The sequence below is a fragment of the Phalacrocorax aristotelis genome, chromosome 2 (assembly GCF_949628215.1).
Source record: "Phalacrocorax aristotelis chromosome 2, bGulAri2.1, whole genome shotgun sequence".
NCBI lineage: Eukaryota > Metazoa > Chordata > Aves > Suliformes > Phalacrocoracidae > Phalacrocorax > Phalacrocorax aristotelis.
Genome location: NC_134277.1, coordinates 135,509,444 through 135,581,532, shown reverse-complemented (window position 1 = coordinate 135,581,532; position 72,089 = coordinate 135,509,444). Strand labels below are relative to the sequence as shown.

The 72,089-nt window shown below is 41.6% G+C and overlaps 2 protein-coding genes across 4 annotated transcripts; one reads left to right on the top strand and one right to left on the bottom strand.

Moving 5' to 3' along the window:
- Positions 1-10,663: 10,663 nt before the first annotated feature.
- On the top strand, positions 10,664-21,440 carry IL7 (interleukin 7). Of its 3 annotated transcripts, XM_075085288.1 has the most exons (6): positions 10,828-10,916; positions 14,075-14,217; positions 17,846-17,932; positions 18,651-18,803; positions 20,288-20,446; positions 20,551-21,439. In XM_075085288.1, the coding sequence occupies exons 1-5, from the start codon at positions 10,907-10,909 to the stop codon at positions 20,438-20,440; spliced, it is 546 nt and encodes a 181-aa protein (XP_074941389.1). In that variant the 5' UTR covers positions 10,828-10,906; the 3' UTR covers positions 20,441-20,446; positions 20,551-21,439. The 3 variants fall into 3 exon arrangements, with proteins under 3 accessions (XP_074941388.1, XP_074941389.1, XP_074941392.1); XM_075085287.1 differs by having other exon boundaries at positions 10,664-10,916; positions 20,288-21,440; XM_075085291.1 differs by lacking the exon at positions 10,828-10,916 and adding an exon at positions 12,973-13,650 and having other exon boundaries at positions 20,288-21,440.
- Positions 21,441-30,488: 9,048 nt separating this feature from the next.
- ZC2HC1A (zinc finger C2HC-type containing 1A) lies at positions 30,489-68,164 on the bottom strand. The gene is made up of 9 exons (XM_075085286.1): positions 67,985-68,164; positions 52,742-52,815; positions 51,905-52,021; positions 51,563-51,698; positions 46,204-46,352; positions 45,151-45,250; positions 44,137-44,245; positions 33,982-34,089; positions 30,489-33,284 (listed from the first exon to the last, which is right to left on the bottom strand). The coding sequence occupies exons 1-9, from the start codon at positions 67,998-68,000 to the stop codon at positions 33,098-33,100; spliced, it is 996 nt and encodes a 331-aa protein (XP_074941387.1). The 5' UTR covers positions 68,001-68,164; the 3' UTR covers positions 30,489-33,097.
- Between the last annotated feature and the right edge of the window lie 3,925 nt (positions 68,165-72,089).

The window sequence follows — 72,089 nt, the reverse complement described above, 5'->3', positions numbered from 1 at the left end:
GGATTTTTGTGACTGAAGTGCAGGACCTGGCACTTGGCCTTGCTAAACCTCATACAATTGGCCTCAGCCCAATGATCCAACCTGTCTGGATCCCTCTGCAGAGCCTTCCTACCCTTGAGCAGATCAACACTCCCGCCCAACTTGGTGTCATCTGCATACTTACTGAGAGGGCACTCGATCCCCTCACCCACGTCATTGGTAAAGATGTTAAACAAGACTGGCCCCAAAACTGAGCCCTGGAGAACACCACTTGTGACCAGCGGCCAACCGGATTTGACTGCGTTCACCACAACATGCAGCATGTGGCAGTCATTTCACATCTGGCACAACCAAAGCCTGCCTCACCTCCAGAGCAGCATGCAGAGAGTTGCCTGGGTGAAAAGTGAGGGTGATTTCCAGCCTACCCACTTTTTCCCCTCCTCCCATTTGTCTGGTGCCTCTGTTCAAATGGGGCCAGTCAACCGTGGCGACGTAATTTAACAAGCACAAACCTACGTGGGAGCTGCCTGTGCCAGCTAGCACATATGTATATGCCTGTGCATATATGCATAGCTTTGTGATTTTACTCTTAAACAATGACTTTCCTTGTTTGCTCTGAGTGCAGTGATGATGACGCATTGTAAGACTTCAAGGTGCTGAGCAGTGGCTCTGTCCCTGACTGACACACACAGCCCAGGACTTGAGCAGAGCTTCATCCCAGCTGTCACCCCTGGGGCTGTCAGCACAAGCAAGTCACAAACCGACCCCACCTCTGTCCCACCCAGCCATCAGCCCATCTTCCGCCATGATAGCCAGGCTCTCACCGATGTCTCAGGCTACCTCTGCAGGAGAAGTTTATCACCAGGCTGATTTTGTTCTGGCAGTCTTCCTAGGGACAGCTAGGAGGGCTGAGAGGGAAAAAAAACAGGCTAGCCCTTGAGTTTATTCAAAGAGGATCTCCAACTCAAAGGACTAAATCCCTGACAGTCCCTGACTCAGACCTAATTGTAAGCATTCTTGTTCTCTTGTGGTTTCCTCCCTTGCAAAGATAGTTTTAGGTATTTGAAGAACGCCACTTGGTGCCTGATAGGATTAAAAAGACCTTGAATAAGCTTGTAAATTCATTGATAACATAGACTCCGGACATCAGTGCCGAGATAAGCACTTGAGGAACTAGTTTAAATCAGCCTTTTGTGATAGTCCAAGGCCAAAGGACTGATGACCTAATTCAATGACTATATATAGACAAAGGAAACCCGAAGTTCAACCATTGGACAGGTGAGGAAGACCATCGAAGACCACTGGAGGACCCCCAAAGACCACTAAAAAGACAACTATGCATGCAGATTGAACTTTTACATATGTTAATGAATCCTCAGGAACCTTATGACTATGTATGACTTCATAGCACATAATCTTTGGAAGTTTACTGAATCACTGGAGCACTCATGGTGGAGCAATCCCCAGTGCTGCCCAGTGCTGTAATAAAGCATGCCTGCTTAATAGTGACTTTGTTGCTATTGAGTTTTATTTCGGGAACTTTCTGGATACTCCGCTTCCTCTTATGGGAAGGTTCAGACTTTGAAGGATAGTATCCATGAATTTTTGTATCACAACATTTTCATAACTAGTGTTGCACAGGGAAAGTCATGCCCACTTCACCTTCTTGCTATTTTTTTTTTAAACACTGTTATAAAAGAAATATCAATCTGCCATATTTATGATCTTCAGTTCCTGTCTGTGGTGGGGCAAGATAACCACAAAGTATTCTCACAAAGTGTCTTTGGAGGGAAAAGCAAAATGCTGTAGCCTTCTACTCCGCTGTGCTCATAGATTGTGCAGACAACCTGAGAAGGGAAGGTTGTCACGCCCCAGCCCCCTGTGAACACCGGCCACGTGATCATCCAAATGGTGGCTGCTTCTTCTCAGCACTCTCAGGCTGGCACAGCAGGGCGTGCATCCCTGGTGTACACCCTGGGTGCAGGTCTGAAAAGGGAGGGAAGGAATCCCTGAGTAATTAATAAGTCCGTTCACCAGCTGGTCTGGCCCTGTCCTGCCATTGCATACTCCCCCTGGTTCTTCCTAAGGCACTCATCCACGCTGTGCTCCAGGGCTTAGTAGTAGTGACTCCAACCTTGACAATCTTGAGCACTTTTTACGTTTCTGGACCTGGAAACCTCTAGGAAAGGGGGGAGAATATATTTAATTGGCACCAGAAGGACCTGGGAGGGAGGTATCCCACTGAATTCAGACAGCCAAGGGATGGAAGCAGGCATCCCATTTGATTCGCTACAGATGTGCCTTGGGGAAAATGCCTTGATCACTTTCTGAAGCTCATGTTGGAAACACCTCCTGGGCAGGGAGCAGAAGTGTGTCCTCCTGTTCCACCTCCCTAATGGAGCTGCCCTTTCTTGTTCTGACCACAGCTATTTCTTGACTGCCTGGGTAGAGCTTCACCTTGGATTCAGACAAGCTTCAAAGGTCACTGTAGGATGTAAGTTTCCTTGGCAGGGTCTCAGGTAATTTGCCTACCAAACATTGCTGACAATGGAGGGCTTCTTTGCAGGGCAATGGTTACAATGGTATGTTTTGACAGAGTCAGAGAGAGTCTAGCAGCTTAAGTCTGATTCCAGCACTTGGTTCAAGGTTATTCCAGAATCCTTCTTCAGGTGGCTTCTAGATGAACAGAGGGTACTTGTTACATGGGGAACACAGCACACGGAGTCCAACCAGTGTGAACAGGAAGGACAGAATAGAAAGATCGTCTTTCAAGGAGCAAAAGTAGAAAAGCTGATAATTGCTAGCACTTCCCATACACTAGACAACTGTTGGTAACCCATATGCAGAGTAATATCCATGTGCTGAAGTGCACTGAGAACCTAGCTCAAGAGAGATCAGTCCTTGGGAAATGGAGTCTAACTGGTGGTGATGACAGTGGTGCCCATGCACAATTACATCTTCATATTGTTCTTCATGTAATCCAGTTTCAAGGGAAAATACTCCTGATGTTTCAGTCCAAACTATTTTTATAATGTTAGCTTTGCAGTCACATACGCACTGCTGTATCAGCTAAAATACTGCTTTTGAGACAGACTTGGCTTTTTAACAGTTTTGCAGCCTGCTCACATAGCACAGGTTTGTTTCTGCTATTTTACTCAGCGATGGTGAGAGGGTGCTGCTGTCAAGGGGTTCGTGGTCACTGGCTGCTGTGATGCCACACTAAGACCTTGGGTCCTACTTTATATTATATTCTCTGTTTACCACCTCCAAGTGCTCAGAGCCAAGGAGTCTTGGTTTATACAACAGTAAAGATTTTTTTTTCTTTTACCAGCATTAGAACATTTGGTACTTTCTTTATTTTGTCTCCTAGAGACTCACTTCTCTAGAACCTCTTTTCCTAAAAACATACAAGCCCAGGAAGTTCCCATGTCTTCTGCTTGTCAAACCAGGAGCAACAGTGAGCTCTGATTATAGCCTAGAGGCTGCTCCCAGTGAGGAGGAGAGACTTATATGCCAGGGAAATGGAGGGGACAGCAGTTTTAGCTTCTGCCCCAGGATCTGAAGCTAGAGAAAGCTGTCTGTACAGCTCCTGAATGCCTCACTCCAAACCCATAGAAGCAATTGCTTGAGATTTTGACCTGATAGTATACGCACCAAAAACCACTGGGGAAGAATTTTTGCCTAGGGTCACAAGCTGTGTTATGAGCATCATGGGGTAAAGTCTGCATTCAAACAAGACCCTTATAAGCAAAGCATGGGACAAGGAATATTGAGTTGGGACAGGATAAGTGCGAGAAGGATGTCACGTGGTTTTGAAAGAGGTATTTTGCCCAGGAGTACCCCAAGTACAGGTGCACCAGCCATGCCAGAAGTGCCTTAAGGGATCACTATGGCACAGGGATCTCTTCCTAGGGTGTTCCTCAGAATCAGCTGAAGACCGTGTATATGATGCCATGATGTCTGCAAGACTCTGCTGTCATGGAAGAAGATGTGGCAGTTCTACCACCTTATAAAACCATTCCTAACTTAGGGGTCCAGGTTGCCAGTAATGGACTAGCTCTCCCAAAGAGGCCCATGTCCCCCTACTGCAACCCCGGTTCATCTCCGTAAATGTCCCAGTCACAAAGTCTTACCTAGACACATCTTTAGCTGCGTTGCTCACAGCCCTGCCCTAATCTTAACCATACACAGAAAAAAGGCACTAAATTGTATCACCTGGGTCAGACAAGATAACAGACAACACTGGGTGTGACACACACTGAAAATGCCACAGCTCCTCAGTACCCGTATAAAAACACATCAAATAAAACAGGTGGCACAATGGAACTGTGCCTGTGAAATGGCCTGTGAATGACTAGCAAGTTATTTTTCCTTCCAAAACTGTAATGGTCCAGAAATCAAACAAATAAGCCACAAATAAGAAATAAGAGATGTACGGTATCTTTCTTCAGTACTTCTAGAGAGGAAGGGGCTAAAAACTGCTGAGTCAGAAAACCTTTACTATTGATTTACTAACCTTCATTAGCTGCATCTGTAATTGCTGTTGTTCCTTCAAAATTAAATGTCTTTTTTACAGGAAGGTACCCTGAAAGAGACTCAAATCTTCAATGCAAAGTGGGGCATTCTAGAATATGTTTCTGAAATCACAATAGCTTATTAAAGACTGATTAATTAGACAGTAGTAATTGTGGGAGGCAAAGAGAGTCTGGACAACCATGTTTAGCTTTGGTCCTTTGCCATCATTTTGAAAAATGCAGCTGTTGAATATTTTGAGAAAAAATTCTGAATGTCATTTAAAGAATAAAAGAGCTACTATTGACCCCTCACTCACTTCTTCCTTTTAGTTTTAGAGTTTACATTATTATTTGATCCATTTTTGGAGGTTAGAACAATTCATAGATCTTTACACATTTTCATTTCGGGTCACTTGCCATCTTTGAGAGCCAGTGTTGTTACTTCTGCTGAAGGAGGGAACATAAATCAAAGGCACTGAAAGGTTCAAACACCACAGAACAAGCACACATGTATCCATTCACTGCTTCAAAGTCAGCTCTTTAAAAAGGTTACGATAAAACAAGAAACACAGTACCTGCACTGTTCTTATGAAATACATTTGCTAGGTCTTCAAGTCATGTGTAAGTGTACTTCCTCTGTAAAAAAAGAAATTCAAGTCTCAGCATGCACCAACTGTTTTAACTTGCTAAGTGGTGTTTATCAGGTAAACCCTTCATCAGAATGGCTGTAATGGGACACATACATTTATTAATCTACATCCAAAGCAAAGAGAAAATAACCATTAGCACCTTGCAATATATTTCCAAGATTTAAGACCTGAAACTTATTCCTTGGGTAGACTTGGATTCTATTAAATTGCAAAGATTTCATTATACTCCATGGCACAGTGGCTCCACTAAAGTTGCTGGATGCTGTCACTTTCCAGGACAACCCGCTGCCTGCTTTTAAAACCAAGAAGACTCCCAGTTCTCAAACAAACAAAAAAAAAAGGAAAATAAAAAACTGGAGTAATATTTCAGGGACAGTGTGCCATGGGTATTACTCACCACCCACATTTTCTCAAGATAAATAATGAGCAATGAGGAAAGGAGAGGAGAGGAGGGGAGAGGACAGTTCAATAAATGCCTTTTTGTACTTGTATATGTAACGTTGTAAAAAAGAGCCACCACTAAGACACATAAGTTCACACAAATCATAAAATATAATTTATTTTAATTTTGGAAAAACAATCTTGAAAGTAAAACACCCAAACCAAATGACTCTCCAAGACCCTGAAATGCAACGAAATATTCATAATTTCAATGTGGGTGAATATCTGCAAAGACCATTGCTGCTATCTGACCTCCCCCCCTCCCTGAAACTGCACTTTTTAAAGTAGGAAAAGCAAGAGAAAATGCATAGACAGGCGCTCCCCAGCTGCCTGCCGAACACCTCGCCCACAGCATCACCGGGAGGAGGAGGGCCGCGTCCTGCGCTCAGTGCCCAGCGATCGCCCTGCTTGCGGACAGCCTGCCGCACCACTGGGTGAGCGGGGACTGGGGCTCTCGGAGAAAGTGTTGAGGCTGCTCCGCTTCATTTAAAAACAGATGTTTGAGAGGGCACTTCTGAAACCGAGCCTTCTCCTCAGTGAACTGAACTAGCACCCCTCTTCCTACCTGCTGTGAAACCTCGATTACAGTAATTCAACAGCAAGTAGGAGAGCTTTAACAGGAGGGTCAGCAAGAGCCCAGAGGTGGTGGCAAGGGGCTGTTTCTTGCCCCTTGGGTTGAGCATGCTGACACGCAGGCTGGAAGCCCAGAGGGGTACAAGCCTCCTCATGCCACCGGACCGGCACAGGCAAAGCCTGGCTTAGGCACCGGGCTCTGCGACGGAGTCACAGCTGGGAATGCGGGTAGTGCCCCTGGCAGCCAGGAGCAAGGAGCCTGATGCCCACTACTAATGCCTTACACCAAACCATCTCCTCAACACTGGTAGGGCTGCTCTTAGGAAATTCCCCCTTCCCAGTGGTGGTTTATCAAAATCCCTTATTTGACACATTGTTCTTGATAAAATCATTGCTGGTATCTTCCCATACTGCAAGACAGGAAGATAAAATAATTACTGCTCTCTACTGAAGGAATAAGCTTCTCCACAGCTTGGTAACAAACATTTCCTGTGAGTTTGCCACGCTTCCACAATTCTTTTCTTAAGATTTTTCTAGAAATACTTTTTTCTTTCCCAGCCTCCATTGGGAAAATTACCTAGAATTCTCACAAAAAAAAAAAAAAAAAAAGAGTCATACATATTACATTCGAGTGAATGTAAGATTAATTCTGCATTAAAAACCAGTGTATCAGTCAGCTCATGTTTTTTTCCAGCACACACCCCAAGGGCAGGACAAATGATGTGTGCAGAAAAAGTAGCAAGGGTAATTCAACAAAATGGGTGTTCTAGTGCAATGACAAAATTAGGTCCCGTGGTCTTGCTTAAATACAACAGATCAGAACTTCCCAGACCCGAGTATCAGTGGGAGTTTTGGGTGCACAATAAACTTAGTTCTGAATCCCAGTTAAGCAGGGATTCTTTTGGGGTTTGGGGTTTTTTTGGAGGGTGGGGTAGGAGGGAATATGTCTTTTCTTCTCCCCATCCCCCATAGTTAGATGAGAATAATTTAAGTACCTGACACATTTATTCTTCAAAATAAAAACATCGGTAACAGTGGCCACACTTCCCTGAGTTCCACCAGTTTGTGACGACTGCAGCACGTATGTTTTATTCCAAAATAAAATAAAATATTTGTAACTTTTCAATTAATTTTTCTCCAATAATACAATCATTCACTAATGCTGCTGTAAGTCTGTGGGCAGCCTAAAGTCAAATCTAAAGTTATGAGCAAAAGATCTTTTCAAGCTGACAAGCAACAGCTGCAGAAAGACAGCAACATTCCCAGAAGTACTTAGTCTTTCGAGAACTGAATCTTAACAAGAAATCATGTGCTTTGCAATCCTGTAGCTACCCAGGAATAGTGGTATTCTGGTAGAGGTTAATATCTAATGCCCAAATAGCTGCTTTTCTAAGAACAAATTTGACCAGGTCAGGAGACAATTGGATCTTTAAATTTAAACTCATTTACAGAAATTATCCTTGGAAAATGTGCTGAACAGAATCACGGAATATGTTCATCCATGAACAGCTAAAATTACTGGTGCCTTTCAGTTGTTAGCTATACAATTTGCCGCACCTTCTTTTACAGTTTCAAAAGTTATTTTTGAAAGCAATGTGAAAGAGAAAACTGCACACATTTGCACTAATGCCCTGCATTAGACTACATCTTTCCAGCAGTCGCTTATTTGTAATTTTACTTCATCAAATTATTTACATAGTAAAGCTAATATATCTCGAGTCCATATGCTCTCTATTTACAGCTCGGCACCAACGGCATTTTGCAAAACGGGCAAATCGATATCAGTCGTTTAGACTAAGCAAATCTCAGACGGGATAAACTGTTACACCTTCAAGACTCCTTCCATGAGTTCTTGATTAAAACAGGCTGCTAAGATGATATTCATATAATCAGTATTAAATCCTTTCTTTAAATATTTCAACTGGTTGGTTGAAACAGGCACCAGCCTGTTCTTTCTTTAAAAAAATAGGAAATTATGTCTGCTGAACATAGTCTTCTGAAGACATGCATTTGATCTTTCTGCAGGTAATCTTTTCAGAAAAAGTCATTGCTAAATCACTAAAAGAAGCACTTTGAAAACAAAGTGCTTCTAATGATTCAAAAGATATTTTAAAAAGCACATAGAAGTTACAGTCAAACTTGAGTATTAAAGCACCCTCCACACACGGATACATCGAATAAGATCTGTATCGTAAGCATATGTTGCGGTCCAGGGTTAGGTCACGTAACAGGAATTGGCTGGGATCTAAATACGTGATTAGGGCCCAAGTACAGATCACACCATCTCTCTGTCCCTTTGACTAAAGAAAAATTCCTCATACGTTCAATGGACAGACTCTTCGTCTTCTTAAAAAACAACAGACAAGACCCTGCCACTACCGAAGAAAAGAACAAAACTCCTATTAACACTCCAGCACCACCTTTCAGAGTCATGTTCCCATTAACCTGTAAAGCTACTATGCTGACTTCTTCCATCAATCACACTATTTTTTTTAGATTTAAATTGAAGCAATTATCAGTCTTCCTGATGTTTCATCCATAAAACTAGCACAACCAAAGCAGCTAAAGTTTTCCTTTATATTTTACACTCTGACAATTTACTAACATCTGCATAAAACACTTCATTTTGTGAGCACACATGTACTAGTATAAGAAATTGCAGCAACTACTTGCGTAAAAGGGAAGTTGATCTTGTGGATACGGTTTTGCAGGACTGGTGCTTTACAGTGCAGCTTTTTCAAAGCCTTTGAGTTTCGAAAGTGCCAGACCCTAGAAACAGCTAGTCATAAATTTGCTTGCATTACAGCAGGTACTATTCCCCAAAAAAAGAAGAGTTCCGCAGCATTCTCTGACCTGCATACATAGGCAAATCCAAATGCTTACAGAAGGATGTTTTCCACAATATTTAGGAGAGAAAAGAGGACAAGAAATGAAAAATAGAGTGACAACTTAAGACACATCGAAGAACCAGATCATGTAGCTTTTAGTGAGGCAAAATCCTTGCCCAAATTCAAGGTCGGAGCCACCTGTCACACCCAGCCCGGCTCACATTAAGGGAACAAGCAAGGACGGGTGCTTGCTCTTTGTATGGAGCTGTGTTGATACTGATCACTGTCCCTTGCCCAAACAGTACGGCAGTGATGTGAAATTGTTACTAGAGTCAACCTGCTCAAAGCTGAAGGGGTGGAAAACACTCTCACTCTTGAATCTTGTCAGAATACTTCTGAAGAAGGACTGACTAAATTTTTTCCAAAGAAAAACTCCTGAGGAATATATAGTCAATCCAAAGCAGAGTGTAGTCCAGAGGCAAGTAAAGAAGGCTAAGTACGTCCTTTTACGTGAATGAAATGGCACAATTCCAGGAAGAGATAACGGGAAGGAACCATCTTAGGCAGTGTACACCTTAGCCAGCTCCATATATTTGCTTCTTGATATTCACACCCCCTATCTATCTCCCCCTTGGATAAGGACCCTTATGAGAAAGGGAGAGGGGTTATGGAATCAGCTCTCTGTGCTCATGTGGAGCAGGATGTAGAACTCAAAGAGTCTGTTGGGCGGGGGATGTGAAGGGGATGCTACAAAGACATTTCACGCCCAGTTTTATTCCAAGCCTTTTCACCTGCTCCAAAGCATCAATTTTTGCGTTCTGAATTTACCTAGAAAAACACATCTGGCTACAGCTGTCTTTTAGAACTTGGGCTGCTTCTACGCTAAAACAGCTTCCTGAGCCATTCACTGTCTCTTCTTAACTCTCCCGGATTTCTCAAGGTGAGCTACTGGGGAGGAGGTGGGGTGGCGAAACCTGCAGAAAATCATCCACCTTGCGCTTTTCACCCGCTGCCAGCAGCCTGGGGTAACCCTCGCTCTGAGGGGAGCCCTCTCGACAGTCCCGCCTCCCACGACCCAGCCGGGGACAGCTGAGCGAGCGGTAGGGAGCAGCTCAGAAACCAAGTCTCCCTCCTCCAAAAGACCGACGGTTGGGTTGGTTAGGGTTTGGTTTTTTTTTTTTTTCCAAGTTTTTTTTTTCCCCAAGTTTTTGTTTGGTTTTTTTTTTTTTAAAGATTTCCTCCCCGCGAATGAGCGGCTCTTTCCACGCGTACTGCCAAGGTCCATCCTTCCCGCCCTGGCCGCGCACACGGCACTGGGCGTGTAGCCGGCGCTCTATGTAACCCCCGCCGCCACAGCCGCGGCCCCGCCACAGGCGCTCCGGGACGCGCGCCGGGATCCCGCCGCCGCCGCCGCTGTCGCCCTCCCCCGGGCGCGTCCCGGCCCCGGCCCCGGCCCCGGCCCCGGCCCCGGCCCCGGTCCCGGCCCTTGCCCGTCGCCGGCCCCTCCCGCCCGGCCCGGGGCGCTTGCCGGCCTCGCCGGTGGCGGAGCGGGGATGCCTACCCCCGCGGCGTGCGGCCAGCCGCCCACGCCCGCCTCGCCGCGCTGAGGCCGCGGAGCCCGCGGCGGGGAGCACCGCGGCTGCCGGCGGAGCAGAAAGTGAAAGTACCTGTCGCCGGCGGAAGCCCCATGGGAAAAGCAAAGCCCGGCCGTCCCGCAGCCGCCTGTGACAGCGCCGCGCCCCCCCCCCTGCAGGCGGGCGGCGGGGGGCTGCTGAGCCCCGCCCGGCCGCCGCCGCTCCGCTCGCCCCCCCGCGCCTCCCTGCGCGGCGCTCCGCGGCCCGCGGGCACCATGGGCGGGACGGCGCCGCCACCATGACCGCGGAGCCGCCGGCGCAGCTCCCTGCCACCTCCCCCGCGGACCATGTTCCATGGTAAGGAGCGCGCCCCGCACCGCCCGGCAGAGCCTCCACCTACGCCCGGGCTGGGCTGGGCTGGGCTGGGCTCCGCCGCACCGCGCCGCACCGCACCGCTCCGCACCGCTCCGCGCCCCCGGCCGCGCGGGCTCCTCACCGGCTCCGCTGTCTCCGCACTCCCGGCCCCGCCGCCTCGCCTGCTGTGGCGGCGCGGTGCCGCCCGGTGCCCTTTTAAACCGGCGGTGACGGCGCGGGGAAATTCCCAGTTTTGCTTTTTTTTTTTCTCTCTCTCTCTCTCTTTTTCCCCTTAGAATGAAAGTAAAACCGCCCGGTTCCCATCCCGCCCGCTGCCGGGAAGCGGGGCCCGGGGGCGGCGGGACGGTGCGGGGAGCGGGGGGGGGGGAAGCAGCGCCGCTCCGCGCCGCTCCGCGGGCACCTGCCGCTCCGCGGGGCGCGCCGGCAGCAGGTGCCGCGCAGCGCCGGGACGCCGGGCCCGTGGGCCGGCAGAGCCCCGTCCCCTCGGCCCGGCGGGCGGCGGGAGCGACCCGCGGAGCCGCGGCGCGCACCCCCGCACCTTCGCAGGGCTCCGGCGGGGCTGAGGGAGAGACTCGCTGTTAAGGGCTCCCCTCGGGGAGCGCGGGCTGCGGAGCGGGGCCGGGCGGCCGGAGCGGAGGGTGCCGCCCGCGGAGGTGCGGGGGTTGCATGGGGTGCGTGGAGGCTGCTGCTGCGGGGAGCCCGCGGGGTCCGGCCGGGGACGCGTCTCGGGCGTGGCCGTGTCCAGAGTGCCACTTCCAGGCCGCAAGCACAAGAGGGTTTTTTTAATTAAAAAAAAAACCAACCAACAACCAAGAGGGGCTTTTTAATATTTGGAAATGCTGGAATGCGAATTCCTTCAGGGAGAATTTTTTGGGGCTTTCCAGATAGGATTTACGGATTTTTGGGAGTTCACTGAACGGATGGGGTATTACCAGTAATACACACTCCCTTTCTTTTCAACGTGCTCGTTGTGTTGAGCACGATCAATTCTGCTTCTTTTGAAGTTACCTAACTTTAAGAAAAATCCTTCCAATTCTCAGTCCAAAGCTCTCGAAACTTCTTATGACATTCACCTAATGGGTTGCGGACAAACTCATTTAGGGATGACTGAAAGGTGTCATCGTGATCTGGCGATGGGTCAAGGGACTTCATGAGTGTGCAACATCTCTTTCAGAATTATCTGCTTTGATTCCATAATTTCCTCATTTAAAACAAGGCTCGCAATCTGTACAATACAGAGAAAGTACAAATAAAAGAAGTGGCTTTGCACTTTTCACCTTTCATCTCTGCTTGTTGCTGGGCAAGCCAAATATTAAGTGACAGAATCTGTTAGATTGGTTTTAATTTAGGAGGCTGTTATTTGTGTCTTCTGAAGCAGCATATCCAAGTTGCTTGTATCGCTGTTATTTGGAGACAAGCTTTGCGGCTCTTTTTTTGCACTGGAATCAAGAGGTGCAAGGGTATATTGGAAAAACGTTGTCCTGTAGTTGATTTCTTGCATTTTTTTTATAATCTTCTTTTAAAATATTAAATCTCAGTCCAGCAAGTTGATAATTCACTTGGCATAGATATAGTTAGCACAGAGATTCACAAAGGTAAAGCCCTGTGGAATTCAGGTGTCCGCTTGGAGCTTGAAGAGCATCATAGATTTGCCTTACCTAGTTTTTACATTTACTGCATGTAGGATCCATTTACAATCCATTTAGCTCTTCAGGCTAGATTTTTTGAGGTATTACTAGACCTCTGTTGGTCAGTATATGAAAAGGTTAGAAAATCTGGTTTTCAGGCCATCAAATTTCCCATTAAAATTTGGCAGGCAGCTTGCCACAAGGAGAATTTTGGAATTTGGCTTGTACAAGGAAAAATTTCCCAGTGTTATTTCTAGGACAGAGGTGTTCATCACAGTGTGTTCACAAGTATTCTATCAGCAGAAGAGGCTTTGGTAGCCAGGAACAGTGGTATGCATTCTGGTTGGAAGCAGCAGTGAGTGGTGGGAATCAGCTGGGATGGGCTTGAGTGACTGTGTTTCTCTGTATGGAGATGAGCGCGTGGTGTGACTGGGGTTCTTGCATCACGGCAGTCAGGTGGCTCAAAGATTGTGGTCAAGTGTCATAGCTTTCTTCTTAGTTATTCAAGGTTTTTCTCTGAGGCTGGGATTTGCTAGTGATGCCCAAGTCCAGAGACGCCCATCTCTGAGTGCTGGACTGGCTGCACCCACACGCTCCCATCCTTGCCAGAGAGGAACAAAAGTAGCAGCTAGGGTCAGGGCATCCCTTCTGCCTTTCCTGGCTGCAACCCCACAGTAACTACGTATGAGGTGGTTGTTCTTACTGAGTAGCAGAGCTGGGTAGAAACAGCTCATGCTAGACCATGAACCTGCTGTGGTCTTTGCTAATCCTCCAGCCTAAATTTCTAGCTCTGATTTTTTCCAAAACCTTCCATTTACGCAACATCCTTGCCAGTCTAGCTGTGGGCCAGAGTCCAATTATGAGCTTTCTAGTACCAATATTGTCCTCTACCCAGTCTCCCTCATTCCCAGCATCCGGCCAGTCACCTACAGCCTCCAGTTATGCTGCCAATTCCCTTCAGGCTCTTCTGATATTTTGGTCTTTTCTCTCTGCCCATCCTCGCAGAACTCATATTTTCCTGGATATCATGCAAGGACAGAAGACAAGGGTCTGAGCAGAGCAAGACGGTCCACTGAAGGGAGGAAAAAGTGAGGGGCCATGAGATTTGCTCAAAAGATTGCAAATAGTCTTGCAGAGAAGGGTGTGTTGCCACCTCATCTCATGTTATGGCCACTAGTATGGATTTGTACATTTGGTCAGCCTGAAAATACGTTGAAACACACTTCTGATGTGAATGAGACTTCTGAGATTAATTCAGCCCAAGCAGACACCTGGCAGGTCAGGTCAATAGCTGTAGGCTCTTGACCATGCTGGCTAAATCATCCTTGAGTAGGAGGGAGTTTAGACACCCAAAAAGTATCTTATTCTGGAGCTGAATCCTCCCCTCAAGCTACATTTGGTTGTACAAAGGTCTCGTTTAAACTATTCAAACAGATTACAGAATGTATTTGTTAATACAGCAGGTACTCTATGGCATTTAACATGTACTTAACTGCTCTTGTTGTAATCCAGCCTTTTTTAGATCTATCTTTCGGGTTCTGCCACTGCTCCTTGTTCTGTCTCCAGTGAATTCATCTAGTTGTGCAATGGGAAATAAAACAACTGAAATCCGTGTGAAGTATGAGAATATACTAAGCCACGACATCAATGAGCTGGTAGGTAATAGCTCTTGGGCTTGCAAAAAATGCTGATTCTTTTTAGATGATAGCAAATAATAATAATAAAAAAAAGCTCTAATGTTAACATATGATGAAAGACCAATTTAAAATCACACGTTGTCCTGGAACGGTGGCTTTATTTGAGGGGGTGCAACAGTTCAGTCTCTTTAACATCTCTGAAATCTGTGGATCTGCCTACGTGCATGTACAAGTACTGTGATACAGGTATTTGTGCCGGTGCACCGTGTAGTTAGGCACATGTACCATTTGGCCCTAAATAGTGTAATATATTACATTAAAAAATACTCCTTTCTGAAGTGATATCATGAGTACTTCTGTTTATATCTTCTAATCAAGAGAAGAAAGCATTACACAACCTGCAATTTGTTCTACTAATTGTAGACTTCTTGATGAAGTTTTGTATTTTCCATTGAATACAAATGCACAGAGGCATAAAATTCATACAACAATAAAAGTTTCTTTGTATTTTACCTATTAATATATCTTGTTTAGCCAACAAAGAATCGACTATTCTAGATGGCAGCGGAGAAAAACTTAACTTACTCATTTGTAAACCTCCTCCATCATGGCTTTATCAGCCAGATTTATTATAGCTTTGCAAAACAGTATTATAACAGTTTACCAACCCATGCCCCAAACCTACCTTCCAACTCTTCATCATGAATTATTAACAACTAAATTCATCTCTCAAGAACACTTTCATAGGAGAAAGCACTTTCCATAGTTGGATTAGCAGAGGCATTTGTATGAAAATGGGGGGTTTGTGGCAATTTGTCACCAAACGAGAACTCACCATGCTGTTGCAATCTTAAACCAAGATCTGTTTGTATGAAATACAAGTGATATACAGTGCTTTTCCAAAGGTGAAATCAGGAGCCATTGTATTTCTTCACACTTACGATCTACCACCATCCTTCAGAGCATTATGCCAGCGATTTCCAACCTTTCTCGACAAAGACACATCAGCCCTCAGCTGGAAACAAAATACCTTTAGGTCAGGAAACGACTGTTTAATCTTCAAAAACATTCTGAACATTTTGTGTTTGTTGAGATTATGAAGGGAGAAAGGTACTTCTCCATAGATAAATGACCTTAGCCTGAACAAGGCACCAAAGAAGGGGAAAATATTCACGGCCATATTGGAACAGATAAGTAGCCTCTTTAGTTTGCCATCATATTTCTGACAAAGACAAGTGTTTCCTAGATAACAAAAATAAACCCTCTTCCTCTTGGTGAGAGTTTTAAGACAGCTGACCTATAAGAGAAAACAATACAACAGGAATAACAGCCTCTGGGAGGCAGATCCCACTGTATTCCTGTGGTGGAGAGCCATAAGGTGCATCCCAGCCCTGCTGGAGCTGCAGGGTCAGGGAAGCTGGTGGGGTGTCCTGGGCTGGAGGTGACAATGCCTTGCCACTGCCCAACTGCAGGATGAAGCTTGATGCCCCAGGGTGCTATCAAGGATTTGAATGGAGCAATGCCATTCTTCTAGGTATATTTTGAAAGTCTTTCTCTTTGTAATTGTGATATGTATTATAGAGTTTTTTAGGAGGTAGACAGAGGTTTTTGAGGAGGCTGCATGAGAATGAAAACTGCTATCCAAATAAATAAATAAATGAAATCTTAATATATTAATGTTTGTGAAAGGTAATGGGAATGTACCGAGCTCTGAAGCTTTTACTTCCTAGAATAGCCATGCACAAGCAACTACTGTGCAAGTTTCTTTATTTTCCTGTCTTTGTTTTCCCAGTTAAGAAGAGATTCATTTGTCCTCTGTGTAAAATCAGCGTATAGTCTTGGCAGTATAACTTAACAGGAAATATTATGACAGTGCTGTTTGGGTGATAGCCACTGCCCATTAGGCACTTTCCTGCAGTTGCAGAGCCAAAGTCAATAATTTTTAGTCCCTCAGCCTGATGTTTGGAGGCAGTTATGGAAATGACTAGTGGGTTATATACTAGACATCCATAAGCTATTTTGATTTTCACTAATGCCTTTTCTGAGGCAAGGGTTTCCCTTTAGTTGCTTCAGTCACAGCCAATAAACTGCCTTCCGAAATGGTTACTGTATGTCATACTAAAGATGATCTGAGGAGGTCAGTGAGAATGGGTAAATCCCTTAGCAGTTAGTAAATGAAGCCACAGATGTATGGGGTTTAGGGTCGCAATTTCTTTATTTTTATGTCTTGGTGCTGTGTGACTGCAGCAAAGCTTGATTCTGTTGTGGTACAAGTAGAGGTGTGCATTATCTTCCAAATCTTCCAAATGGTTTTGTTGGGTTTTGGGTTTGGATTATTTTTTTTTTGTCAGTGACTATCTGGCTCCCTAAACTCTTGGTTTTTAAAATCTTCCTGGATTAAGTTCTATTCATCTGGGGTGAGCTTTTGAAATCCAGGCAATGTTACACAAAAGTCTGCAGAAGAATTTTAAGAATTAAGTTGTCTAATGTGTTCATATGTGGGCCTAAGTGAGAAGATCTAATACAGTATTGTCATGAGCTGCCTTTTTTAAAGCCCTTCAGGCTGTATTAGGTCATCTGGATACAGGCTGAAGAAGAAAGCAACGGACTTCTGATGATTTGGGTTCAGTTGCCATCTCAATGACAAGCGTAAAAGCAGAAGGAAAAAAAAAAGCCAGAGAATAAACCATTGATAAAAGATAATGGTCACGCAAAGGGAGCAAATGATATTGCTTAGTTAGGTCCTGTTACGACCTAACTTCTGTTAGGTCTTCTGTTAGGTCCTATGCAAAGTGAGGGATATGATCTGTTTAGAAGCCCAGGGCATGTATTTATTGAGACAAACATTGTATTTGATGTCTGTGCAAGATATTTCTGTATGTTTTAAAATGCCAAAGAACCAAGTAATTTGATAGAATATAAAGGTTTAAAATGAGTAGATTTGTGTTCAGTTCTGGGCTCCCCAGTATGAGAGAAATAGAGAGCTTCTGGAGAGAGTCCAGCAAAGGGCCACAAAGATGATTAGGAGCATCTGTCCAATAAAGAAAGGCTGAGAGAGCTGGGACTGTTTATCCTGGAGAGGAGAAGGCTCAGGGGGATCTTATCAATGTCTATAAATACCTGAAGGGAGGGGGCAAAGAGGACAGAGCCAGGCTCTTTCCAGTGGTGCCTGGTGACAGGACCGGAGCCAATGGGCACACGCTGGAACACAGGAGGTTCCCTCTCAACATCAGGAAACCCTTTTTCACTGTGAGGGTGACGGAGCACTGGCACAGGCTGCCCAGGGAGGTTGTGGAGTCTCATCCTTGGAGATATTCAAAAGCTGTCTGGACACCGTCCTGGGCAACCAGCTGTAGGTGACCCTGTTTGAGCAGGGGGGTTGGACCAGATGACCTCCAGACATCCCATCCAACCTCAACCACTCTGTGATTCTATATGATTCTGTGAATACCTTCAGAAATTCCAGCTGGATTGGGGTTTTCTTTGCCCGCACGCCGATGAGAAGCTCAGAATTGTACACTGACCCTGCTGCACGTGAGGAGATGCTACAGAACAATTTAGTGTTGACATTGCCAGCTGTTAGTGAGAAACTTGTCTCACTTGAATAAAAGTACTTCCATGTTTAAACATATATGATATTTTACAGGTAAATATGTCTGCAGAGTATCGTGACAGGTGCTGCAAGAATAAAAAACATGAAAATAGCAAACTGTTTTTCTGCAATGATACTCAGGTAAAATTTAACTTCTCAGAATTTATTTTAGAGAATACAAACTCAAATGGGTTCTTTGTACAGTCTGGTCCCTGAATAACATATTGTGATAGAGAGTAATATTACCTTTTAATAGTCAAATCATGATATTCAGGGTTGTTCTTTTTTTGAATTTGGAAGCACACAAGTTGTCAAGTAGATTGATATTTTTAAAAATTAAAATATTAAGCAATTCCATATCCAATAAATGCTTTTTTTTCCTACTGTAAAGATTATTTTATATTTTTAATCCAAAATAGTACAGGAAACTTATTTTATTTTGCCATTGGTAGCAAACATAAGAATTTCCCAACATATGTTTTCATTTTTCTACAGAAAATCATATCAGCTAAATTTTTCATCTCAGATCTGAAAGCTTTCATAGTAATAGTTTGGACAAATCTCAAAAGACAGAAGGAACAGCTGTCAGCTGTTGCTGTAAATTTTATCGTGACTTCATAAAAGGACTGACTCCAAAAATCATTCACTGTTTTCCTAACTGCAGCAGCTGATTTCATTATGGCTATGATTTCTCCCTAACATCCTTACGCTATCATTACTACTACTACAAAATGATACTTTAAATATTTTGAAGAGGTGGCAGGTAGGTCAGATTAGTCATGTGTTTTACAGACCAACATTATAAAGAATTAATGGTGCAGAGACTTTTCAGGACATACTTTTCTTGCTGTCTTTACAGGAAATAGAATCACTACAGAGTATGGCATGCAACATGCTGAGATTCTTTCATAAGCAAAAAATCAGTGAAGACTTTAGATGGAAAGCAGCATTAGTCTCGTGTGGGACATTACAGGTTCTACAGTGCAAATGTGAAAGACATAAAAAAGAAAAGGTGAGTGGTAGTGATGGTCTACAGTTTATTGGAAGTACATGACTTATTCCTCAGAGCTCTTCAACACAGACTGTCATATCTACCTCTCAAAGGTACAACTATCATGCACATGTTATACGCATGATAAATTTCGCCCTCTGCAACATATGTCTTGTAACAGACATTAAGCCCAGCACAAAGGCTAAGTAAGACAATGATCTGGAAGTCTATAGTGAAGATACATACTCTGGTTCAGTACTGAAATACCTGAGTTAATTCTCCCGTAACAGACAAAGACCACACTTATGCAAATGCAGCCTGTAACTTCTCTAGCATTTAAAATCACAGTTGTTACTCCTCATTGGGGTTCTACCCTAAGAATAATGTTTAATTTGTTTTGTTTCAACAATTAGTGGGAGCTTCTCTCCTTTCCATAATCCCTTTGATCTTTATTTTAACTGCAATATCTCAAAATCAACAAGAACAGTCAGATATGAAAACACTTGGATTTTCAGTCATTGGCAGAATCTGCTCTTTGATGTGTCACACAAATCTAGCATAATGATCTACAGACTACTGTAACAAAAGAGTGTTTTTTTAAGCATGGCTCACAGTTACCTGTTGAACACGAAAAGATTGACCAACATCAAAAAAGCCTCCCCATAGACACCAAAGGATATAATTCTTTTGATTGGCTTAAATAGTTGGATTGAAGGCTGCATTTAACTCGTTCTTTTTCTCCTTGAAATGGAGAAACTCATAACCTAGGACCAGATATTCTAAGTAACGGTGTACATATTTTGCTTAGCCACATGTGGTGAATCCAATAGTTGCCTTACCATAAAAGGTATCACAGGTAAGTCATAGGAGTCAGAGAGTGTCATCCTTGAAACTCCTGCCTAACCTTGCGGATACCTGGTTTTACTTAAAGACCAATTAAAGTAATTTGGTAAAAATCATGAACAGTCATTGAATATGGACAAGAACATTGGTCTTGTTGCCTCTGGGTGAGATCCTGAGCACTAGGCCACAGCACCAACCCCAACAGGTCTGCCTTGTTCCACCAGACTCAAGGTACCACACACGTAGTCATACCTTCTGAAGTTTGGCTCACAATTTAAATGGCTTTATTTTTCCAGTCCTTCAAATAATAGAAGATAAATCTTAAACCACTGACAGAGGGCGTACCTGTTCTCAGTTGCGCACATTGGTTTCAGCTGTCCATATTTTCTGTGTGTTAAAGCTGCATTCTCCCTGTCCAGTGGGCAAGGGCAGCAGCAGGGTTGTGCTCAGAGTGAGAACATCAGAGTGATGCAGGCTGTGTGCTGCCGCGGCACGTTCTGTGAGTAGCCCAGCTTTCTGGGTTTGCTCTCTTCTCTCTCATTTTTCCTTGCAAGGTACCTCCTTTATTTATTGAGATGTAATGGAGTCGGTTTGTTTTAAAAGATGGCTATATGAAAAGAATAAGCACTTCTCAATTAACAACACAGACTATTCTTTTTCAGGTTTGCACACACATAAATACAAATAATAAAGAAGGTACAGAAACAGGTGAACAGTCCAGAAAGAAGTGTAACCATGAATTTTGTGAACTGAAAGAAAATGTATCTAGCCTTCGATCCTGCTGGAATAAATTTGAAAAAATAATTTCCAGGTGATTCCAGGTGAATCCTGCTCTTTTCTTTCAAAGTGGCATTACTTGGTATCTTTGCATTTTGTATGCATTCTTCGAGTAACTGTGCTCGTTTGTATGAACACTTTATGCCAGAATTCTGATGGAAAGCTACTGTACCTTGTTCCTGGAGACGGAATAAAAAGAAACGGCTAAACCAAGCTGCTGAAGTCCAAGAAGTGGAAGTAAAAGACCAGCATTTGAAACAAAGAACTTTGCAGAAGGCTATGTCCCAGCTGTGTGCTCTGGAAACTATTTTGAATTTCCTGATCTTTTGAGTAACTTTATAATACTGTCATATGAAAGCAATCTACTTACATGTCTACTGCGATTTATAAAAACATCTTACAAGCTGCAGGAGAAGAAAACAGTATGGCAAAGTAGCTGGTTCCTTTGTATCTATATAAAATGCATCAAAGACCAAAAGGAATAATTTAGCAAACAAGCACCTGATCTTGGGTCTGTCCTGTTGATGCAATGGTGTGTTCAGTGTGGGTATGTAATGGGTCTGCAAACTGATTTAGGCTTGGGAGAATGGGGAAAAGGTTGACTTATTGAAAAACTTCGGAAGGATACTGATTTTTGAGAGATGTAGCACAATTCTACTGGCTCAAGTAGAGGCAAGACAGCAAGACCTACGGCAGGCGAAAAGGAGATGCCTGAATGTAAGTTGGTTCAGCTGACTGGAAACAGCACTAGCCGTATGTGTTTGGTTATCTTAAGAGTTAGCTGCAGGAGGAGCTAGAATTTCTTACCTTCAGATTGTGATTTCTTATATGCAACTATTTTATATAACGTGTTTAACATGTTAGACTTAAAATGTGTGAATATTTTCAGAGAATAATATATTGGCATTTAACTAATAAAAGTGTTCATATTTAATTTTGGATAAATAGAAGTATTTTTATAGTTGTTTATAACTCTTTTGCAGTTTCTTACTTTGATATTATAACTCCTTTGGTAATAAAATATTTGTCTTCTATGGAATTGGGCTGTTGACTTTTTTTGGCACCATTAATCCTTTTTTAGCTTTTTTCACAGCTAGTCATTAAAGGCACAGCTGGTACCATAACCACCAGCTGCTTGGGACTTTCCAGAACAAAATACCTATTTCTTAGTTGCTTGTAACCTGGCCAGTTTAGGTAAATACTCCATACCAGGTACCTGCCTTGGACTAAATACTTTGGGAAATCTTTAGTTAAGTCAGTCTGTTATTTCCCGGTTCAGACTAAGGTAACATAGATTGTTTTATCTGTGTTAAAAGAAGTTTTCCGTGGAACTACTCTGAAATATTTTTGGTATTCAGAACAAAGACCTGAAATAAATGGTGGGTTGTGCTGCAAAGGACTGTATAGATCTTCTTTGACTGGAATAAGATCTGCTGTAGTGAATCCATGAAACTCAGTGTGCCCTACTGCTAATGGTGAGTGAAGAGGTTAAGAGTAAAGCAAACATACTCTTACGCTTTCCTGGAATACAATCTCTCCAACTCCCCCACCTATTTGTGGTGAAGAGACTTTGTGAAGTAGAAGTAGTATCTTTGTAGAACTGTCATTGAGGCTGCTGCATATTCTTTTTAGTTCTTGATGTAAGAGATTGCAGTTTTAACTCCAAACACTGAAGAAATAAAGAAACCCAAACCCTATCTGTAACTCTTTTATGTAATACTACAGGGAAACAGATTTCCCAGAATCATAGAATCATTAAGGTTGGAAAAGACCTCTAGGATCATGAGGTCCCACCATCAACCCAACACCACCATGCCTCCTAAACCATGCCCTAAAGTGCCACATCGACACGGTTTTTGAACACCTCCAGGGATGGTGACTCCACCACCTCTCTGGGCAAGTTACTAGAGATAGGACGAGAGGAAATGGCCTCAAGCTGCATCAGATGAGGTTTAGATTGGATATTTGGAAAAATGTCTTTACTGAAAGAGTGGTCAGGTATTGGAACAGGCTGGCCAGAGATCAAGTTAGTCAGTCAGGACCTGCCTTTCATGAAGCCATGCTGGCTGGGCCTGATCCCCTGGTTGTCCTGCACTTGCCTGGTGAGCTCACTCAAGATGTATCGCTCCATAATCTTCCCTTGTACCAAGGTCAGGCTGACAGGCCTGTAATTCCCTGGATCGTCCTTCTGGCCCTTCTTGTAGATGGGCATCACATCAGCAAGACTCCAGTCATCTGGGACCTCCCCTGTTAACCAGGACTGCTGATAAATGATGGAAAGTGGCTTGGCGAGCTCTTCTGACAGCTCCCTGAGTAGTCTTGGGTGGATCTGATCTGGCCCCATAGACTTGTGAGTGTCCAGGTGGTTCAGCAGGTCGTAAACTGCTTCCTCTTGCATTATGGGGAGTTTATTCTGCTCCCTGTCCCTGCCCTCTAGCTCAGGGGGCTGAATACCCTGGGGATATCCGGTCTGACTGTTAAAGACTAAGGCAAAGAAGGCATTTAGTACCTCAGCCTTTTCCTCATCTTTGGCAGCGATGTTCCCTGCAGCATCAATAAAGGATGGAGATTCTCCTTAGCCTTCCTTTTGTTATTTTTTATTTACCCTTACAACGGTGGCCAGACTGAGTTCTAATTGGGTTTTGCCTTTCTAATTTTCTCTCTGGATGACCCTGTACTCTTCTTGAGTTGCCTGCCCCTTCTTCCAAAAGTGGTAAACTCTCCTTCTTCTCCTGAGTGCCAGTAAAAGCTCCCTGTTCAGCCAGGCCAGTCACCTTCCCTGCCAGTTTGTCTTACGGCAGGCACATGGGGACAGCCTCCTCCTGCAACTTTAAGACTTCCTTCCTGCAGAAAGCCCAGCCTTCCTGGACCCCTTTGCCCTTCAGGACTGCCTCCCAAGGGACTCTTCCAACCAGTGCCCTGAACAGGCCAAAGTCTCCCCTCCGGAAGTCCGTGGTAGTGGTTCTACTGACCCCTCTTCTTGCTTCGCCAAGAATCGAGAACTCTATCATATTGTGGTCACTAAGCCCAAGACAGCCTCCGACCACCACATCTCCCACCAGTCCTTCTCTCTTTGTGAACAGGATGTCAAGCAAGGCACCTCCCCAGGTAGGCTCGCTTACCAGCTGCATCAGGAAGTTATCTCTCACACACTCCAGGAACTTCCTAGACTGTTTCTTCTCTGCTGTTGTTGTATTTCCAGCAGATGCCCAGAAGTTGAAGTCCCCCATGAGAACAAGGGCTAAGGATTGTGAGACTTCTGCCAGGCACTTGTAGAACACTTCGTCTACCTCTTCTTTCCTGGCTGGGTGGTCTATAACAGACCCCCAGCAGGATTACTGCCTTATTGGCCTTCCTCCTTGTCCTTACCCATAAGCACTCGGCCTTATCATCACAATCATTAAGCTCTATACAAGCAAAACACTCCCTAACATACAGAGCCAGCCCACTGCCTCTCCTTCCTTGCCTATCTCTCTGAAGAGCTTATAGCCATCCGTTGCAGCACTCCAGTCATAAGAGTCATCCCACCATGTCTCTGTGACGGTGACTAAGTCATAGCTATCCCTCTGCACAAGGGCTTCCAGCTCCTGTTTGTTGCCCATGCTGCGTGCATTGGTGTAGATGCACTTGAGCTGGGCTATCGATTTCACCCCCAACCTTGGCATGCCACCCCTAGGCTCCTCTCTAGTGAGCCTGGTTACATCCCCTTTCCCCTTTGAACCTAGTTTAAAGCCCTCTCCATGAGCCCCACCAACTCATGAGGGAGAATCCCTTTACCCCTTTGAGACAGCTGAACTCCATCTGCCTCCAGCAGGCCCGGTGTTGTGTAAACTTCCCCATGATCAAAAAAAACCAAAATTCCACCGATGGCACCAGCCTCTGAGCCACATGTTCATCAAGTTTTCCTGTTCCTTTCGGTATTCTTCAGTATTCCCACTGGTGGGATTGAGAAAAATGCTACCAGCCGCCCCAGTGCCCTGAAGTCCCTTTTGATCACACTTGGACTTCTCTCTGCAACCTCATCACTGCCAACTTGCATAACCAATAGCAGATAACCGGAGGCCTGTAGCAGACCAGGGAGTTTCGTAGTGATGTCTTTAACCTGGGCCCCAGGGAGGCACCAGATTTTCCTGTGGGATGGGTCTGGTCGGCTTATTGGGCCATCTGTCCTCCTCAGAAGGGAATTGCCTACAACAGTTACTTTTCTTATTAAGAGGTAGCCATAATGCATGGGGCTGACTGACTCCCTGGGCAACTCCCTGGATGGACCTTCACCTATTTCATTTGCCTGGCCCTCAAGTTCCAGAGTCCTGTATCTGTTGTGCAAGTGCAGCTGGGAAGGTGAGGGAGGCCAGGAGGGAATGTGCCTGCTGCCCTGAGCAGGGACCCGTTTCCATCCCCACCCTGTCTCTTAGGTCCCCTCCTTCTGCTTGGTGGCAAAGGGTAGGGGACCCTCTGCTTCTTGTGGAGCCTCCAGCTGCTGCCTTGGCCTCAGGGATGGTAGGGTGCAGCTCTCCAATCTATCTCCCTCTCACGTTCCCTGGTACTCCCTAACCTTTCCACTCCCTCCTTCAGCTCTGCCACCCGGTCACACCGCAAGCAGCTGTTGACTCTGCTGCCCTGCAGTACGAGTGCCAGGCTCAGGCACTCCCTGCAGCCAGAGACCTGGACAGCTGTGTGTTTGCATGGGAGCTCCATCTGGGTCACCACATTCCTGCTCGCAACGGCTTTCAGGCAAGTGGAAATTATAGGTAGGGCCTCTCCTGGCAGGGGGATGACCACTAGTGGAGTTACCCTTCAGAGCCAGGAGGGTGACTGCGCCTGCACCCACACCCTGCCTCCACAAACTGCCACGCAAACTGCTGCACCACACCCAATATTTTCATACTGCAGGAAGATAATGTAGCCACTGTTGTAAGGACTTCTCTGGAAATCCCTTCTACTGAAACAAGTCCCAGGAGACTGAGGATTAAATTTGTCTCAGACAAAAACAGTTGCTTTTTTTTAAAATAAAATTCAGGAACAGTTGAAAGCCAAGATCTATTTCCTAATAACCACTTGGCAAGGAAAGGTCAGTGAGACTTACAAGAAAAAAAACAACACACAGATGCAATATTAGCTACTACAAAACTGGAAGTTCAGTCAGCTTAAAATGGCTTAAGCAGCAGCCCATAACTTGTATCTTGCAGCAAATCAAGCAGTTTCAGGTCTATACTGAGGAAAAGACCAAGGTTAGATTCAGAGCAAAGATTTAAAATATTATTATGAAATTGTAGGGTTTTTTTCTGATTGGTTCTCCTAATAAATATCCTGCCTGTCTGATTCTTGTTGCCAAATTTCCTGAGTCACTGCTTACATGCAAAGACTAACTGCTAAACCCAGTGACTTGTGCTCTTTGTTTCTTCCATTTAAGAACCTTCTCTGGTATCTCCTGAAATTACAAATGTGACAACAGTAAACTGCTCTGCAGGAACAGGCGAAGGGATGAAAACCTTGCAGGGTATCACCACCACCCCTACCTCCCTGCCACTTTCATTTATATATTTATTTATTTGGCCACAGTGAAGGAGGAATATGAGTAGGTCAAACCCATGATTTAGAAATACATGGAATTTATGGGAAGGTGTCAAGGGAAAACAACTCTGGTATTTAAATTAGTAAAAAGAACTTTAGGACACTTGTTGCAAGGGATTATGGGAGGGCAGAAAGGGGTGGCTAACCCCTGTGTTGCACATTTCTAACAGCAAGAATGAATTAGGTGCTCTGTGGTTTATAATGAGAAGAATTTCTAGTGTTTAGGAAGCCTGATCAAGGAAGGCCACTGGAAAAGAACATTCAAATCTCATTTTACACTGTCAAACAGGCATTTACAGCTGTAGTTCTTTAGCTAAAGATGCAGGAGTAAACCTCTCCTGGCTGGTTATACATTTCCTTCCAGTCCCATCTCTGCAGCTTTGTAATGAGCAAGAGATGTTGGCTTTATGATAGATTTCATTCAGCAACTACTTAGTTTTTGTTGGGGGAAGGAGGGTGTATTATACCTTACAGCCTTATAAAAAAAAAAAGAAAATAATTATTTACTGAAGGTATCACAGTGATAGGCTTTATATAAACTAAACTCCCAATTACTTGTGTTTTGTGGGGTTTTTTTTGTTTTTTTTTTCTCCTTTCTCCTGCTGTCTGAAATGGTTCATGGTGAACTAGAATAAAGACGAAGCCAATATGAGTAATGTCATGGAATCTCAGCAGTGACAAGAGATTTCACAGACTCTTAGCACATAAATGAATTTCATCCAGAATGAAGGGAAAAAAGTGTTTCTGCCTTCCTCTGAAGAGGGTGTGGTGAAGTAAATAAAAGAGCCCAATAGGAGGAACTTTCCCCGAAAAAGAGGAAAGAAAAGAGGAACTAGTCTCTACTCATCCATATTTAGCCAAAAAAATAAGGAACCCAAACCCTTGTTACAATCTCTGCTCACATAAAAGTGAGCTTTACAGGAAAAATATAACTTCTGCTTTTCTTCCTGCTTAATTATTTCATCAACAAAACAGTGCTCTAACCTCATGAAGGACAAACCCAGATGAAGCTTAGGTCTTGTTATACCTTACAACCTTATTAAGAAAATAATTATTTACTACACATATCACGGTGATAGGCTTAATATAAACTAAACTCACCATTAGTTGGAAAAAAGAAGAGATACAGAGTTCATATAAGCAGATCACACATTTAAATAGCTGGTATAGAGTATTTTTCAAGGAATGAGAGGAATCCAAATCTCCTCCCACAAGTCAATAAAAAACCCCCCCTATCCTTTGAAAACAATAACTAAGTGGCCCTCTCCCAGCCACTAGAAGACAGTGGATGGTCCTCCCATGAGGTCTGGTGTACTTGAGACCAAAGACATCACAATATTCATAAGGTTGAAATGATGTTACCTATTCCTACACTATTTTATTTAAAACAATTTCACATTTAGCTACAGAGATGTGTGCATCAAAGTTTTATTGGCATAACTGCTTTATTGTTAACAAGTGGCAAATTAGTATTAGAAGTTGATTTACATTTATTAATTAAATCAGAACTGACACTAAAATAAACAGAATATACCAAATAAGATACAAACAAACCCAGGAATTCTGGGAAAAAAAAACCAAACCAAAACCAAACCACCACTAGATGGTCACAAACACAAATATTCATTGTACTCGGGGCAAGGCAAACATAATAAATGCAAGGCTGACAAAATTAATCACCTCAAACACATGAATGAACACTTAATTAAAAAACATGGAACATCAATAAACTTATGAAGATATATTCTGAGTATCATATGAAGGATGAACACCAAGAGTTAGAGCAATCATATAAAACAAGTATTGTAACAGTCATAGAATATTCAGCACTTTACGGATCAGACCCAAATCCATTCACGCTTCTGCCAGAAATCCAAATATAAATATAAAACTATGGTAAGTTCTAGACAGTAGGGCATGGTTTAAGTTCAATATTCAGCTACATTTAAACTGAATATTTGATTTGCTGACTCAAAAGCTAATGTTCCCATTGGAGAAATGTAATTTCCCTACTGATTATTTTTGTAAAGAGGAAACGCTAATTGGTTAGATTAGAACTCTTAATTAATTTGTATAGGCTGTTTTCTGGCAACATGAAATGGAATGGAGCTAAGAAGGATCCTCCAGAAATGTGTATTCTGGAACGACATAACAACAAAAAACCCCCACTGAACTAGTATGCAAGAGTAATGTCTTATATTGCGAATATTGGAAAAATATCAACCAAGTAACTGCTGAATACAGAGGATCTTTCAGCTAACATTTCTTCCAACACCACAATTAAGTAACAAACCTTATGCAGGAAGCTGGATGAAAGAAAGAAAAAAAAAACAAACCAGCAACAGAACCATCACAAGTTGGAATGAGCTGTACTTGAAAGGCAATAAAACTATTTTCACCAGAGTCACCAAAACCAATTTCACCAACGATGAAAATTCTACCCTGTCATACAACCCATACAGTTATCCATAGCTTAGTCAAACTGAAAAGAATTAAAATAGCAAAAAGTGCTCTTACAAAACACAAATTTGTCAGCCAAGATTAAAAAAACACCTTGTAACACATTTGATATTTGCACACATATTAAGTCTTTGTGATGGAAACTAGCAATTCTTGAGAACTTTGCAATACATAGACAATACCATTTCATTTTATACTCAGGCTAATTACATCGCCTACACCAATGGGCACTGCTACATGCCTTGTTTATTAGCGTTTAAACTACTGCAGTCATACCTCCTTCCGCTGACTTGACAAGCGTGCATTGTGAAACCGTTCTCTTTGCACACGGCATTTCAGGCACTAACTCTCAGTTGCAATGGTGAATCACGAGCTAGTATCTCTCAGATGACAGAGAACTTCCATGACACTTGAAGACTGGGTCAGATCTTAACATATATTTTGGAGTTACTAGCCTGTGAACCTCACTACTTGCCGCCTGTGTGGAAGAGCCCGAGCAGGCGCTGCCTGCAGCACTGTAAGACCCGGTTCAGTGTCCGGAGCACCATGGAGAGCTCCCCACATGCCACCGGCTCCTTCCCGGCCACCGAACCCTTCGGGCTGAGCTTTTCAAATCCACTCGAGGGAGTTTGATGGCTCTTCGAGTCTCTTTGGCAAATTTGAAAAATTCTGCCTAAATGTTCACATGAAAGGTAGAAGCTGAAATGGTGGTAAAGCACTTCTCCACGCCCACTTCCCTGGCGTGGTGTGCAAGACTGAGTGTATGATTACCTATATAACCATATACTTCAGTTGCTGTGTATGTAGAGATTCCAGTTCTGAAACTACCTAGTGTGTGAGTACCACGCATAAATATAAACCTGTGTAAGATATACCATATAAAGATAAAGCTTTAAGCTATGCTGTTTTTAATACCGAAGCTGGTATTTTCTATAACTCCACTGTACTTATATCAGTATAGTTCCAATGATCCTGAGCTCCTTTCTGGCAGAGATGTCCCCTGTATAACAGATATTCACAAAAGCAGAATGGGAATGCAAACAGCCTTGGGCTAGACTTCAAAACCCACCTTCTCCTTTTTTCTTTATATGGAATTTTACCTTTGACTTTTGTGCATTAGGAAGATATACTGGCAGAGAGGAAAGGTAAGTGTCATAGGGTCAGACATTGCTATAGAAATCATTAGAACAATCACATCAATAAACTTCACTTTAAGTGGACAGTAATAACATTAGTCTACTGTCTGAGGCATCACAATCCTCTGATAGCATTCACTCCTGTTTTGTATCAGCTCTGCTTGAGCCAAACAACTTTTTACATTTGTACAACTTCTGAGTTCTCACAAAACACATGTGCTCACATGCATACCCTATATATATGCACACATGCGCACACACACACATCCGTAAGGACAGACGCTAAATGGAGTAATTATATAATCCTTATTTTATACTTGAACTCTAAGGAATTTAGGCTTTTAAGTTAAATATCTGTCAACGAGACATCCCTAAGATGACACTAGCTAAGTTTAGACTCATCAGCGAAGTGCATCAGTGGTGCACAGTTCATCTAGGGGTTTTATCTTTGCAGTTACCAATATTTTGATTCTTGAGAAAATTTGGAATACTCCCCTTTCAGTGTATGTATCCATGTTTTTCCTCCCATGAAAATCAAGGCATAGAGGCGGGGGGGGGAGGCTAGGGCAAGACAGTTTGGACCTAGGCTTTTAACAAATTAAATTAAAGAACTTCCTGACACGTGTGATTAACCTAAAGATTCAAAATTCAGAGTCCATCTCCCTTAACAGTTTTTCTTTAAAAATAATAAATATGTTTCCCATATGCAGTTTTGCAGGTGCATTATGAAAACAAATCTACTATTTCCTAGCAAACATTCCATTGAGATGGAATTACAGCGATCTGCGCTGATAACTTGTATAATACAGTCTACGGTCTGTAACATCAGAGACTTTGGGAACCTGTGTCATTCAGTTACAAAACCAGTTGATGAAGGAAACATACTAGGCCTCTGATAGTCTCACTACACAGTACTAAACTGCATAGTCATTTTATTTTCATTGTCTGCTTATATTTATTGTAGATTCAAATGCATACACATTATCCAATGTTACCACCAACAATCATTTATGTTTCACTAGACTACCTTGTAAGGCTGAATTAAAAGTTCAGGAAATCTGTTAAAAATTCTTCTTTTGGTTCAGGTTAATCCCCTGTCTAGTTCTTGCTATAAATCATAGATGAACAAATCAAATGACGTGTCACTCGAGAAATATACTAAATGCTGCATTGGAAGCAAAGAATTACACAAACAGCTCAACAAGCAGAAATTGCGGTAACTGTATGCAGATTGCTTTGAAACTAGGAAACCTGCCATCTACAATTCAAAGGAGAAACAGTCAATATGTTTTTTTCTGCAGTTAACAGCAATCCTGAAAAACCGGGAAGGTATTTATTTCCTTATTAAACTATCCCTTTGTAAAAAGCATTTTCAATAAATGGTAAAATGCATTTTTCCAGCAAAAAAAAAACCACCCTCGAAATTCATCAAGTCAAAGGAATTGATTCCTCAGTAGATTCACTAACTGATCAAACCTATTCCAGACTTGTATGTTTGCTGATGGACTCTCAACTTGCAGTAATTCAGTCTGCAGACCTCCATGGCCCAAGTCCAGGACAAATTTTCTAAAGTAGGTTTATCTACGCAAAGAATGCAGGATTCCCATTTTTCCAGGTACACATATGAATGTTCAAAATACGGACCCTAGAACCTAAACCACCTAGAACATAATTTGGCTAAGATTTGTCAGTTCTAACTATCATTACTAGCCATCCATCTCACCATGCACAGCAGCCAGCTTACGCAAATTATAATAAAACAAGACTACACTGAATGAAGGATAATTTCTAAAAATAATTTTGTATAAAAAGTGTAAGACAATTCCACACCATTGAACTAATTCTAAAACATCAATAGTTTGTGGTCTGCAACGTGACTACATCAAGTCTCTCAAATCTCTCACCCTCCAAGACTGGTACCTGCTTTGCAGATGCTTTTCTTCAATCATGCTTTCTTCAAAATTGGCCCCCACTGATAGTAATCACAAGTTTTGGGAATGCAAACAATGATTATAATACTATCATGAAACAGTACATTATATTTTGCATACCCTACAAAGAAATTATGTGAATGGATACTAATGGTGTTTGTGAGCTGAAAGTAACCATTTCTGACAAAAAGACTGTATTTATTGTGGGAAAGGCACAATTAAGTTCTTTTGGATTGTTCTTTCACGCATAACTAAGACGGTGCCAGTACTTCAAAGCAAAACTTCACAAAACAAATTACTACATTCAGATACAAGTTAAGTGATTCAGCTTGTGATTTTTTTTTTTTAAATTACACAGGATATTAAAATAACAGCAGCTTCCAGGATCTGACCCTTCTTCCAAACGAATTAATGTGAAGCCTGTTCCAACTACAAGAGGCTGCTGTTTAGAGCCCAAGAATATACAAAATTAAAAAAAAACATGTAAGGTATTAATACATAAACACATGGAGCACAGTTACTCCGTTATGCACTTGTATCTAAGCTGTGCTATTTGCACAGGAGTAAGAATAAAAAACAGTCACTATTTACATCAACTTCTACTGCTCTAACAACATACATTTTTCTGGAACTCTTTTTGTATTGGATATATCAAGAAGGCTGTTTTCAAACTAAGAGTTCAGCATTTAGGTAGGATAAGCATAGACTTTTGTCCCTCCTTCAGGAAATGAGGGAAGAGGGAAAAAAAGGAGTGGCACCTTTGGAAACCTTTAAAGACAAAAAGCACAACACTTTTAGATAAGCTAGTCATGGTGGAACACAGGAGGAGGAAGACAGGTATTTCTGAACAACAGGAACCTAATAAAATGATGATACCGTATTTGTCCTTATACATAAAAATATGAGCATGTTCTTATCGGAAACAGAACACGGAAAGACAAAAAAGGATCTCGCTTTTCTTCTTAAATGTGAACAGAATTGTCAGGTAGTTTTTCCACTTTGATTCTTTAAAAATCCTAGGAAGTAACTGGAAAGCCCAATCAGGATATTACTATTCAAGAGTTTAAAGGGATTCAGACTGTTTGCACTTTTAACTAGAAATTTATAAGGAGTTGCTCATTTTGTTTTCACTTAGAACAAAGTATCTACGTTACTGTCACATACAAAGGAAATGCCTCCACAGAGAAAATTTTGAAGCTCAAGTTCTTTATGGCTAGTTCCCTGTGGGTAAATATTATCCTAAATAAGTCATTTAAATAATGGTTTATCTAGTAGGATTTACAAGAAAAATAACATTGAACCACTTCTGCTACCTAAGTTACTTAGCACACTTTTACCTTAAGTATTTCCAACAGAGATTAAAGAGTATTTCCTTGAATGGCACAGTTTTAGGTACCTGCTATTTTTATATACAGTATATATATTTGTTTATAAATAAGTGTGTAACCAGAAGATTGCACTCAAAATTACAATATGATGTTTCAACAAGTTTGCAGCATGAAGTCTAACTGGAAGGAGTGCTCTAGTTTTCCATGCAGCAGTACATAGCAGACGCTTCCAATTTCTCATTTTCTTTTTGCTTTTAAGGATGTGTTCACACTACCATTCTTCGAATTCCACACTCACAGCAAAACTTTGCCCATTCCACTGGATACCTCGTTCCACATTCATGGCAGAACTTTGACAGTTGTACAGGTGAATTTCCTTCGCTGCTTTTTGAACTTCCTCCATTGACTGAGGATGGGTAGTCTCCACCGTCATAGCCAATTTTACTGTCAGACCTGAAAATCCCCAGATAAAGAACATTCTCTGTAACTCAGTTCAGTATAACTTCATGCACAATTCTAATCCTTGCAGTGAATTACAGCTACCGTTACTAGCTTTTTCATGCTTCCACTTCCTATTTATTTTCAGCGGTATACCTTATAACTCTACCCAGACTCCCCTATTTATCTCCAGATACCTACCTTCCCTGCAAGAAAACAAAAAATAGCAAAATTTTAGGATAGCAGGATCAAATATTTGATTCACTGGTTAGATAAACTGGAGTGTTTGAAAACTGGAAACGTAGCTTGTCAAAACAAGAAAGGCAAAGATAGCAATAAAATTTTTACCCTACCCTTTCAAAGTTGTCTAACAGACGACTGGTGTGCTTAGCACACAAATGAATGAAATATCAACTGAACCACTCACTTCCCATTTGAAAGACCCATTCACTTATTTTTTCAACAGCTCCTAAGAGATTTTTGACATTTCTAACACTGTCTTCCGTATACATCTGAGACAGCTGATGACAAAGGTGTTCTGTTAGATGATAAATACGCAAAATACATTGAGTATCTTAAACATGCCAAATAATATTTATCATGAGTTACCTATTAACTGCAGAAAACAATATTTTCCCCAACTTCTTTTGTAATAATTACTCCCATTTAATGAAGGTTCTATTGCTGACAAAATTCACAAAGTTAAAGCTACCTTGAGTAACTGTCTGAATTGCTAGTTTTTCTTTTGCTGGTTAGAGCACCCGTGCTCATGGTTCTTGCCACACTAGGAGGGGTTGATGTCCGTGTTTTTGTTGCACCTCTAAAACAGAATAAATATCTGATTATTTATATATACACATAAATACACAAGAATATGCATTTACAAGTTATATTAAAAAATTAGTTCAACAATCCCCACATCAATTATTTGTGTGAAAAATATAACTTATTTCCTACAGACAGAAGAGCTTCAGCATGAACGTGCATGGTTCAGACTGAATATGACTTGAATCTTACAATATAAACAGAACAGCAAGTCCCTTCAGTTCATGTGTTTCACTTGCTATCACACCAAAATACAGGTAGATCCTGCACTACTGGTTGTTTAGTATGTTATAATATCTACTTGACAGACTTACAAGTCACTTGTAAGGTCTAGCAGAGCTTTCAGAGAAATAGAGAGCAACTGACTGCATGTCTTAACAGTTTGAAAAAAATGTAGAAAGGATTCCATATTCTCAATAATTTATGACCAATATAGAAGTGAGTCACAAGACTTTTCTCTTCATAGCCACAGACTTTAGGATGCGTACTTCTCAGATAATGCTGTAGATCCTTCTTCTTCAAAGCATAAATATTATATTTATAAATATAAATAAAAGAAGGGAAGGAAAGGAAAGAAAGTCTATTCAACTGGGCATTAGGGTCTGATTTTTCTATAGCTGTCACAATGTTCTAGAAGTTGGCTTCAATACTATGGTCACATAGCTGTGAAAGCTGCTTTCCTCAAGACTCATGGGTTTTACGAGAAGCCAGTATGCAATGAATAGCACATCCTAAACATACAGGACATCTCACTGTTTGCTTTGATGAGTAGAGAAACATCAGAATCCCCTGAAAAATCTGAGTATCACTAAGAAAAAGAGATAGGAAGGGCATCCTTTTATCATCAGTGACCAAAGACAGAATTTTTTGTCATTGCTCAAAAGAATTACCATTCACTGGGATTTCTTCTTCTTTGGCAACTTCAGTGACTATGACATCATGTGCATGACCCACCAAGTTTCTCTGTTCTCATTCTTGAGCACCGATGCAGAAATGAAAATTAAGTTGGGACTGACTCATGGACATCAAAAAAAAAAAAATTAAAACAAGACTCCATTTAAAAAATTAGTCACCACAAGCCCAATCAGTAACAAAAACCCAAAAGTGATTTTTTTTTTTTATCTTCCCTTCAGATGAACCTAACTACTCCCTTCAGAATTATGAACAATTTCGTCTTGGTTTGGTTTTCAAAGTATCTTCAAAGGAAATGCATTCAACTCCAGTAATTTCAAACGATGCTGACACAACTGAGCAACAATGTAACAACTCCTGAATTTTAGACATGTTGCATAAAACATTTCTTCCTTCACGTTACAAGTGAAGGCTGAAGATGGCTTTTCAGCTCCTTCCATAACTTAAACACTTCAGTGGAAAAGTGATCAAATGATTAAGCACAGAAGTGGAAATCAGGAACTAAATTTAAGATTAAATCAAGTGAAACTGTATCTATCCAAAAGTATCCAGGTAACAAGAATAGCTTCTGTGTGCAACAGGTAGAATGGAACCATGAGAGATTCTGGCTCGCTGGGGGGGGGAACACCAACCATCTCTGTTTTCCTATCAGTTTTCCTGTCTGCCCTCTTATTCAGCAAGGAGATTCTAAAGATGGTTTTATTTTAAGAAAAATACTGTGCAGACTGAAAAGCAATACAGAAGTTATATAAGAATTAAAACGTATTAGAAGTTTGTGTCAGTCTTTCAGAAGTTACAGAATTCAGGATAGAAGTTCTAAATGTAACCTAAATTACGCTGTTACAAGTACGTGCAACAGCACAGATGTGAAATACTTAATCGTGTAATTTTCCCCAACTCATTTTACACTGAAGACAGACCTTTGCTTATAATTGAGCAAAATTCATTAGAGCTCAATAGTGCATAGAGCATACTGGGGCGTTACTTTTCTTGTTATCAAGGCAAGAAAAGCATATCAAGCAAAATTCAGCTGTAGATGCAGAAACGTTACAGGTCACCATGGACCAGGGATGATCAGACTGGAACTGTGTCTCAATTCCTGTTTAGACAACTTGAAGTAATTTAAAACAAATTTTTCAGAAGTATTACTGACCCACTTTTCTCTGGATTTTCAACTTAGGAACAGCATACTACTTTTTCAAAACTAACAGCATTAATTTCTTAAACTGAAGTCTCTTCAGGGTGTAATTTGAATCAATAATTTTTGAACATAATGCTAGGAGTCCTAGATATTTGAAAGAAATTAGCTGGAAAAGAATTGTTCACCATTCTCTCCTGTATTCCAACTGTTCAATTCTCTAAAATATGTATAATATACTCTCATCCCACCAGGTACTCTGCAAAATTCACCTGATCTTTAATACTAGGTGTACACCAGAGAAACTTCCCAGAAATCAGTGTCTTAAGAACATGATTTGTATGGTGTCCAGTACAGTTTGCAAAACGAAAAACCAAAAGACATTTGTAGAAACAGCTTGTCTTTTTCTATTTGTGCATTCACAATTTGGCTGGATTTTGCCATAAAATACTGAAATATCAAGCTCGCTTCCTACACAGGGCGTTTTCAGATATTCTTGACTGCTATCACTGTCACCCACAACAGCTCATAGTTCTCTGCAAAATCATCAGTAAGTTCCTTATGACTAATGGCAAGCATGCCAAAGTCCAGAAACCTTTGCCATAAACTGTAACCATCCACACTGCTAGGCTGGATTTAACAATGTCTAGCAGCTATTCTCATTGTCTAGTGCTATTGGCACATAACATTTTGAATAACCTCCTGCAAGGAAGGCAGATTTAATTCATTAACAAGAACAACCTTATTCAGCAACATGCCTATACTCTGAATTCAAGAGGTTTTCTCAAGAAGAAAAATCAAATCATTGCTCTATGGATAGTGGCTATTGTAAGCACGTTTAGTAACTCACTACGCCAAATTTTCAAAATCTCAGTAATATATTACAAAATGAAAAACTGACCTAATTTTTGATGGTTCACAGGATCTATAGCTCTAAACAAACATGCAAAGGAACAAAAAAAAAAAACCCAAACAAACCCAAAACAACAAATTCTGTCTGTCTAAAAATAGCTCCCCCCCCCCCATTTTGTTCCTCTTGCTTCTTCAGAAACCCAAGTTCAAATGTTCTGGCCCTGTCTCAAAGATACTTCAGCTTTGGTTACAGCACTAAAACAGCATTAAGAGACTTAGACACATTTCTACCATTTAAAGCATTATATTCCATGTATGTGGAATTCATTACTAATTTATCTTCTAATTTACTAATTTATCTAATTTATTACTAAATACTACTAGATAAATTACTAATTTATCTAATTTATTACTAATTCATTACTAATTTATCTTCTGCAATATGCTTTAAGGTATTGTTTATTAAGAATCAGCTCATCTGAATTTGGCATCTTCCAAATTATATCAAAGGGTTAACTACAACATAGTACCTATTTCCTTTTTAAAAGACTGGAATACCCTTTCTTCCAAATGTAGATCTTAAACTTGCTGAATATTCAGAAGTCTTTATATGAGATAAGCTGGACTTAATAGAAGACCTCTCATTACAAAGTCTGCCTTGCTTACATTCTTGGAGCACTACAGCTATGTTGCAGAAGTAGGAGATAGATAAATATTTGACTTTAAGAGAATAAAACTACTTTGTCATTAAACATTTGCCTATAAGGCAGATATTTGTATAGTTATCAGGCTTAAATGGTTACTTCAGCTTTACATCATGCAAATGCAGTTTTATCTCAAGTTTACAAAGATTTAAGTTCATTACTCTTAGTCCATAATCAATCAGTGGCAGAAGAAATTAAATTTGAAAAACGCCTTCATCTTTCCTGTCCTACTATGAAGCTGTTTACCTAGCATGACACAGATACTTATACTAATTATATTATATAGTCTTTTCCCACAGCCTTTATATTGAAGACATACTGGGCAGCAGATGTCTGTCAAGGTCACACTTTTACTATTCCAATGCTTTGGAGGAACATTTCTGCAAAACAGATAACCACACTGATTTATAATACTTACTTCTTTATAGGCAACAACTCATTTTGTCTTTTGATGGTACTGTCTGTTTCTGTATCAGTGTCATAAAACTTTTGTACCTCTCTTTCAGTTCACAATGGTGGGCCTAACTTGTCCATCTTACTACTAAAATATATAAAGGGGTACTCATAAGGGGCTATTCAAGTTATTGCAAAAAAGAAAATTAAAGTACTCACAGCTAAATACGTATATTCCCAAAGAATTTCCATTGACTAAAAAAATTACAAATCTGAATATAATAATCCAGCAAACAAAAGGGTTCTTCTTCCTTTAAAGAGAGTATTTTGTACACTTATATTTGGATTAAGTTTCCAGTGCATTTTTTTAAAAATTCTGTTTTCAGCAAAACAGAAAACTAATGCCAGCTATCCTCACAATCTGCATACTCACATTTGGCCTTTTTTCTTTTAAGAATAGCCTTCAAAATGTCAAACTTATCACATCTAGAAAAGGGGGCTCATAATTACAAGTCATAGTAACTTTATTAAGATGTTAGAAAATACTAGAGATGTAAGTACAAGCCTCCTTAACTTTAGAATTAGCAAGAAGGAAAATTTTTCCTTTTTTACTTTTTTTTTTTTTTTTGTAAAGGCTGAACATTATGCCCATAGAGAATAAAATGCCTTCCATTCTCTTTTCTTTTATGGAGATGAGAAAAGAACAGAGGGAAGCCGGGAAGAAAAACAACTTTGTTTTAATAGCAAAAACCCCACTCACAATAGACCGCACTATACACAGGCAATGCTTTAATACCAAAAGAATAAACCAAAAATGAAATTTTAAAGACACTAATTAAAAAAACCCCAAAGAACACCCAACTAAAACCCACAAAATAAAACACACCACCATCCCTCCCACAGATCATCATAAGGAGAATTGTTGCTTTTGAGAAATCATAACTTATATTAGAAAAATCAGGTCTTCAAATAAAGTTCTGCATTTTTATCATCCTAAATTATACAGTAAAACCTGCAAAAGCCCATTATATCTCCAACCCTACCTCAATAATGGAAGGGGTGGAGACACTGAAACACCAAAAAAAAACCCAACCAAAGAAACCAACAAAACACACACACAGAGAAATAATTTCTTAAAATTACTGTGTATTACAACCTTAATAAACTCAAACTAAAGAAATCCCAGGAAAATTACTAAATAGCTAATTGCTGTCAAGGAATATTATGTCATATTATTTTCAGTAGAGCTTTTAATATATCTTAAAAAAAGGTTAGTGTATCTCCAACACCATATTATACTACTTTTCATATTCCTACAATAACATCATATTAAAGCCCACAGAACCTCTAAAGTGTGCAACATAATTTGTTTTCTCAGAAGCTTCTGGTGTGAACCTTGCAATCCACATTACAACTTTGAATCAAAGGAAATCTCCCCATAGGGAACAAAAATTCAGCAATGGTAAATGATGTTCATTCATTATGAAGGCAGGCAACACCGAGATTCTAGTCTTAACAATTTAGCCCCAAATACTGCAGGCTGTAAGATAAGTTCCCCCAGAGTTCCTCTTCCAATTCCTCCTCCCAAACAGATGTTCTAGTTCAAACTAATTAACTCAGGAAATGCTTAATCAATTCCTGTTTGACCAAATACACACTCTTTACATATTTCCCAAGGACTGAGAAGCAAGACTGAGGTCTTTGACACCACAAGACACATACTCCAACCCATTGTGACTTTATCTCTTTTCTGAGCTTTTAACAATTTATTGACATAATCTGTGAACTCCAGGCACATACAGTGAACAATACCAAAGACAATAACCTAGAAGCAGACATGATACTGCCAAAACAAAGAACTACAGTATTCTTCCGCACTTAAAACACAGAACCAAAAAACCCTGAGCTGACAGCCCTTTCATGTACTAATTAAAAAAAGCACAATCATAAGAATCTTCTGAAATATAAAGATCAAGATAACTTCTTATTTACCTGCATTTCTCTGAACAAAGCTGTGTAACTTATAGCCTTAATGAAAGGAACAAGCTATTTTTAAAATATAATGTTTTTAAAGGCAAATATATAAGTAGAATTTAAAAATTACTGACACTGGTTAGGTGTGCCATTCATATTGCATTTCAGCTGTAAGACAGTATTGGATGTGTCACTAGCAGATGATTCCCACGAGATATAACTTTGGTCAGCTTAACATTAAAGAGTATGTTTTATCCCCAAAACAAAACCAAAAAGACAATGTAATTTCTAAGCGTTCATTTGCCTTATTGAAAAACATAACATAATTTTCCAAGTCCCAGTAAAAACAACTGTTCATAACTGAAACAATCTGTACATTCAAAAGATTTGCTGGCCTCAAACAGTGGTGTCAAGTTCTGTGAGGAGAACAGTTTGCATGTGGGGGTGGAGTTTGCCTGTTTGCTTAGCCTTAGGACAGGAAGAACCACCTACCCAGTTTTTTCTGAAGATCTGATTATTTCTGACAGCTTACTAGCACTGTCCTACCCCTCAAGAAATGTGAGAGTGTTAAACTTAGGATCTTAACATAATTCGCTATCAAAATATAAGCCTAACTACAATTTACATAGAATTAATTTCCCTTTTCCCAGTTCAACATCAAAAGGATGAAATCCCATTTTCAAGGAAGTGAATGAAGGTTTTCCTACAGACTACTATACAGAGTCACATGCTACTCTTGCACTCTCACTTGCTCTAGGTCTCAGAAATGACTCCCTTACACTAGACTTCCATTAATACTTATAACTGGCTGTGCTCTGCTTTTCTGACCAGGCAGAAAAAGAAAACTCTCACAGCAGAGCTCAGCTAACATCCTGATCTACGTGTACAAAGCAAGCCTCACTAGTACTAATCTAGCTTTTTGTTGATGATGCTGTGGTGTGCCCTCTCAGTAGTCCTTTACTTGGGGAGCAGAAGAGGAGAACTGAAATAAAAAAAGAAATAATATACCAAAAATTACTTAAAATAAGGGACTTAATAAAATCTGGTTACATTTCTGCTTATACTGCAATACTGAGGTTGAACTTTAAATGAAGTTAAGTTCAAGAATGCTTCCTTTACAGAATAAAACACTTCGAGACTCAGTTCGTTTTAGCCCTCACTATTAACACAAATGCACGGACTGCTTCATACGCCTTTCACAAGTTTCAGGCAGCAGTTCAAGAGTGCCACCTACAGAGCAAGAGGGAAACTGCACGCCTGTATATTTTAATCACTTTAGCTGTGATAGTGGATAGTGATAGCTGGATCAGTGATAGCTGGATAGTCAGTTCTTGCCCCTGAACATATCCATTACAGAGAACAGGTACCATGATTCTACAAAAAGCAGCGTCCAATTACATTCCGCGTCCCCACCAAACATTAATTCATCCTTGATATAGAACAATATAATTGTAATTCTACTATTAAGCCTCCCTACCTCTCTGCCAAATCTAGAGTTAAAACAATTTAGGCAAAAATGGAAGGTTTCACGTAATATGTAAAAACCCCTAAAAAACATAAAAAACCCAAACCCTAACACTAAAAAAACCACACACAAAAACAAACAAAAAAATGAAAAAAAAAATCACAGTTTGCCTTAGGGCGAACTGCAGGAGCTTACTTCTTATAGCAAAAACTGGAATTTAACCTGGTCAAAATAAAAAAAAAAAATAAATCACATGATCGCTTAGTATTCCATTTGAAAGACTGCCCTTAAAACAATACATGTGCAACGCTGTGCTTGGTAAATCAGTTCACTAACAAGTCAGAAGGAAGACCGTGACATCTTATAGCACGAGATCTGCCTGACAGGTGCATTAGTCCCAGGTCTCATGCTATGGCTTGTCATTTTACTGGTTAAATCATAAACATAAAAGAAATACATCTTATGTCATCCTAATGAAGACTATTTTTATAAATTTTTAAAAGCAATTTTATAAAATAGTTCTCACTGCAATTAGCCTAAATTATAAGATGTTTTAATTTTTAATATCTGTGTCACTACAGTATTAATAATTCTCACTCTCTGACTTAGGATGTTGACTGTGTGTCCGTCCCTGCTCTGATACAATTTTGTAGGTATTTCAGCAGAACCCTACATATTTCCCCCTCACACCCCAATACCAAGGCTGAGATGATTAAGGCCAAAATTGTAACTAGTGACCAATTCCAGCAACCTAACTCTTCCATGTTGTAACTGCTCTTACACCTCTTTGCGTCAACATAACTGCTGACAAACTTGTTCTCAGAAGTAAATGCCAAGTAGCTAAAAGAAAAAGAAAGAATTGCTAGGTCTCATGTATAACACTTAGGAAAGAGACATATTTAACAGCCATCTGTGAGAAAACTGGTTAATATGACCAGCAAGAAATCATAAGGACTGGTTGGCAAAGACAAGAAGAGAACACAAGTTTTTTAAAACAGAGAAGTGAGAAGGACTGCAGGCAGAAACACACCTATTGCACCCATACTCTTAAAAACTGGAAACTGTGCAGGCAATTAAGTGACACTATAAGCCAGGCTAACATTCACTGCCTCTCAGCAGAGATCATTACCTGAGAGCTGTGCCAACCAGAAGTCACTTATTTGTGGTTAACAGCATGTGTGAACAGAGAGAACCTGTGCAAGTATCATTCCATACATTAACTGCTATTGGGCATGTCGCAAGCCTCCCTCGAAGCTTCAGAAGAGAAAATGGAAGACTACAGAATACAAAGTAGTAAGTCCAGCGAGCAACTGACTGGTAAAATTAAATAGAACTTCCTTGTTAAGAAGTGAAGACCAAAACCTGTGCTCCTTCACAAAGCAATACGGGCTGCAGTTAGAAACTCTATCAACAGGAAAAAGCCTTTCTCAGACATCTGGGATTCACCCCTGGGGTCAGAAACGTGCCTTCAAATTATCTCAGCTGACTTTTTTACTGTGGTTTACAGAACCACTTGTTTGCCACTCATCAGTACATGTTAATTCAACTTGTGAAAATGGAGAAACGTGACATAAAAATCAGCCAGCGAATAACAGAGGGTGGGATTTGTTGTCAATCGAAGCACAGATGCTTACAAACAGTAGTGAACCTGACCTGTAGACCAAAGACTACTAGGACATTGGCAGCTGGGGCGGGGCGGGGGGGGCAGGAATAATAATAATAATAAAGTTCTGACAACCTCAGATTCTGCCTCCAGTATGTGTCTGAAAGACTTAGTATTGGGTAGAGCAAGGAGGGACAGAACTGCATCCTCATGCTACATGGTGTTAGGAGGGAGGTATGACAGAATTCATACTTGTGTATAACTTGTAAGACTTCTATGTTTTCTCAGTGCTCCTTGGTGCTGCTTAAGCTTCTGTAAAATTCCACTACTTTTCTTCAATCCCTTCCATACATTTCTTCTTTGAGATAGTGTGCACTGACTACCTCCCCCAGCAAAATTACCAGTAACAGCCCTGATCACACCAGCATGTTCGCTGAACTCTAGTAATCTGTATCTACCATTTCTTGTGCTGTTGCAGAGCACTCGTTTCCATTGCCTTATTTGTGTTCAGTCATTTGTTATGCCTTGAGTATTTTAAGACAGGAAAGGGAAGAGTTAAAGTATCCATCCTTTTGTGCTAAGAGGGAAGATTCTGTCACAACTGGCTGATGGTCTGTGGCAGAGGCCTCTTATTTCCCAGAATTGCAAGAAATTAGGCCTAACGTTTTGGGTTTTTTTTTAAGTCTCTTCACTTTTACAAAGGAAAAAATTTTAGCTCCAGCCACTTCTGCATATTCTATAACATTTTAATCTATTTTATATCTGTTTTTTTCACTTCACCTTCTTTGCTGCCATTTTAACATTGGAAAACGCATCTTTGCCTACTCCAATGTTCCTTAAATATTAATTGTGTTTAGACATAAAGGACAAATTCAAAACACTGCACTTCTGAAGCTCACAGGAAAAATAATGCAAGTGAAGCAGACCACAGAGACTTCTAGAACTAGCACAACATAAAATATGAAATAAAGCATAAATGACAACATTAAATGGAAACTTACCCTGCTTGTGGGTTCACCATTCCCAATGAGTTTTTATGAGCTGGTGATAATGTCTGAATTTTGCTCCCACTGGATCCAGATGAAGATAGTGCTTTACTTGAAGAGGCACCTTGCAGTTGAAAGCAAGCATGGAAATACCAGAAAACGTTAAGATTTTGCTGTTTGAATGATATAATTCATTATATATTTTTAATTGTAAAATTCAAAACAAGAATTTTAGAAATATCAAGATATGAAAGCATCAAGATACTAGTAGTAGTATGTTTCCAGAAATTTACAGAAAACATGCAATTGAGACAGTGTTCTGTTCTAATAAAACACACTGGATCTCAATTACTTTCTTCAGAAAGAAAAAGGAAATAAAGCCTAGAATGTCAAAATATGTACAAACAGAACATGTTTGCTATCTGATGATATCTGAAATCAGAATAAGACCAGGGTTTGCGTAATTATAATACACGTGGCTTGACCATGTATTTTCACCAATTCATGATCATATTCAGCGTACAGATTAGAGTTAAGCAACGGAAAAATCTCAGGTGAGAGATCAGTATTCAATACAATTACGCATTATCACACAGAATGATTTTGCAGGTTCAATTCAGAAAAAAAACCCAACTATTTTGACCCAATATATAAACCAGAAGACAATCCTATGTGCTCAAGAGTCTTACTGGATAGATGCCAATCAGTGCCCCTCCAACTTTACTTTGATTTTTTTACAAACTGCTATACCAATTTCAACAATAAAGTGCATAGCCATCATATATGTAAGTTAAAATAATATGGTCACAAAAACATTGATTAAAAAATTGTACTATGAAAACCAGATACCATCTTATCCACTCACATAACACTGAACTCCTATGATTTTTTTTTTTTAATTTCATCAGTTTAAATCACTGGGCAATATCATAGAAACCCTTCCAGCTATTAAAATTGTTACTTTTACTGCACAGTTTGAGAGCTAATATTTAGAAAGGAAATGGAAAATTTATAACATTCATTTCATACCTACAACAGTTTTGCTAACACCACTTGGCTGTGGTAAGCGTGATGATGACGACGGTGCTGATCCTACAGAAGGCATCTTCTTAACTGCAGCAGGTTTGTACTGTAACAAAATACAACCTAGAAATTTAAGCAATGAAATCAAACTATCTATATAACTCAATAGGTAGTTATCTCAGGTACTACGGGAGAACAGAAAATGATGACCTGCTAGGTAAACTGTTTCTGGTACAGTATCATGCAAATACTTTCCACTAGTCTGCATTCTTATACATCCAGACAATACTAGCAGGAAAGACTATCTAACTCAGTGGTTCTGGTTTTTTGTTTAACTGTATGTCTTTGTGTATTTTCCGCTTTTCTACAGCTCTTGAGCTTAACATTATCACCCCATTACCAGTTAATTTTAAAAAGAATAGTCAAGGGCAGGATCATTTTTGTCTTTCAAATCTTACTTTCACCCATGTGCTCTGAACGAGTCCCAGCACTGATTCAGAACACAGTGCAAGAATCACTAAGTAACTATTTGTGTCTGTTGAACCCTTCACGGCTTCCAGAAAAAAGAGCATTACACCCAATGAAAACACAACTACACGTTAATCCTTCATTTCTTTCCATCGTAAGTTAACTACTGCAGCTCTTACCTCAATATGCCCAAATTTCTCTAAGTCTCTGGTCAGCCAAAATATTGCTGTCAGTTGTCCTTTAGTCATGTACCTTTGTTTGTTCACTTAATGAACAGTCTTGAATTGGATTCAGAAGACTCACACAACAAAAATTCAACTTTCTTTACAATTATTGCATCTCTGCTTCCTGCTGCTACCCTTACCTGTCTTTTTCACAAATCTCTGAATTAAATTCATGACTGTTTTTGGCTTTGTAACTGCTGCCATCTGATTTATGGATCTCTGCAACTCTCATAACAATGCAAAAACCTCTTCCATGCTTAGTGCCTAATTTCAGTCTAGCACAAATAAAATTACAGAATAAAATAGTTAAATGCATTTAAAAGCAACACACTATTTAACAAGCTTGATTAAGAAAAATGTAGTTTACCTGTGTTCGAGTAGGAAGCTTCCCTTTGGTATCAGCTGCCAATTTCCCCTTATTAGTAATACGCGCTGCTTGCTCCTTACAGAAATTGATATGCCTGTCAGCTGCATTTTCATTAAATCTCCTCTGACAGTATGGACACTGAATGTAATCTTAAAAACATAAAAACCAAACATTAAGAGACTTTAAACCACTTTATTTTTTAAAAACAGTTATTGACGACCAGCCCCTGCCCCACCCACAGAGAAGATTAAGGCCTCTTGAATCTGAAAATGAAGCACATATTGCTGGGGAGAAGAATGTTGTCCACATGTCAAACAGAAGATGTTTCTTGTTTGATGGATAAGAATGAGTGGTTGAGGATCAGAAATAACCTCAGCAAAATCAGAAACACATTCAGAGATGCCATTCAGCAGAGAAGGTGGCCAATGAGCATACGGACACAGCAGAGATATCAGGGAAGAGAGAAGGGGCGGCAAAAAGAAAAATCAAACACAGTTCAGTTTGTTCAAGAAATGAAAATTAATTAAAACCTTTCCCATACAAATAGCAAAAGACAAAATCTGTTTCCTCTGGCAGTTTTGAAAGGACTGAGAAATACCAACTGCAATATTGGAAATGATCATTAAAAAAAATAAAATTGGAAATTTAACAACATGAATCAGCCAAAATTAGGAGAAATCCATAGAGACATGCATGCAAAACAGGGTAATTGGTAGCTGTATTATTTTTCAAGGTTAATTTATTCACATTGCAAGCAGTACTACTTGCGGGAAACATTATTACTAACATTAGAGAAAAACCAGAAAGGCTAGCTAAATGTTTTAAATCTTAAAAGATCCCTCATCTGTATGCTGGAAATAGACCCCTTAAAATACACTGCCCTTTGAAAGTAAAATGGTTGCACTGCAGTTTCAGGTAGACATTTTACTGTCTGGAGACATGGATGTTGATTTCCCCACATTACAGTATTCAAAACCATGTAAATATCAACTTCAGAAGAGCTGGACACTGGCAAAACAGGTTAAATTAGTACTTTACTAGGTGTTTATAGGAATGTACTGAAGAAAATGAGGAGCGATTCAACAGTCACTGCTTCCAAGACTACAGTTAGATATTATACAATGAAAAATAAAATTTTGATTACCTTACTACTCCAAATGCAGCAGATCTGGCTTAAGTAGTTATCCCTTTAAGTTAAACAATTTTTAATAAGTCAAATGAGGCAGTGGCCAAACCATGAGCTGTGACCCAAGAAGCGTGAGCAAAGGACACAGGAGTCCTTCACAGAAGCGACAGCATGGGAATCTCATGTGATAACAACAATGAATTTTTATTCATTTGTTTTACACGAACTCCACTAGTGTCAGAGTACTCAAACATAAACTATATCTTAAAAGATAGAAACTCGGAAGAAAAAGAACTTTATCTATACAGCCAAACCAAGATAGGCCCAAAGGTGGAAAAAAGTAATAAAAAAGCAAAAGAGATTCACAAAGGAGCCATAGTAGCCCCTAGTTAACAAGAAGAGGCAGTTCTAGCTGGGGCACAGCTCAGTTCCCACAGAAGACTTTCAAAGCCCACTAAACTAAATGGATCAGACTGTACAGGATTAATGTACACTCTTAAGGATCAGGGACTGTATCTTCATCCTTTTGTAAAATGCTTAGCACTAGTCAGCCACCTGGCTATGTGGAAACACTGTTTGTACTGTCTAGAAGAACTGTTAGGATTCAATGTAAGCTTTATAAAATATGAACTAATCAAAATAAGCGGGCAGTACACATATGCAGTCAAGTTCAATGCAAATGGGGTAAATTAAAATCCTTCTTAATATCATGAGGCTATTCTGCACTTCTAAAGAAAAGGTGGAACGGGAGATCAAAGAACCAGCAATACCACTTGTTTGCAAATTCAAAACGTTCAGTTAAGAAATATTAATACAGAATTCTTTTCTTTTAAAGGAAAAAGACTAGCAGCTACTTAGAAATAGGCATGCCAAAGACAGAGCTGACTAGGAGGGGATGGATATACTCCATGATAACCTCTCTCCTACACGTTAAATTGGAAAAGGAGCAAGGGTAGCTGCTCCACTCTATTTTTGTTCTGTTCGATTTGTGGGAAGAGACTCCATTGATCAATTCATGCATCTTCTCTTCATTCCTGGTTCACTCCTCCTAAGTCTTACCCACTTGTAATGGCTTTGGCTGAGATAGAGTTAATTTTCTTCACTGTAGCTTATACCGTGCTGTGTTTTGGATTTAGTATGCAAATAACATTGATAACACACTGATGTTTTAGTTGTTGCAAGTAGTACTTACACTAGTCAAGTACTTTTCCAGCTTCCCATGCTCTGCCAGGTGCACAAGAAGTCAGGATGGGAGGAGGCACAGCCAGGGCAGCTGACCCAAACTGGCCACAGGGATATTCCGTATCACATGACATCATGCCCAGTGTATTAACTGGGGGGAGCTGGCCAGGGGTGGCAGTGGTCATGGCCCAGGGACTGGTGACCTCAGCTGGTAGGTGGTGAGTGGTTGCATCACTGTTTTGTTTCCCCTGGGTTTTGCCTCTCTCTTGTTATTTTGCTTTTCATTATATTATATTATTATTACTTTAATTAAACTGTTCTTATCTCAACCCACGAGTTTTTCTTACTACTGCTCTTCTGATTCTCTCCCCCATCCCACTGGGGTGGGGGGAGCGAGCAAGCAGCTGTGTGGGGCTTAGTTGCTGACTGGAGCTAAACCACAATACCACAGCAGCAGCACGAAGCCAGGAGAATACAAACATAAGACTCAGCTTGGAAAAGGTAAAAAATGGAAGGAAGAGAAACAGAGGCACAATATCTTTCTCTTCCCTTTACCTGCTATCTGCTTTCAAGCAGGCTGAATAAAGTTACTTGCTTTGCTTCAAACTTATTTGCAGTCTCTGGAACTAAGGGAGCACATTTTAGTAGCTTTCTAAGCTAGACCTAGTTGTATAGGTACTGCATTACAAGCAGAAGAGCCCAGAACTAAATTATTAACAGTCCTTTCCATGACTGAGCCTTATGTTTCTTATCCACAGTATGCTAATAGCTACACTGGTTTTACTTTACTTTAAAATGCATCTGGCATTTCAAGATAGTGTACTGAATGCTAAACAATATGACTTCACTTCTTACTATGAATGTACAATTACAATCCTAATACTGGACTAACACGTTTCCTGTAGAGAAGGAAGGTAGGGAACACTCGCATCTTCACTTGACCAGACAGGCAGAAGCAAACAAATTATTTAGTCCTGGTTTTTCCCAATCTTTTTGAAAATAGCCATTCACCTGATCAAATGGTTTAGCTCCTGCTGGCCGTGGCAGGGACTGCGCTGGGATACACACTTAGCAAAGGCCACCTGGTTAGTCAACACTAGGGGATCTGCCAAGCGAGCTGGCCCTGCCCAAACAGAACCCTTACGTACTGTGGAAGGGGATAGAGTCCCTGTAGTGCATGTAAAAATATGTTCGGGAAAACAGTCTGGGTTATTACTGCCTCAGGCAAAGGCAAGCCCATTCATGGGACTGCATTTGCTTGAGGACTGGGTGCACTTGGTGGGTGATGTGGGAGGATGGAGGAGTCCGGTGTGTAGCTCAAGGAGATTTGGTTTTGGGTGAAAACAGCCAATGAACTGAATAGTATGCTGTTAATTGCTCTATAATGTTGTATGTCATCACTACTATGGTTGCTATATGCCATATCAATGGTATCATGGTGGGAAACTCCCAAATCAATAAAAAAAAAAACCTTCAATTGAGCCAAGCAAAGTGCAGCAGTGATAGAACAAGGACTAACAGTGCAGCGGTGGTGGAACAAGGACTGACTTCAGCATGCAACAATCCAACACCACACACAGCACCTCTCTGAAAGAATAGTACAATAGATGGAACCCAAAGTCAAGGACTAAATGAACTCAATGAACGTTTCACAGTTTACAGGGGTGGTCCATAGACTAGGGGAATGATAAATGAAATCTGTATGTTCTGTTAAAGGATGAGAAGGCGGGTAGGGGTTACTGAAATTGTATTGGATAGTATGGGACCTGAGCATGATGTAAATGATATGGAATAAGGGGTGGCTACTGTCATGGTTTTAGCTGGGATAGAGTTAATTTTCTTCACTACAGCTGGCATAGTGCTGTGCTTTGAACTTAGCATGAAAACAATGTTGAGATAACACACAGATGTTTTGGTTGTTGCTGGGTAGTGCTTGTACTAGTCAAGGACTTTTCTAGCTTCCCATGCTCTGCCAGGTGCACAAGAAGCCAGGAGGGGAGGGGGCACAGCTAAGAGAATGGATTTAAACTGACCAAAGGGATATTCCATATTATGTAATGTCGTGCCCAGTATGTTAACTGGGAGGGGAGCAATCACGGCTCGGGGACAGGCAGCATTGGTCGGCAGGTGGTGAGCGGTTGTATCGTTTGTTTCTGTTTTTTTTTTTCCCTTTTCCATTTTATTATTTTATCATTATTGTCATTATTATAATAATCATTATTATTATAATTATTATTTTATTGTAATTATTAAACTGTGCTTATCTCAACCCACAAGTTCTTTTGCTCTTCTGAATCTCTCCCCCATCCCACAGGGGTGGGGGGAGTGAGCAAGCGGCTGCGTGGTGTTCAGTTGCTGACTGAGGCTGAACCACAACAATTCTCTAACCTATTACCACATCAGAAGCTAACTGAAAAGTGTATTTTCTTCTCACTAACATCAGACTGCTTCAATGCTTTACCCAGCCTCAGTTCTGAAGGCACCCAAGGACTGTTACTCCCTTGTTAATACAAATCCCACACATCTCACATACCCAAAACACAAGTACCCCCACCACCACATGAGGAAGGATCACATGCACACTACAGCACACACTGCATACATGAAACTAAATGTGAATTCAGCAAGAAATTGGAGAGACTACATTTGAAGAACATAGTCGATGAGCATTCCTACAATGTAAATCGGTGGTGGGTGTCCAGCGTCAGCAGCTAATTAAAAAGGTAGTCTGCTCTTTCTGAGCAATTCCACTGCTGTGGACAGAAACAAGGTCTTGAAACAATTTTTCCAGCCTATGATTTATACGACAGCAGCAAGCTGCAAGTTGCCCATAACTACCTTTTGATGCATGAAAAAACAAGTCACAGGCTTTGAAAGCTACACAGGATGTTAAGCAGCCAGACCCACAGTCACAAACCAGCACCTGCATAGGGATAATCAGATAGTCATCTTCAAGAACTTGTCAATATTGTAGTCCAACAAATTCCCTTCCAAATCAATTTCTTAAAAATTAACTTACAAATCTCTAAGGAACTCAATTGTTTTACATACCAGGGTCATATGATGGGGGAGGTGGTGGAGGCAGTTTTCCACCGTCTTTGAGATTAAGTCCTTTGGCTGCTCGTATGGTTGCTATAAATTCCTCATGCTTTCTTCTCCAATTGGAAGGTTTTTTGGGTGGTTCTGGCTAAGAAGCCAAAAAAGAAAGTTTTATACGTTTGAAGCTCTTACTTCAAGCTGAGCACAGGCCTTATTTTAGTACACAACTTTATCGTTAGATTTCTTCCAGATCCTAGTTGATCTAATGGTTACAAATTGCCAGCAAAAATAAGCCTTATTATAATGCATACAGTTTGCCTAAAATGTTCATATGCAGATTAAATTATGACATACCCGTGGCTTAAGAGGTTTTACTGTGGGAATGTCAGTTCCTTCTGCTCTCTGTCGGCTGGAATCAAATGTCTTCCTCTTCTTGGCAGAAGTTTTTTGGCAAATGGGTCCATGCTTTTTCTACAAGCAGAAGAAAAACAAAAAGGAGAATAACGAACTCAGTTTTGAAAACATAAGTTATTAAAACGTTAATTCCCTCTTTCTCAATGTGACAAATTGGGAAACAAGGCCCAACTCTTGATGAATAAGATCAGACTGTTTTCACTCAAATATTTATGCCAGACATTGCTTTTAGACAGAACTACAGGAATTAATGAATGCATATACATGGTAACAAAAACTTGAGTGATGAGGAAGAAAAATAGTGGGCGTCTGTATTTGTTCCTTCCAAATAAAAATTGATGCTAGGTAGGCAGCATTTGCATTGAGTGGGAAGACAAATCAGAAGTGCCTTAATTTCATATTCATATTTAAAGACTGACCAATCTCTATTGAGAACACAGTATTTTGAAGGTGGCTAACAAAACACTATTATTAGCTGAGACTGCCTGATGCTAGGGCTTACATCTGCAGAGGCAAGGCATGATTCTATGACCATAGAGAAGATGCTTTTAGAAGCATGTATTTTCAGAAAATGATGGAATGCTGAAATAAAGTTAACCTCCTTCTAGAGAGTTTCAAAACTGAGAAAACTAGAGTCGATAATTTTTTGGGAAAAAACCCACAAAAGACCTACCAAAACCAAGCATCTAGATATACTTTATTTAGCTATACTGAGCATTGTTTAACTCCTGTATCAACTTATCAGATCTAAAAGCCAACAGTGCTCATACCACTTACAAGTGCTGCTGGAAAGAAAGTCCTTCCGCAAATCCTACACGGCAGCAAATCTCCAGTTGGTACTGTAACCTCACCTTAAAAACAAAACAAAACATACTTCTGTAAGAAAATGTTTGAGTTTGTGATAAAAATATCTTCCTAGATTGCTAACCGCATATACTTAGCAGCAATAACAGCTGTTACTGCAAAAGTATACATTCTTTGAACTGTGCAGAGATTGTGCAGATCAGAAAGGAAATGATACACAAGTGCTTATGTACTTTTGGATACAGGCAGGCCCAGTAACATGTCAGCATCAATGCTGATAATTTACAACACCTAACTCGGCACCTTTAAAGGGACACCTATATGTCAGCATGCAAATGACGGATTCACTGTAAGTCACAATGACAGCCTAAACACACACCAATAATAACAATATTTAGTGGGTATTTCTGTGTCTTTGGAAAAGAATCATCTGTTATAGCAGTAAGTCACATCCCACCACTTATTTTTCTCTACCAAGTTAAAGTGTTCCACTTTCTCTTGGAGAGAAAGTCTCTTCAACATTATATTTTTATTCAGGCTATTACTGAGTTTACAAAAACATTTCTGATGTTGCCATTCAACCATTGGTAACAAAAATGTAAATGGTATACTTGACATACAGCAGATTCACAGAAACAGATAAAAGACCAACAAATCTAAGTATCCAAGCTTATGCAAGCAAATGTATTCATAGAGTACACATTATGCAATGGAGTCACAACAGAGATTAAAAACTCCATGAGGTTTCCCAATAACAAGCATCTATTATATTTAGTACTGTACCAGAGACACAGGGATATTTTTATATCACACATGTGAATAAAGAGGCAGTAAGTTTGAATTAGTTCTGAGAATTACTAGTTGTTTTCTCTGTACTCAGTCTGACTATTACAGACAATACAGCTCCCTCTATTTATACAGAGTTAAAACAAAACCACTTTGGACTGACTTGTGTTTTAGGCAAACCAGTGGCTTAAACTAACAAAGTTACAAACATAGCAACGTTCAATGATTTGATCAATTTTTGTTCCCAATTCCACAGTGGAAAATAACTTTCCATCTAAACATACATACTTGTCAATTAACTGTAGGACCAGTCCTAAAGAAAATGGAAAATTTAACAAAGTGTTTCATGGTGAACAAATGTAGATTCGGGCAGCCATGGTTCCCCCTGAAAAACTTATTTTTCCCCAAATGTAAAGATTAAAACTGAGTGAGATTTCTAGTACCAATATGTAATCATTACATCTATTTCTGCCTTTATCAATTACTTGCATGAAGTTCATAATCAGTATGTCACTACATATAATACATTAATACACTACAGAGCACAATCCATTTTAAGAATCATAAATCATATGAAAAGTGTTCTGCAGTTCAAAACATTTATTTTCATATCTTTAATATATACCTTTTTCATGTAAACTTGAATAGGCCCTTGTCACAGCGTAGCAGGACCATACTGACAGTAACTTTCAGTTTTACAACTGAAGTCATCATCAAGCTTCCTTTTGTGTCATCTAAATGTATGTGTGTTTAGATATACACAAGTAGGGGGAAGCAGGAAATACAGAAAATGTGCAGATAAATCTTGATTTTCTTCTATTCTTGCATCTGAATTATACTTGGATATTATCAACATTTACTAGAAATTTTTATTGTTAACTGTATTTTTGCAAGCTCTATTTTAAACAATCACATCTGAAAGTTTTTCCATAGACCTGTTTTCTTAAATTCACAAGCCTGAGCATAATGTTAACCACAAGTATTAACATGCACGCTGTCATACATAGCTTTGATGGATGGAACCAGCCCTCACCATTGTCCTCAAGGGTAAGCAGCAACGGTTGTAAGCTTTCCTCAATTCTCCCACTCAAAAATACAAGGTATGGACAGATTTCTTTTGTTTGTTTAATTACTTCATTCTTCAGAGTTCTCAGCACCCTCAATGCTGACACCACTGCAAACTCACTTCTGCTTAAAGAGTTCAACTTCCTTGTACCACATTATTCTAATACAACCCTCAGCTTTGCAGAAACGAGAGAGGCATTTCATAGAAATACAAAGTGACACTGTGTCTTTAAGCAAATAACGGAAATAAATCAGAATTAGTGATTTTTAAATCAGGTATATAGTATAAAATTAAGGGTTTGATTGAGAGAAGAATTCTTTCAAATATCTGCCTTAATAAAAGAAGCTAAGCTACGTTTTCCACCATATTCTTCTGTTCATTGAACTCTGGAATTTGAGCTTACGTTTAAACTCACCATTAAAAAAACAATAGACTTGTGAGATGTTCACCTGATTGAGCAGTATTTACATATGATATACCAATGCATAACTAATGCCAATTAACACTCATTGCAGCTACAGTTACACAGCTGGATTACCTTACAGCATTCCTAGCCCTCTTCTGCTGCTGGCAGGTACTCAACCACATTTGCCAAGAGCTATTTCTACTTCCAATACACCCTCCTTCCTAATACAAATCACTGACCCAAAACAAAAAAGGAAGTTATTTTGAAAAAAATGAAAGTTCCTTAAGTCTTGTTGAAAATGGGAAGCCTACAGCCCTTTACATTTACACACTTATCCTTTCAATTTCTTAATCATTCCTGTGAATTTCCCCTCCTTTAAAATAATGCCTTTCCCCCCACCCCCAAAACCACCACAAAGCCAAAAATTCCCACCACAAACAAAACCAAACCATAAAATCTTAACATTTCTCTCTAGGGGTCCATAGGCCTTCCCTTACAGGAGGGTTAGCAATGTCATCAATGTTAAGTCTGATAATTTTAAAATAAAACATGGGAATCAAATTGTGAAAGTTGGAAAAGAGGAGTTCTGATTTTTCTTTTTAAGAAAAGGTATTCATGCATGGAATCTATTGCCATCAGCATGCTTGTTATTGACATTGCTTCTGCAAAACAAGTGACATAAATGCACAACATAAAGGGGAAGGAGTTCTTACATTTTTAGTAGTAATGAAAAAATTTAGTATTTTTAAAGTCAGCAACAAATAGGGTAACTTTTTGGCTATAGTTTACGAGGATAGTAACTATAAAGGGTAATAAAAATTGAAAAAATCTTATTCTGAGTTATTTTAGTCTGATAAAATTAAAGAACAACAACAAAAAAGCAGTGTCTCACATTGAAAACTTTGGGATTTGTTAAAAAAAGGCATGGACTGGCTGAAACTTTCTCTTGATCAAAAGCTAACAAAAATAGATCATTAAACTGGGATGTATTGGATGGGGGAGAGGAGGTAAAAAACAGAGAACACTCAAATCAAGAAAAAGAAAGATTTGCTTGGCAAATGAGCCTGAGAATAGAAATTGGAAGTAAGATGGTGTCATAGCAATTTTCTTCAGTCTTCTTTAAGTCTAGGAACAATCCAGGGATTGCCCTCGTTTTGCTTATACTACCAAAGACCATTGAAGATCCAGCAGCAACACTTCTTTTTTCCTTTTACCATCTTTAATAGCATTAATTACCAGCAGTTTACATGCCTGCATTAAACACTAATACATTAATCATGTATTAATAACATGTTAATAATGTATGGACAAACATTGATATATTAATCATGTATTAAACATGAATGAATATACTTAGAAAAGGACAGACATAATTATTACTGTTTATCTAATCTAAACACACTTAAGGAAAAGAGAAGTATGTTCAAAATGGTTACATGCATAACAAAGGAAGAAGTGGCTTCAACAACCCAGACATATGCTGGAAAAACAATAGGGCAGCTCGCATGTCATCCACCAAGTTCCTGGAATGCTTAGAGGACTGCTTCCTCATACAAGTGTTAGATGTGCCAACCAGGAATGAGGCACTGCTGGACTTGCTGTTCACAAACCAAGAACACCTGCTTTGGAATATCTCGGTTAGTGACAGCCTTGGCTGCAGTGATAATAATATTGTGGAGTTCAGGATCCTGCTGAGCAGGCTGAAGGTCAGTTCTAAGACAAGGGTTCTGGATTTTAGAAGAGCAAACTTCAGCTCGCTCAGAGCTCAGCTGGGAGGGATTCCGTGGGAAGCTTCCATGGAAGATAAAGGAGCTAGTGAGTGCTGGGAGTTCTTCAAGAACTCTCTCTTGGAAGCACAAAACCAGTTTATCCCCTATAAAGGAATGGGAAGTAGGCGAAGCAAGAGGCCCCCTTGGATCAACCATGACCTCCTCGGTCTACTCAAATCCAAAAGAGAAGCATACCAGAAATGGAGAAGCAGAGGGTTATCCATCGAGAGCTACAAGGGCATTGCCAGAGCATGCAGAGATGCAATTAGAAAAGCACAAGCCCAGCTTGAATTGAAACTGGCCGTAGATGTCAAAAATAACAAGAAAGGGTTCTTCAGGTATGTCAACCACAAGCAGAAAAAGAAGAAAAACATAGGCCCACTGTTAAACAGAATAGGAGAGCCAGCCACCAACGATGCTGAAAAGGCAGAGGTCCTCAACGCTTTCTTTACCTCTGTCTTTACCAATACTGACGGGTCCCAGGCTTTGGGAATGACATTCCCAGTTGATCCAAACACCGACCCACCATCAGTGAAGGAAGCGTTAGTACATGAATTACTACAGGAGCTTGAACCCTACAGATTGATGGGCCGTGATGCCATCCAGGCGTTGAGAGAGCTGGCTGACGTCATTGCAAGGCCACTCTCCATAATCTTTGAGAAATCATGGAGAACGGGGGATGCCCCAGAGGACTGGAGGAAGGCAAATGTTACCCCTATCTACAAGAAGGGCTCGAGGGAGGATCCGGGCAACTATAGGCCCACGATCCTTACTCCAATCCCTGGGTAAATTATGGAATGAATCCTCCTGGGGGCCATCACAAGTCAAATAAAGCACGTGATTGGGAAAAGCCAACATGGCTTCACTAAAGGCAGATCATGGTTGAGAAAGCTGGTGGCCTTCTATGACAAAGTGACTTGCCTGGTTGACATGGGGCGGGCGGTGGACATTGTCTACCTGGACTTCTTCAAGGCTTTTGATGTAGTCCCCCACAGCCTCCTCCTGGATAAATTAATGCGTTATGGCCTAGACAAGTGGTCTGTGCAGCACATGGCTGACAGGCTGCACCTAAAGGGTGGTGATAAATAGCTCTTTTTCAAACTGTCAACCTGTCACAAGTGGGGTCCCCCAGGGGTCGATATTGGGCCCACTGTTATTCAACATCTCCATAAGTGATCTGGATAACAGGATCAAGTGTAGCCTCATTAAGTTTGCTGATAACACCAAGTTGAGTGGGGAAGTAGACACTCCAGAAGGGAGAGCTGCTCTGCAGGGAGATCTGGATAGGCTGGAAGAGTGGGCCAGCAAGAACCTTATGAAGTTCAACAAGGACAAGAGTAAGATCTCGCACCTGGGAAAAACATAATCCAGGAGTGCAGCACAGACTGGGATGTACTTGGCTGGAGAGCAGCTCTGTGGAAAGGGACCTGGGGGTCCTGGTGGACAGGAAGCTCAACATGAGCGAACAGTGTGCTGCTGCGGCCAAGACAACCAACAGGATGTTGGGTTGCATCAAAAAAGGCATTGCCAGCAGAGAAAAAGAAGTCATTATCCCACTCTACTCAGCCCTTGTCAGGCCACACCTGGAGTACTGCGTACAGTTCTGGTCCCTGCTCTACAAAAAGGATGTGGACAGGCTGGAAGGGGTCCAGAGAAGGGCCACCAGGATGATCACAGGACTGGGAAGCCTGTCATACAAGGATAGGCTGGGAGAACTGGGTTTGTTCAGCCTTGAGGAAAGGAGGCTTAGAGGGGATCTCACCACCATGTACCAGTACTTCAGGGGTAGCTACAAAGAAGACGGGGACTCCTTTTTTACACGGAGTCACATGGAGACGACAGGAGGGAATGGATACCAGTTACTCTTGGGGATATTCCGATTGGACATGAGAGGGAAATCTTTCACAGTGAGAAGGGTCAACCACTGGAATAATCTCCCCAGGGAACTGGTTGACTCGGCCACATTGGACACTGTGAATAGTCATCTGGACAGTGTGCTGGGCCATCTTGTCTAGACTGTGCGCTTCCTAGAAGGGTTGGAGTAGGTGATCCCAGAGGTCTCTTCCAACCTATGATTCTTTAAGTATTTCAGTTGAAGTGATGCCAAAACTCATATACAGCTTTATACTCTGTTCTCCCACTGTCTGAGACCAGGTCTCAAAAAACCCAGAGTTCAACCTAGTAAGATGCTGGGTATCTGAATTAAACAACTAGACTGGCAGTTTTATTAGCTGCACTACAACAATCTCACCACTTGTGTTTCTAAACCGTCCCTGTCAGAGCACTTCCTCCTCCAACTACTTCCAGAGTACAATCACCCTTCCAAATTATTTTTCTCCTACCTGCAAATGAGTAAGTTATTGCACACATTCCGTTTGAATACGGTCACAGTCCAGTTACCCATACTTTCTGTTTTTGGAGTTTAGCTGTGAAGTTCAGGTGGAACTCAAAGTCTGACAGTCAGTCTCAGACATAGCATAGTACTTTCAATACTCTTATAGATGAGTTTAGACTTCCTTGAGACCTAGATTTCCAGAGAACAACCTTTTTTCTTTCTACCTTTCATATTCAAATACAGCAACTGCTTACAGAACGTGACACCTGTGAGTTCTCAGTTTTATCTTTCTCACTACAATGTGTGGACCCACTTATACATACAAGTTTGATCTGACAGAGTCACAGGCATAATGCTCGCTCTTGCTGTCACGTTTACAAGTTAAGCAGTTGTGTAAATAGACCCCATGCCTAGAGGGAGCAAAATTCTTCAGTATTGCTGAAGAGCTATTAATTGAAGTTTTGTTATGTTTTGTCTTTTGGAGATCTTTGTATATCCAAGTATGTGTCTGCACTTAGATATGAAGTATAGAATGCTTCAAAGAAACAAGACTGCACTTAGTCTCAGTAACAGTATTTTGTCATGTGGTAAGATTGGTTTGACTGCCCTTCAAAACCTTTTATTAGCATTTACTGTCACAGCAGTGACAGCACTAAATTGACTTTGGCGAGACAACTGTGATAATTAGAACCATCAAGTGTCACTGAATTCAAACTTGCAGAAACACTCTGGTATGATTTCCAGTCTTGATACCAGGTAGCTATTTCAAACCAGCAAGTAATCTACTACTGTTGAAAGTTATTACTTGAAGAGCACTTGCCAAATTCTTCTCCTGCAAAACCGTGTTTATTGCTTTTAGCAAAACTCCCCTTTCATCTCCAACAGGAGGGTATCTTCCACTTAAGAGTTCCATAAACATACTTCAGGTACAAAAAAAAAAAGTGATGCAGTGCATTCCCCGCATTAATTGGAATCTATATCATCAAGCCGCAGCATCTAGTTCTTTGGGGGCTGTCAGTCTCCAACATATGTCCACTAATCAGTACTGACTGGGTTATATTTTTTAATCAACACATTAACTAACAACAGTCTGAAAAGCCTAATGACAAATACCATAAAAGAGTGTCACTTAAAAATGAAACTGATGCAGTGACATAGCTAGGGAACACTTCTTTGAACAAACACAATTGAAAGTATTAATTTCTAAGGAGTAATTTTAAAGAGCATTAAATAAAATAAAGATGAATGTATAAGAGTAGGAAAAAAGTATACCGATAATGGTGTAAATTTTGCAAGTTGTCACTATTTTGCCAAAAGGAGTCCTGAAATGCAAATGAAAGTCAGAAAAATACATCATACCACTTAAGAACAGGAAGTACTTGCCATACTTGGTAAAGTCTGCTTGATAACTGACATCATGCATGATTTACCCCACCAAGCAAATCCCTTCTTGCCTATGCTATTCGGCAGTTATTAGGAAGAGTTAGAGAAAGGAAGAGGAAATCATAGTAAGCTCTGTCTCTTAGTATTCAATCTTTCACATACACTGAAATTTTTACACAATTAGGTTAGTCACAATTGTATAGCAAATAGCAAACCAATCTACTTTCATCTACCTACCCCTAATTTCAGAGGAAAGCTTCATGAATTCTTTTCTACTTCTGTATTGACAATGCAGTCTAATCTTGTATAAACCTGTCAGCCTTCCAAAAGATAACAAAAAGCAGCATAACTTCCATTCCTTCAAGCTGAAAAGCTTAAGTAAGACTTTCTTAGTACCTCTGCATGTTTTTGTATCAGCTCTTCAGTCTGACAATCCAAGTGCATTATACTTGCCAAAATTACTGTTGTTGCACTGAACATGAGACTGATGATGGTGGCTTCTGTATTGCTTCCTTGAGAATAACATACTGAGGAGAGCCCCACCACCTCAATGTGACAACCTGGAGGAGGATTCTGTGAAGGGTTTTTTGTGACTGAAAAGATTAATTGCATGCACTTAAGAATGGTTGTAATCGCAGCACACGCACAACTTGCACTGCAGCGTACTCCCCTTTTCTGTAACTGCCTGTCCTCCTTGCCTCCCTTCGTCACATGAGCCTAACTTTTAATGTGAAAACACACCAACATCACACTACACATCCTTAAAAATAACCTATAGATAGCACATCCCACGGGATTCTTCAAAGCAGATCCCTAAACAAGACAAAGGCTGCTCCCCTGAAGTCCAGGGTTGAGATCCTGCTATTTGCCCAGCCCCCTCCTCTCAGAATCCTAAATTCAATCATCCCATGGTCACTGCAGGTACGGCTGCCCCTGACCTTCACAAAACACATGCCTGTAGGTGTGAAGTCCAGAATTGCCTCCCCTTGTCACCTCCTTGATCACCTAGTCAGGAATTTGTCATCAATGCATATCAGAAGCCTTCTAGATTGTTTGTGCCTTGCTGATTTGTCCCTCTAGCAGGTATTGGGTGGTTAGAGTCCCTTACGAGGGCCTGTGAATATGAGGCTCCTTCTAATTATCTGAAGGAGGCCTCATCATCTTCCTGATCAGGTGGTCTGTAGCAGACACCCACAACAACATTTTCCACATTGGTCTGCCTGCTAACCCTGATCCATAAGATCCCAGGTGGCTCCACAGCAAAGCTCCATGCATTCTCGCTGCTCACCCACAAAAAGGGCAACTTCCCCCTTGCAGTCCAGCTGGTTCTTCCCGAAGGGCCTGTATTCACCTGCGGCAACACTGCAGTCCTGCGAGCTGTCCTACCACCTTTGCATGAACCCAGCAAGATCGTAGCCCTGCAACTGCACACAGACCTCCAATTCCTCCCATTTGTTGCCATACTGTAAGTGTTAATGTACAGGCACTTGAGAGGCACTCAGTCGTGATGATTATCCAGAAAAAATTTAAGAAAGCTTCCCCGATGTAGGGGAATAGACAGGGATCGGCAACCAGAAGATCACGGGATGTGACGGAAAGATAGACTCCTCCCCATAGGAGTGGCAGGAACAGGAAGCGCAAGAGCTATATAAGCGTGTGACGCAGTTAAATAAACGGACATTTTGTATCCATCATATTGATGTCTGTGCATCACTGTCCCCAGGGTGGGTAGAGCCCTGTGTCCCGGAGATATGCGGCCCAAGATAAGTTCTCCCATAGAAGCGTACAGCAACACCCTGTAATGCGTATGGAAACACAACCAAACCAAAAGCAAATAAGCAGCACTATCTGATCGATCTGACTTCCAGATACATTATCTGGTCTTCTATTAATAAGCTTTAAGATCAACTAAAGCACTAGAGAGCATGTGACCTGCAAAATCTATGTACATGTTACACAATTCTGCTTTGGCATCATAAACTCACTATTCTCCTGTATTAGGCTACAAGCACCGTGATGACTCTAAGCAGGTAGTCAGTTGAAGACCAGCCTTCTCCCAACAGCCTTAAACCAAGACTGCTTTGCACCAGTGACCCCCAAAGCAATTTGGAGCTTACATATTCTACTACCCAAATATAATTGGACAGAGCAATCCCAATCTAAGTCTGCTTGCTTATCAGAATATTACTTGGCTAACACATTATTTTTAATGTGTTAAAAATAATTTTTATAATAAACTTCATTTATAATATATTGATTCCTAGTTTCCCACCCCCTGGAATTTCTTAAAAAATTAAGTCCACTCCTCACCCCCTCCAGTCAACTATTTAACATACTTCTGGAACTAGATTTTACTGAAATGCAACTGCTTTTGATAACTACATCATATGTGTGTGTGCAGGTAAAATACATTCATCTTTCCACTATATTCAACCAACTGAATTCAATTACTAGAACAATATCATTTCTGCAACTTAAGTTAAAAATGCAAGAATTCTATAAAACTATAGAAAAGGGTATAAAATCTATTAATTCTAAGAAGCTGAAGAAACTAACCTGAAACACTCAAATTCCTGTCTGCACATATTACTTCCTTTAAAGGTGAAACACATTCTGATAATGCACTTCCCATCGTATCACCCTAAACTTAGCTTTCAGAATTCTTCCTTAAATAAAACATTTAAATTTCTTTCCTAAAACATAAGCACTTATCAAAAAATAAAAACATAATTGCCTTAGAAAAAGTAAATACATTGACCACAATTATACAGCATATTAAATGCCCAAATTAGACCACTTAAAAGAGGTGCAAGAATACCTAGTGAAACATAGCCGTTTAATGCAAAGTAATATTTATCATCATGTTTTAATGGCTACCGGAGACAAACAACTTAAAAAGAAAATACATTAATATTAGTTTTGCATTTCAATCTTTAATAGTTTCCAACTTGCTGATTTAAGAACAGTACTGCAGAACTAATTCTTCCTTCTGTTGGACAGATAAGATGCCTTAAAAAAAAAAAAAGCCTAAGTGTTCCAAGAAGTCAGGAGCCTCTCTCAAATGGACCTTAAGAAAATGGCTGCCAAATTAAGGAAACTGCTCCACGCATCTAGTGAGGGCGAAGATGAACACTAAAGGCAAAGGAAGACTCACATTAATATTATTGTTTTCAAAACAGTAATAATTTTCTACACTATTAGGGGAAAAAATAAGCAAGACTGGGCACTAGCTTATTCAGAAATGCTGTCAAAGCAAACACAAGCACTTGCTTTCAACAGTCACATTACTAATATAAAACCCCAAAATAGAATGCTTGAACCTTTGGGGTGGAGTGGGGTATCTCAGACATTATCAGTGCCTGTGAAGGCTCCAGGGACAAATGCTATTACAGCACAGATCTCAGCCCTCAGCAGAAAATGCTATAGTGCGAGCCATAGTCTTACGAGACCTTGAGGGCACACCCAGACTGCTCGGAGTCTGAATGCTTAACCACAGTAGTCCCTACTTGGCATCTGCAAGGGAGAGCTCTGGGTTTGAGACTGCAGGCTATCCTGAGCAAGCAGCCACCCATCCCCTCCCAACCACAACCAGCCTTCCCTGGCTGCTAGAGCGCAGGCTGAAGGAGAATGCTGGGCTGGGTAAGCGCTGCCATTACCTACCACAGAGACCTGGACTTTTGCCCTCAGACACAGCTGCCCCTCTGCCCTTTACTCCTTAGGCAGCAGCAGTCCCGACCCGCTGGGATGGGCTGCAAGCAAGTGTGGGAAGCGGCATTTAGTCAGCTCAAGCAGCTGCTGCCGGCATCCTCCCAGAAAAAACAACAGACTGGAGAGAAGCCGATCAGACACCACCATTGGGCTGCTCTGGCTTATATGAAGTCAGAACTCAGTGCGTGGATCCCCTCCTCCATCTCCTTCAAGCAAAAACATGCCAATGTGACAGCTTTTTTCTTGACATCTAGCAGTGAAAGCAACAAGCACATGTTAACCCATCAAAAATGGTGCTGAGATTCTACACATGAACTATGCAGGAAAGGAAACTCACCTTAGCGTTCGCTACATTTTCAGGCACAGATGGTCTATCACTCTAAGTATTTTCATCAGTAGATTAAATAAAAATTGAAAACCAGCCAAATAGCACATAGGCCGCAAAGTAACAAATGCTGAGCTAGCAACTTTAGAGTTAACATCAAATTTGTCACTTGTAATTACAAGTGTGCAATGATTCCTTTTACCAAACTTCAAAGTTACAAATTTGACTTTCAGTATTCATCTAGTAATATAACAATACTGTTATACAAATAAAATAATAGAGCCACAGACTTTAAAAAACCAACAAAAGTAAATTTTAGAAGAAACTTTTCTTCACACAGAAACGTATGTTGCCATGTCATTGAACATTTAAACTTGCACATAGTGGGGAAATGCAACTGCAACACTGGAAAAATTTTTTAGCTTTTTAAATGTCACTAAGGCAGCTTCACAAGCCAACTAATACACATCCAACTCTCCACATCATGGAAAAAATCATTATAAACTGGGTACAGTTCTTTCTTATTAATAGCATTCTTAAATAAACAGCAATAAAACAGATCTTGCATTTATAAAGCTGAGCTTCAGAAAATCAAAGCACCACCTTCTGAGGGTGGAATGTCCAGGCCAAGAGTCCTGAGACTGAGGACGGGGGTCTGCTGCTGTCGTAAAAATGCAGCAGTAGACTGCTGCCAAAAGACAAAGTCCTGCCCTCCACCCTAATCACGTCCCTCACACACACAACTGCCAGGACCTACTGTAGAAATCAGCTCTGGGAATTGATTTTGCTAAACACTAACATACAGAGGGGGCAGGCTGAGCCAGATTTCAGAAGCTGCCCGTTCCTCCATGTCAGATGGATATGACTGTGCAACTGTGCTTCTGAACACAAATTTAATCTAAAATTGCAACCAGCAACGTTGTTATGAGTTTCCAGTGGAACAATGACTGAAAAAAAAGAAGCATAGCACCCAATGAAATAATTTATTACTGTTATTGGCTTTGCCTACATTTTTCCTGTCTTAGGGATACCTTTCTATAGAAACTTCATCGGAGCCTAACCTCATGTGCATCAAGAGAGGCAGCTTAAACTGAAAAACTGTAAATAAAAGCAAAGTCACTTGCTTCAAATGCTTTGAAGCAAAAGAGGAATGACAGGGAACTGCCCCAGCAAGTCCAGCAGAAAGCTACCAAGATGATCAGGGGACTGGAACATCTGCCTGATGAGGAAAGGCTGAGACACCTGGGTTTGTTCAGCCTTGAGGAGAGAAGACTGAGGAGGGATCTCATAAATGCTTATAAATATCCGAAGGGCAAGTGCAAGAGGATTGGGCTGGACTCTCTTCAGTGGTGCCCAATGACAGGACAAGGGGCAACAGGCACAAGTTGGAACCCAGGAACTTCCAGCTAAACATGAGAAAAAACGTCTTTCCTGTGAGGGTGACAGAGCAGTGGAACAGGCTGCCCAGAGAGGTTGTGGAGTCTCCTTCCCTGGAGACATTCAAAACCTGCCTGGATGCGTTCCTGTGCCCCCTGCTCTGGGTGTGCCTGCTCAAGCACAGGGGGTGGGACAAGATGATCTCCAGAGGTTCCTTCCAACCCCCACCATTCTGTGATTTTATGCTGTGGCGATTTGTTTAGAGAAAGAAAAACATAGTACAAAGTGACCCACAAAAATGCAAAATACTATATTCTTCAGTTTCAAGAACTTTAGCATTTAAGGATGCTAGGTAACTGTGGGATATGAGTGTTCAAAATGCAAGGGCATCTGAAGTCTTAGAATTAGCTTAATACCTGTGCTATTCTCAAATTAGTCTCATGTGTTCAGAAGGAATATTTCAGATCATGGAAAAATGCTCTGATAAGCTGTAGCTTTTTAAAGTACTTTCAAGAAATGGTTCACAGAGTAAACATCAGATTTCACCTATGACTTAGCTGTTCTTCCTGCCACCACTCCCAGTATCCACCAAAACAGAAACAAAATGTAAACTATTTCCAGCAAAGTCAGAAGTTGGACAAATTCTACTGCAAGAATGATATGTTTTTTCAGGCTTCTGCTGTTATCTGTAGATCTGCTTTCTTCCCACCCTCTATTATGAGGGTGCTAGAGCTTATACAACACAGCTGGCAGAGCTGGCCTTGGTAAGTTAGCTCATTGCTAAATCGATTGATAGATGGGCTGCAGATGATATGCAGTCCCAACGGCAGTCAAACACACAGCTGACTCAAAATTACAGCAAGATTTCCCCTTCTGGACAGGCAACATACGATTGTCACAGGGCTGTCAGGAAAGTCAGAGTGCCTGATAAACCATTACTGGGTAAGCCACTGGCCACCACCTTTCAAATTCAGAAGGCATTAACAGTCAGCAAAGCTTACAGAGTAAATCAAATAAAAGAGAACCTCTTGGGATTTTAATGCCAAATTACATTGTCCCAATTTATAGCCTTGATGAAGTCACTAGGTATAAGAACAGAGGCTGATGACTGTAAAATCTACTAAGACAGGTATTCAGTGAGAATTACATCCCCTTCAACTGCGCTAGAAGAGAGAAAGAACAAATGCTATCTTGCGCTCACCCCTATTTAAGCACTCAGTTACCTCTAGTGAGGTAAGGCATGGAAGACTTAATGACTGTTTTGTGATAGTTACTCAGAACAGGTCTGTATCTTTTCTTAATACAGTTAAAGCAGCTTGCAGAACACAGTAATGACAGGCCTACCAAAACGCTCAGATAGCAGGCTGTAACTTCACAAATTCCAGGGTGATACCTAGGCTATGATGGATACTCTGGAGGGTGACAGCATCTTCATGAACACAACTGGCACACGGTAAAGTTGCAAGTATTCTGTCAGCAAACGTATAGCCTTCGCTGCAGTAAAGTCTTCCACAGCATTGTAAGCATATCCTAACACCCACCTTAGCCATTAACTGGAGAAAAAAGGCTGCCCGGCAAAGATGCCGGCGCGAGTCGATGCCGCACCCAGCCGGGGCACCCGCTGCCTGTGGCGGATCACCGAGCGGGCTCACCGCCATCCCAGCTCAGCCGCGGCAGAAAGGGGCCGGCAGGGAACGGCCACGGACCCGCACCTCGGCTGCCGGGGCCGAGCAGCGCCCGAGACAAAGCGCAGCGAGGCCGGCCCTGCCTCCGCGCCCGCTGGCGCTCCCCGGCCCGCCGGGCTCCGTTGCCCCTCACCTTTGTCTGCCACCCCAAAAACACGCGGCCACGCCCAGCACCCCCGGCCGCGGAGCGAGGCGAGGCCGCCGCGCCGCCTCAGGGGACCCCGAGAACGGGGAAGGTGGCTCCCGCCGCCGCACCCACGCACGCCCCGCCGCACCACAAAGCATCGACAGGACCCAGCCCAGGTGCCCGCCGGATGCCCCGGGCGAGGGGGAGGAGGGGAGGGAAGGGAAGGGACCCCCCGCCGCTGCCCCTCACCTTCCAGCCCCTCCATGGCGCTCCCCAGCCGCTGTCCCTGGCCCCACCGCTGCTGTGGCAACGCCACCACCTCCCGGCCCGCTAACAAGCGCCGCTCCCATTGGCTGGGCGGCTCCGGGCGGCCCCTCACGGCCACAGCCGCCGGGCGGGCGGGCGCGCCGGCCTCCCCTACGAGCACCGCCCCACGGGCACCGCCCACGCGACGGGCACCGCCCCACGGCGCGGGCACCCCGCCGCGGGCACGGCACCCCGCCACGGGCACCGCCCCGCGGCAGCCGCCGGTGGCGGGGAGCCCCAGCTCGCCCCTCGGCTGCGCCCCCGGGGGAGCCGGGTCTGAGCCCCCGCCTGCAAAGCCCAGCCCCAGCCCAGCCGCGCTGCAGTCTGACGTGTCGTGTGGTCCGTCACGCTGAGGTCACGCCACCGTCAGGACCTTTTTCCTCCAAGAGCAGCGTCTCTCTCTGAAAGCTGACGACGTAACACGTGGGCAAGAAATCCCCGCACTGCTGAAAAAGCAACAGCGCGGCCAGCCCCTGCATGGGCACGGGAGGCGGCCCAGGCGGTGCCGGGGTGCCCCGGTGACAATGCCCCCACGTAGTGTCAGGCTGCAGCCCGTGCCCCCTTGCTCGTGGGAAAATGGACAGTCGGATAAAACACCCTGCCTTTTTTCCTTCTGTTATTTTCTTATGTGAAAGTGATGATAATATAAAATTAGTATGTGAGGGTATCTCCTGCTGCAGGACAACATTTAAGTAATGGATGTTTTTGGAACGTAGCACTAAATTGCTGTTGACTGATGGGTATGAATAATGCTTGATACATATTGTCACAGAATCACAGAATCCCAGGTTGGAAGGAACCTCAGGGATCACCTACTCCAACCCTTCTAGGAAGAGCACAGCCTAGACAAGATGGCCCAGCACACTGTCCAGATGACTATTCACAGTGTCCAATGTGGCCGAGTCAACCAGTTCCCTGGGGAGATTATTCCAGTGGTTGACCCTTCTCACTGTGAAAGATTTCCCTCTCATGTCCAATCGGAATATCCCCAAGAGTAACTGGTATCCATTCCCTCCTGTCGTCTCCATGTGACTCCGTGTAAAAAAGGAGTCCCCGTCTTCTTTGTAGCTACCCCTGAAGTACTGGTACATGGTGGTGAGATCCCCTCTAAGCCTCCTTTCCTCAAGGCTGAACAAACCCAGTTCTCCCAGCCTATCCTTGTATGACAGGCTTCCCAGTCCTGTGATCATCCTGGTGGCCCTTCTCTGGACCCCTTCCAGCCTGTCCACATCCTTTTTGTAGAGCGGGGACCAGAACTGTATGCAGTACTCCAGGTGTGGCCTGACAAGGGCTGAGTAGAGTGGGATAATGACTTCTTTTTCTCTGCTGGCAATGCCTTTTTTGATGCAACCCAACATCCTGTTGGTTGTCTTGGCCACAGCAGCACACTGTTTGCTCATGTTGAGCTTCCTGTCCACCAGGACCCCCAGGTCCCTTTCCACAGAGCTGCTCTCCAGCCAAGTACATCCCAGTCTGTGCTGCACTCCTGGATTATGTTTTTCCCAGGTGCGAGATCTTACTCTTGTCCTTGTTGAACTTCATAAGGTTCTTGCTGGCCCACTCTTCCAGCCTATCCAGATCTCCCTGCAGAGCAGCTCTCCCTTCTGGAGTGTCTACTTTCCCACTCAACTTGGTGTCATCAGCAAACTTAATGAGGCTACACTTGATCCTGTTATCCAGATCACTTATGGAGATGTTGAATAACAGTGGGCCCAATATCGACCCCTGGGGGACCCCACTTGTGACAGGTTGACAGTTTGAAAAAGAGCTATTTATCACCACCCTTTGGGTGCGGCCTGTCAGCCATGTGCTGCACAGACCACTTGTCTAGGCCATAACGCATTAATTTATCCAGGAGGAGGCTGTGGGGGACTACATCAAAAGCCTTGAAGAAGTCCAGGTAGACAATGTCCACCGCCCGCCCCATGTCAACCAGGCAAGTCACTTTGTCATAGAAGGCCACCAGCTTTCTCAACCATGATCTGCCTTTAGTGAAGCCATGTTGGCTTTTCCCAATCACGTGCTTTATTTGACTTGTGATGGCCCCCAGGAGGATTCATTCCATAATTTACCCAGGGATTGGAGTAAGGATCGTGGGCCTATAGTTGCCCGGATCCTCCCTTGAGCCCTTCTTGTAGATAGGGGTAACATTTGCCTTCCTCCAGTCCTCTGGGGCATCCCCCGTTCTCCATGATTTCTCAAAGATTATGGAGAGTGGCCTTGCAATGACGTCAGCCAGCTCTCTCAACGCCTGGATGGCATCAGGGCCCATCAATCTGTAGGGTTCAAGATCCTGTAGTAATTCATGTACTAACGCTTCCTTCACTGATGGTGGGTCGGTGTTTGGATCAACTGGGAATGTCATTCCCAAAGCCTGGGACCCGTCAGTATTGGTAAAGACAGAGGTAAAGAAAGCGTTGAGGACCTCTGCCTTTTCAGCATCGTTGGTGGCTGGCTCTCCTATTCTGTTTAACAGTGGGCCTATGTTTTTCTTCTTTTTCTGCTTGTGGTTGACATACCTGAAGAACCCTTTCTTGTTATTTTTGACATCTACGGCCGGTTTCAATTCAAGCTGGGCTTGTGCTTTTCTAACTGCATCTCTGCATGCTCTGGCAATGCCCTTGTAGCTCTCGATGGATAACCCTCTGCTTCTCCATTTCTGGTATGCTTCTCTTTTGGATTTGAGTAGACCGAGGAGGTCATGGTTGATCCAAGGGGGCCTCTTGCTTCGCCTACTTCCCATTCCTTTATAGGGGATAAACTGGTTTTGTGCTTCCAAGAGAGAGTTCTTGAAGAACTCCCAGCACTCACTAGCTCCTTTATCTTCCATGGAAGCTTCCCACGGAATCCCTCCCAGCTGAGCTCTGAGCGAGCTGAAGTTTGCTCTTCTACAATCCAGAACCCTTGTCTTAGAACTGACCTTCAGCCTGCTCAGCAGGATCCTGAACTCCACAATATTATGATCACTGCAGCCAAGGCTGTCACTAACCGAGATATTCCAAAGCAGGTGTTCTTGGTTTGTGAACAGCAAGTCCAGCAGTGCCTCATTCCTGGTTGGCACATCTAACACTTGTATGAGGAAGCAGTCCTCTAAGCATTCCAGGAACTTGGTGGATGACATGCGAGCTGCCCTATTGTTTTTCCAGCATATGTCTGGGTAGTTGAAGTCACCCATAAGGACCAGGTTCTGCTGGCCAGAAGCTTGCTCTAGTGCCCCAAGTATCGCTTCATTGGCATTGTCGTCATGGTTAGGAGGTTGGTAGCTGATGCCCACTGTGAGGTCCTGCTTGGAGACGACCCCTCTGACTTTAACCCAGAGGCATTCAGTGGAGCAGTCGCAGTCACCATAGTTGACTTGAAGACATCTGAGGTTTTGCTTATTGTAGAGTGTGACTCCTCCGCCTCTTCTACCCTGCCTGTCTTCACAAAAGAGCCTATAACCGTCCATCATGATCCCCCAGACGTTTGAGTTGTCCCGTTTCAGTTACTCCTATGATGTCATAACCTTCTGAATGGGCACGGAGCTCCAGTTCCTCCTGTTTGTTTCCTAGACTGCATGCATTTGTATACATACACTTCAGGTGATTACTCTTCTGTTTCACATCTTGGGCGTCATCTAAGGACATTTGTCACAGCACTGGTTGGCCTGACTTACTCCCTCTTGGATGTGCTGGTGTGAGCGTTTCCATAATGGATCCCAACACCCCAAGTCCTTCAGTTTAAAGCCCGCCTCACCAAATTAGCCAGCCTACTGCTGAAGATTCCCTTGCCCCTTCTAGACAGGTGGATTCCATCCCTCCCTAACATGTTGTGGTCATTGAAAAACACCCCATTGTCGTAAAAGCCAAACCCCTCACGACGGCACCAGCCATGTAGCCAGGAGTTGATATACATTATGTGCCTATTTCTGGCTGCCCCCTTCCCTCAAACTGGCAAAATGGAGGAGAAGATAACTTGGGCACTAAGTTATTGAAATTGTTCTGTTTCTTTTACAAAAACTCTCCACCTTTTAAGCAACAAAATAATTTCAAGATTTTTTCTTCAAGAT

Bases quoted from the DNA above. Each gene is read 5' to 3' on its own strand.
- IL7 (XM_075085287.1), top strand. The intron at 14,218-17,845 runs GTAGGTAATAGC...GATATTTTACAG, and splicing joins GCCACGACATCAATGAGCTG to GTAAATATGTCTGCAGAGTA. The intron at 17,933-18,650 runs GTAAAATTTAAC...CTGTCTTTACAG, and splicing joins TTTTCTGCAATGATACTCAG to GAAATAGAATCACTACAGAG.
- ZC2HC1A (XM_075085286.1), bottom strand. The intron at 51,699-51,904 runs GTATGTCATAAT...TTGGCTTCTTAG, and splicing joins TAAAACCTCTTAAGCCACGG to CCAGAACCACCCAAAAAACC. The intron at 45,251-46,203 runs GTAAACTACATT...ATTTTGTTACAG, and splicing joins AGCTTCCTACTCGAACACAG to TACAAACCTGCTGCAGTTAA.